Source organism: Tamandua tetradactyla, chromosome 2, assembly GCF_023851605.1.
Source record: "Tamandua tetradactyla isolate mTamTet1 chromosome 2, mTamTet1.pri, whole genome shotgun sequence".
Lineage (NCBI taxonomy): Eukaryota > Metazoa > Chordata > Mammalia > Pilosa > Myrmecophagidae > Tamandua > Tamandua tetradactyla.
Window position 1 is genome coordinate 128,645,930 of NC_135328.1, and position 72,089 is coordinate 128,718,018.

A 72,089-nucleotide genomic window follows, 5' to 3' on the forward strand; every position below is an offset into this window, starting at 1 on the left:
CAGATTCCTGACCTCCCCAGGTGGGGTGCGTGTCACCACTAGGGCAGTGACGGGTCCGGGACAGTTTCTGGAACCAGGTACCAGGGAGCACTGCTCATCTGACTGGTAGGTACTGGGGTGTGTTTGGTATCAGCCCACTTGTGAAAGGCCAGGAGGGCCTAAGTGGGAGGGTAGCCTGATCACCTCCCAGAGATTCTCCAAGTCCCAGTCTCCAGTTGGAGGACCAGGGGAAATGGAAGTGTTCATGTTCAGTTCCAGGAAGGGCGGTGTGAGTGTGTGGATGTGTGTACGCGTTTGTGTGTGTGAAAGGAATCCTGGGCCTTAGGAGCTGCGTTCCAGGCTGCAATTGATTTCAGACCCTGCAATTCCTGTGACATTGCTTAAGGGCCAGGCCAGACTAAATGAAGCAACGGTTTGTTCAAAACCCTCTGTTGTTTGTCTGTAAGTCCTCTCCCCAGTCGGTACCACCAATGTGGGAGGGGAAGTTAGTAAGACCCCGTTATGGTGCGTAATGTCCACCATTGGACAGTGTTCTCTCGGAGGCTGTATGCACTCTGAATCACCATCTGCCGTATGGTGCTCTTTCTCCATACTGAGGATTCACAGGTCCAGGGATCAATGGGTAGAAATGGGAATGTTACCACTCATTTTTACCCCTACTAATCCACTAGAAAAAGTTTTGCTTTCTGTCCCTACAACCTTAAGTTCTGCTGGTCTACAGATGTTAGTTCCAAAAGGAGGATTCTCCCACCAGAAAACAAAGTAGTTATTCCATTGAACTTGAAGTTAAAACTTCCAGCTGGCCAGTTTGGGTTTCCATACTTCGTAATCAACAAGTGAGAGGATTGCTGTATTGACTGGGGTGACTGATCCTGACTATCAAGGGTAAATAGAACCACAATTATGCAGTGGAAGTAAAGAAGAGTTTTTCTGGAATATAGGAGATTCCCTAGGGTGTCTCTTAGTACTACTCTGCCTTGTTATTAAAGTTGATGGAAAACTTCAATAACACAATCCAGGCAGGCATGAAGGTTTGGTTCTACCTACCAGGCAAAGAACCAAGATCAGCTGAAGTGCTTGCTGAAGGTAAAGGGAACCTGGAATGGGGAGTAGAAGGAGGTATTGATAAATATGAACTACAACCATGTGTGACCACTTGCAGGAATGAAGACTGTGAAGGTATGTATATTTTCTCTTTGTTTTGTTATGGGTATGTTTGTATTTGTACAGAAAGCAAGAATATTTGTTTTCTTCTTTTATCTCCTTATCACATGGTGTTCTAGTTTGCTAGTTACCAGAATGCAATATACCAGATGCAGAATGGCTATTAAAAAGGGAAATGTAATAAGTTGCTAGTTTACAGTTTTTAGACCACAGAAATGTCCAAATTAAAGCAAGTCTATAGAAATGTCCAATCTGAGGTATTCAGGGAAAGATACCTTGATTCAAGAAGGCCAGTGAAATTCGGGGTGTCTTTCAAGTGGAAAGGCACATGGCGAACATGGTCAGGGTTTCTTTCTCATCTGGAAAGGAATATGGCAAACATGATGTCATCTGCTAGCTTCTTCTCCACCTCCCCGGGAGCATTTTCCTTCTTCGTTCTCAAATGTCACTGGCTGATGGACTCTCTGCTTCATGGTCCTTTGGCATTCTCTGTTCTCTCAGAATAGCCAGCCTTTTCCAACAATGCTTCCTCTTTTAAAGGATATCAGTAAAGTAATCAAGACCCACCTGGAATGAATGGAGCATATGTCCACCTAATCAAGTTTAATACCCACACTTGACTGAGTCACATCTCCATAGAGATAATGTAATTAAAGTTTCCAACATACAGTACTGAATAGGGATTAGAAGAAACAGTTGCCTTTACAAAATGGTATTGGAATTAAAACATGGGTTTTCTAGGATACATAAATCCTTTCAAACCAGCACATATGGCATAGGTTGTATTGTTTATGTCATAGTATTTAAGTTATAGGATATCAAGTTTAAAAATAAATATTACCCAAGGACTTGCACTCTGTATTGGAGAGATTTAGTGTGTTTCCTCCATGGCTATGAGATATTGAATTTGTTGTTTTAAGCCACCTAGTCTGTTTCTTTGTTGAAGCTGCTCCAGTTGACAGATGAATATTGTTAGGTGAAAATCTATGTCTGTTACTGCTGTAGTTTGCTAGTAGCTGCTGGAATGTGACATACTAGAAACAGAATGGATTTAAAAAGGGGAATTTTCTAAGTTGCAGGTTTACAGTTCTAAAGTAGTAAAAACATCTAAATTGAACAAGTCTGTAGAAATGTCCCAATTAAGTCACCAACAGAAGGTTACCTTCACTCAAGAAAGGCCGATGAAGTTCAGGATTTCTCTCTTAACTGGAAAGACAGATGGCAAACATAGTGACGTCTCCTAGCTTTCTCTCCAGACTTCTTGTTTATGACTCTCCCCCTAGGGAGTTTTCTCTCTTCATCTCCAAAGGTCTCTCATGATTCTCCTAAGACTCTGAAGCTCTCTCTAAAATGTTTCCTCATTTAAAGGATTCCAGTAAACTAAGCAAGACCCACTTGGAATGGGTGGAGTCACATCACCACCTAATCAAAAAGTTAATACTAACAATTGGGCATGTCACATATTCGTGGAGCTCATCTAATCAAAAGATTCCAACTTACATTATTGAATAGGGATTAAAAGAAGTGGTTGCTCCCACAAGTTTTGATCATGATTAAAATATGGCTTTTCTAGGGTATATAATCCTTTCAAACTGGCACATTGCTCCTTCTAGACCCTAAAAAAAGACATGTTTTACCTATATACAAAATACATTCACTCCCATATCACAAAGGCCTTAAAGTATTTCAGTAACAATAGAAATACAATAGAAGATTAAACCAGTACAAAGTCAGCTACATGTGTGGTCTCTCCTAAGGCAAAATTCTCTTCTGGCTCTGGACCTGGAAAACTCAGAACAGTTGTTGCTGCCAGTGTACAAAGGAGGGACAGTCATAGAATACATATTCCCATTTCCATAAGGAGAAGCTGGAAGGAACACAGGTGTCACCGGACCCAAGCAGTTTTGAAAACCTGCAGGGCAAACTCCATTAGATTTCAAACTCTGAGAGTCATTTATTTTCAGGGCCTTTAAGAAAGCATCAGTCCCACCCTTTCCAAGGACCTGTGTAGTGGCCAGCCTCTTTCCAAATGTGACCTCGGGGGACATTGAGTTGACTGCCTCTTTCTCAGCTCCACCTTCTGTAAGCATCGAGGCTCCACACAACCCCTCCAAATTTTTCCCCTTCTCCATTTAAAAAGCCAGTCCAACATGTTTGTTATTTGCAAACCGCAGCAGCACCTGTCAGTACCAAAATCTGTTCTAGTTTGCTGGCTGCTGGAATGCAATATACCAGAAATGGAAAGGCTTTTAAAAAGGGGAATTTAATAAGTTGCTAGTTTACAGTTCTAAGACTGTGAAAATGTCCAAATTAAAGCAAAGCTATAGAAATATCTAATCTAAGGCATTTTGGGAAAGATATCTTGGTTCAAGAAGGCCAGTGATGTTCAGGGTTTCTCTGTTGGCTGGAAAAGGCACATGGTGAATATGGTATCATCTGCTAGCTTTCTTTCCAAGCCTCTTGTTTTATGAAACTCCCCCAGGGGCATTTTCCTTCTTCATCTTCAAAAATCTCTGGCTGCATGGGTCTCGTAGTTCTCACAGCTCTCTCAGGACACTAAAGCTCTCCCCAAAGTATTTCCTCATTTCAAGATTCAAGTAAACTAATCAAGACCCCCTTGGAATGGATGGAGTCATATCTTCATCTAATCAAAAGGTTAATACCTACTTTTGGGCATGTCACATCTCCATGGAGATAATCTAATCAATTTACCACCGTGAATTGCCGAATAGGGATAAAACAAAAGGCTGCCTCTGTAAGATGGCTCAGTAGTAACACATGGCTTTTCTAGGCTACATAATCCTTTCAGACCAGCACAGGGTCCAAGCAAATCTATAAATATGTAGAAATGGCTTTTGAGTTACTTTGTAGTTAGTGATCAGAAGAATTATAACTTATGTGATAGAAAAAATATTTGATAAAATGACACCCTTTTATGATGAAATCACTCAACAAATTGGGTCTATAATAGAAATCTCTCAGCATGAAAAGGGGCCCTAGTTAAAACCCCACCACTATCATCTTAATGATGAAAAAGTGAAAACTTTATTAGGGTGCCTCCTCCTTTCAATTCTATTACACATTCTATTGGAAGTTCTGAGTTGAAGAATTAGGCGAGTAAGAAAATATATATGGCATGCATATTGGAAAGGATGAAGTAAAACTAACTTTATTCTCAGATGACATGCTCTTTATTGTGTGAGTTTGCTAAAACTACCAGAATGCAATACATGAGAGATGGAACAGCTTTTAAAATGGGAATTTATTGCATTACAAGTTTACAGTTCTAAGGCTGTAAAAATGCCCAAATTAATACACCAAAAGAGGTTACCTTCACTCACAAAAGACTGCTGCTATCTGGAAAAGCTGTATCAGCTGGGAAGGTACCTGCCTGGCTTCTGCTTGTCTCTTGTTCCTGGGCTCCATTGCTTTCAGCTCCTCTTTCCTATGGAGGTTCCTCACTTGGCTTCTCAGAGGATGGGTTTCATCTCTTGGCTTCCCTTGGCTCTCTCCAAGTTCTGGCTTGCTTTGCATCTCATGGAAAGGCACATGGCAATGCCTGCTGATCCCTGCATCTTCCAATGTGTGGGTTTCATGCTGGCTGTTTTGGATCTGAAGCATGTATTCCCAAGCATCTCTACATCTTAGGTTTCTCCAAAATCTTTCCACTTTTAAAGAACTCCGAGTTATACAACTAATTGTGGTGCAGTGCTTTGAAATTTATTGCTTTTTTGTATATATGTTATTTTTCACAAAAAAGCAAGAAAAAAAGTCGGTTGTGGTGATAAAAAAGGATTTAAGCCTTCTAGCCTTCTATATTCTGGAGCAACTAGAAGGAAAAATCTGAAAGGATCATGGGGTGTCCCATGACAAACTCTGGGATCTGTCCTGTAACTTCTTGTTGAGGAGTGCTTTGAAAACTATTGCTTTTCCATTTCTTTGCTTTGTTTATATATTATACTGTACAGTTAAAAAGTTAAAAATAGCTACCATCCACTATTGGGTGGGTCACATCTCTATGGAAAGAATAAAAAGATCCCACTCAGCAATATTGAATGAGGATTAAAGAGCATGGCTTTTTTAGGGTATTCAAGAATTTCAGACCAGCACAGATGGCAAGGCAATTAACTGAAGAAGATATAGTCTAATGAAAAAGTGATGCTGGAATAGAATCCAACAGCACATTAAAAAAATTATACACTGTGACCAAGTGGGTTTTTTCAGGTATGCAAAGTTGGTTCAAAATAAGAAAATCAAGCAATGTAATACAAAATTTAGAAATTGAAGGAAAGCCACCATACCTCATTGACACAGAGAAAGGCATTCAACAAAACTCTGCATCCTTTCTTGATAGAAACATTTCCAAATGTAAGAATCTAAGGAAACTTCCTCAACATGACAAAATGATAAAGCTAACATCCTATGAAATGGTGAAAGACTGAACGCCTTCCCCCTAATATCAAGAATGAGACAAGGATGCCCCACTGTTATCATTTTATTTAACATTGTGCTAGAAGTTTTAGCTAGAGAAATTAGATAAGAAATAAAAAGCATTCAAATTGGGAAGGGAGAAGTAAAACTCTCATTATTGGCCGACACCATGATTCTGTATTAGGAAAATCCTGAAAAAATTTTGACAGTGCTATTGGAGCTAATAAATGAATTCCGCAAAGTGGTGGGATACAAGATCAACAAAAATCAGTTTTGTTTCTAGAACTAGGAATGAGCTATCTGAGAAGGTAATTAGATAAAAACATTCCATTCACAATAGCATCTAAAAGAATCAACGTCTAGGAATAGTTTTAATGAGGGATGTAAAAGACCTGTACATAGAAAACTAAGAAACATTGCTATCTCTGTGAAGATAACCTAATGAAGTTTACAACCTATCGTACTGAATAGGGATTAGGAGAAACCGTTGCTTCCCCAAATATGATAAGGATTAAAGCATGGCTTTTCTAGGATACATAAATGATTTCAAACCAGCATAGGCCCACTCAATTCTGGGTGTGACCTTTCGATGATATTACTTCCATGAAGATGTGATACACCCAACCGTGGGTGAGACCTTTGGATCAGATGGAGATATGACTGCACCCATTTCAAGTGGGTCCTGATTACTGAAGTCCTTTAAAAGGGGAGTATTGTAGAGAAAGCACATTTGCTTCAGAGCCAACAGAGACACAGATGTTTGGAAATGCAGAAGCCCTAGGAGACACCAGGAACTGAGAGACCTCACAGAAGTTATACAAGAACCAAAGCTGGCAGAGAGTTACACTTCTGGTGATGAAGAAGGGAAATGCCCCCAGAGAATCTGTATGGATCCAAAAGCAAAAGAATGAGCAGATGCCAGCCACTTGTCTTCCCAGATGACAGAGGTGTTCTGGATGCCATTGGCCTTTCTTAATTCAAGGTATCTTTTCTCAGGAAGCCTTAGCTTAGACATTTTTATCACCTTAGAACTATAAACTTGTAACTTAATAAATTCCCTTTATAGAAAATAACTCTTTCTGGTATATTGCATGCTGGCAGCATTAACAAATTAAAAAATGTTTAGCTCTACAAGAATATAATTTACATATTAGAACAGCATGCTTGGATTTCCTGTTTCTAGAGATAAGCTCAGAGAATCATTTTTCTTCAAAATAGTAGAAAAGAGTCAAGCATACTGACTTTATTAATGTAGGAATTGCTAACATTTTACTATAATTTTCTAATTGTGTTTTGCTGAAATATTTTAAGGAAATTACACATATGTAACAATACAACCCTTAACACTTTCATATGTATCTCTAAAAAAAGTAAGTAAACTTCACTTCATGATCACAATTAACAAGAGCAACAATTATTTTCCTTTTAATTTCTGATATTAGTACATCCATAAGTTTCCCCAGTTATTTCCATATATCTTCCATAGCTTTTGTTTTCTCTACCCGAGACCCTGTTATTTGCTGTTATGTCATAAATTCTAACCTATACACCTTGAGGCTCCAGGTAGTAGAGTGGAAATAACATCTTATAATTCCACAGTGCTTCCAAAACAGAAACAGAAAATTAGTGGCTTCGGGCATGGTGTGTTTTAGGGAAGTGCGGTAAAGACTCTTCCACAATTTCTTGTGCCATTTATGGTAGAGGGGCTGGGTGCTCTCTGGACCCACACAGTCCACATCTTCCTGCTCCGGCCCCCTGCAGATCCCTGGGGACTAGATTCCACCTCTCAAGGGAGAGTGCTCAGAATGGTGTCCTGTGTGACCTCAGGACTAGCGTAGAGAAGAAGTCTTCCAACCCGGACTCAGAGCTCCAGGGTAGCTGCATCCTGGTGTGGAGCCAGTGCTCAGGGTGGGTCCAGGCATGGAAACTCTGGGCCCCTTGCAGGCTGCAGTCCTGAGCGGGAAGAGCCCCTGCTGCAGTGGTAAGACACAGGGGTTTGTAAAGAGGATGGCGTGGGCTGAAGAGAATTAGTTCTAAAGCCAGAGAGACCCCGGTAAATTCCAGCACTTTCACAGGAACGAGAGGCAGGTTCCTCATCTGAAAAGGAGAGTGTCAGTACAACTGCCTCCAGGTGTTATGCTCAGAGCAAAGGCATCACCTGAACATCATCCAGCCAAAGGCCACTTAATAAGTAATGTGCAAATATTGGCTTCTGTCATATTTGGAAGACACTTTGTTCTTTTTATTTAGTATTTCATTTAACCCTTACAAATGCCCTTATTGGTAGGTATAACCATATTTTTAAAAAGCAGAACAGTTTAAAGGTGATATAACCAAGGGGTTACAGGAGGCAGATGAGCTAGGCTGGAAATGGAGATATACTTCCCCAAATCAGGCTATTCCTAATAACCTTTTTGCCTAAAACTCAGTATTACAGTATTGACAGCACTTAGCAGAATGACTTGTCCACAGATCCCCAAGACTATGATGGTGAAGTGAATGTGGACACAGGACCCTCTGCCAGGTGGATTTATGCTGTGAATTCTGGCATCTCTCCAGAGACCTTGGGCCAGACTGAGGCTCTTACTCTTCCTGCTCCATCAGGACTGTTTTCAGGAGACACAGCCTAATATTCTAGTGGAGTGCTTGTCTGACAGACAGGTAAGGGGACCACACGTGTAGTTTTAAATTTTCTCCTAGTGACATTAAAATGATAAAAAAAAAATAGTGAAATTAGTTTTAAGAATCCATTGTGTTTAACACAAAACACCCAAAATATTATTTCAATGTTACAACCTAGTCACTTTCAAGAGCTTTGGTCACATGTGGCTAGTGGCCAAAGATATGGAAAGTACAGTTATTCAGAACTCTAAGAGTCAGATTTAAGGCCCTACCTACATCAGTAGTTTTCAACTTGGGAGGGAGACAGTTTTGCTCCCAAGGGTCCATTTTGTAATGGATGGAGAAATTTTTGATTGTCAGAACTGGGAAGGAATCCGCTACTGGCATCTATTGGGAAGAGGCCAGAGATGTTACTGAACATTTCATAGTGCCCAAGTCGGCTGCCCACACCACTAAATTATCCAGCACAAAATATCAGTTCTGCTGATTTTGAGAAAGCCTACTCTAGATGAGGGTTTTAACTGACATGAATTTTTCTCCAGTCCTAGGTCCCAGCCTCTCTGGAATGAAGCAGTGTTTGTCGGGCACAAAGGACAAAGTCCCAGGAAAGGAGGCCTGCATGAAAGAACAGCCTCTCTGGCCAGAGCTGCAGAGCAGACAGAAGAGCCCAGAGAGGAGTAGGTGCTGAGTTGTACCACCAGAAGCAGTTTTTGGCTCCCCCTGTCCTGAGTGGGTCAGATGGGGATGTTGCCACATCCAGAAGCCACCACAGTCCCTGTGACAGTGGACATCGTGGACCAGATGCAGAAGGTGGTGACCTACGTTGAAAGGGTGAGTGACTACACAGGAGCCGTCACATCACTGGAGGGCTTAGAGACATGATCTGAAGGGAGGACAGACCCAGCCAGAGCTGAGGAAATCCTGCCTCCACCCCTCCTTCAAGTGTCTCTCATTTTCTCCATTCTTCCCTCACTATTTCTAGATTCTCAGTAGTTCTCACACCATGTCAGTCACCACAGGTTGCATCTAAGTTCTCTGAGGCTCCCTTTATCCTGAATATATAATATTAAAAAATAATAGTATAGGTAGGAAATTTTATTTCTGACACTTGAAAGCTTAATAAATTATTGGACGTCAAATTAGTGGCTTTTCCAGGAACACTTAGGACATTGTGAGGAGTAGAGCACAGTGGTGTTCAGTCTGTCTCAGTAAGTCAACAGCAATGTCTTATCTAAAAGGACTCTTGAAAAACAGCACCTATTACAGCAACAGGATTAAGAAATTTTCTCTCATTAAGCATCTTTCAGGCTCAGGCCTTGCATAGAGTGGAGCGCATACCCTGGGGTTTGGGGGAGCCTGGCTGCCACCACATGGAGGGGTGAGCATGTGCCATGGAGAGGGCAGAGAGCCTGGGTGCCGCCCCCATGCTGGGAGAGGGTGGTACCCAGAAAAAGGTGTTCTCCCCAGTGTCCCGCAAGACTCCGTTTGGAGCGAGGCAGGCCTCTGCCTTTGTTACGGATGGGCCTGCTGCTTTCAGAAGCCCCAAGGACGAATGACTCTTGGCCTATGAAATCCAATGGACTTGTCCTGCAGATTTTCAAATCTGCTTGGGTCCTGTGTCCCATGTTCCCTCCACCCTATTTGACTGCATATGTGTATGTTGGCAGCAAATGACTTGTCTTGGGGTTTTAGAAGTCCAGAGCCCGAGGGTAATTATGCCTTTCAGAGACCATACCATAACTAACTTTGATAGGACTTTGTTCATTTCTCACTTTGAATTTCATGCCTGTTCATAGCAAAGTGGTTTAAGGGTCCCTGATACTGTTATGGAATGAATATATGTTGCATATGGGAACAACAGGTCTGTTTTAGGGTCCGAACGGTGAAATGCATTGATGTGAAGGAATGCATGTCCCCTAGACAAGCTGTGTTCTAATTTAAATCCCATTTCAAAAAGGCAGAATAATCCCTATCCAATACTGTAGGTTTCAGACTGGAATTAGATCCTGTCCCTGCAGGTGTGATTTAATCAAGACTTTTTGTTCAGCTCGGTTAGGTGACGACATTACTGCAGTCATTTCAGTGGGTCTTGGTATGGTTCTGGAGTCCTGTGAAAGAGGAAGTATTTTGCAGAATGGCAGGTGCACAGAGAGCAGAACAGAACGACATAGCCATGAGAAGCAGAGTCGACCAGCCAGCGACCTTTGGAGATGAAGAGGGAACATGCCTCCCAGGGAGCATCCTGAAACCGGAACCCAGGAGAGAAAGCTAGCAGATGACACCATGCCCACCGTGTTTCTGTCCAGACGAGAGAGGCACCCTGACCGTGTTCACCATGTGCCTCTGCAGACAAGAGAGAAAGTCTGACATGTGTTCACCATGCGCCTTCTCACTTGAGAGAGAAACCCTGAACTTCATTGGCCTTCTTTATCCCCAAGGTATCTATCCCTGGTTGCCTTAGATAGGAAGGAAGGATAGAAGGAAGGAAGGAAGAAAGGGAAACATCTTTAAACATTTTTTGTTTTATTGTATTCTGTTTCTCCGTTTTTGTTACATGGGCTGGGGCCGGGAATCGAACCGAGGTCCTCCGGCATAGCAGGCAAGCACTTTGCCCGCTGAGCCACCGCGGCCCGCCCTATAGAGTTGTTTTAATTGGGTCATTTTCTTGGGCTTAGAACTATAAACTAGCAACTTATGAAATTCACATTTGAAAACCATTCCGTTTCTGGTGTATTGCATTGCTGCAGCTAGCAAACCAGACCCAATTTTGGTACTGGAGAGGGGGGACTGCTGCTGCAGTTTGCAAACACCAAAGATGTTGGAATGGCTTTTGAAATGGATGAGGGAAGGATGTGGGCTAATTGTGAGAAGCTTGATAGAGAAGGCCTAGGATGCTTTGAAAAAAACTGTTAGTAGAAATGTGTCCTCTAAAGATGCCTGTGATGAGGCTGTAGACAGAAAAGAGGCATGTGTGATTGCAAACGGGAAGAAAGGTGATCCTTGTTTTCAAATAGCATTTGGTTGGGCAGAATGGACTAGTGGCTTTGTCTGGAAGGTAGATTTCAAATGCCATGAACTTGGATATTTAGCATGAGAGATCTTCCACTGAAATGTCGAAAGTGCAACCTGGTTTCTCCTCTCATTATCGTCAGATGTGACCAGAAAGAGATAAGCTGTGGCCTGAACTCTTGGGTACGAAGAAATCAGAAGTGGGTGTTCTGGAAAATGATGGGCTTCCAGGAAGGGAGATGCCAGAGAATAGTACTCCCTGTGTGGATGGAAAGAGTCATTCTTTTCACAGAAAGCCAGGATCGGACATGGAGTTCTCCAGGGAGGGGATGTGGAAAAGCCTTATGCCTGATGGGCATGAACCAAGGCTACTGCCTAGAAAGCCAACGAGAGTGCTTTGGGACCTGTAGAAAGAGAGCCACTACCAGTCTGGACTGTGGGGTTCAGAGAAGGGAGACCATGGAAGAAAACTGACTTCAGAGGGAAAATGCATGGAGGCTGAGGTCTGAAGTCAAGAAGCTTTGGGCCAGGAGAGAGGACATACCCAAGCCCATTGAGAGGGTGAGCTTGCCCCAAAGCCTGATTATCGGCCTTTCACCTCGTGACAGTGTAAGCATCATTCCGCCTCAGGCCTTGCATAGAGTGGAGCGCATACCCTGGGGTTTGGGGAGAGCCTGGCTGCCACCACATGGAGGGGTGAGCATGGGTCACGGAGATGGCAGAGAGCCTGGGTGCTGCCCCCATGCTGGGAGAGGGTGGTGCCAAGAAAAATGTGTTCTCCCCAGTGTCCCACAAGGTTCCATTTGGAGAGAGACAGAGCTCTGCTGAGGCCTTTGTGATGGGTGGGTCTGCTGCTTTCAGAAGCCCCGAGGATGAATGACTCTCAGACTTTGCAATCTAATGGACTTCATCCTGCAGGTTTTTTAATCTGCTTGGGTCCTGTGTCCCCTGTGTTCCCTCCACCCTATTAGAATGCAGGTGTGTATCCTTCCTATGTTGGCAGCAAATCACTTGTCAGGGGGTTTTAGTGATCCAAACCAGAGGGTAATTTTGCCTTTCAGAGACTGTACCATAACTAACTTTGATAGGAGTTTGTTCATTTCTAACTTTGAATTTCATGCCTGTTGCTGGCAAAGTGGTTTAAGGGTCCCTGATAGTGTTATGGAATGAATGCATTTTGCACATAGGAAAACATGTCCTTTTTAGGGTCCAAACAGTGTAGGAGAAGCTGATCCTGAATCCTCCGGGTTTCCACGGTGTTGCAACTGAGGTCTTCTATTTTATTGAACACATTTAAGTGATACCCAGTTTGAGGTCCTGAAATGGGCATAGAAACATTTAAGCATAGATCTGTTTGTAAATTAAGATAGCATACTGTTATGTATCCTGGAATGCCTCAGGGAATCCACAGGAGTGTTTAATTATGAGAGGACAACAGAGGGTCCTCTGTCAGACAGTTTGCACAGGAGCCTTTGACTACACTACATTTCTTTGGATGACATATCTCTGCAAAGCTGCATTCTTCAGAAGCAAGGACCACGTAAAAATCCATGTCGAGTGCTTGTTTCACAGCACAGATACTAAAATTGGAACAATACAGAGAAGATTGGCATGGCCCCTGCATAAAGATGACATACAACCTCATTTAGTATTCCATATTAAAAAAAATCATGTTGAACAGGAAATGGGGAAGCCAGGCATCTGATTCAAAGATTTCCCAGTCTTGGAGTCCTTGTCTGGGACAGACCCAGAGCAAGCGAGTACATTACTAGTGCATGGAATAACCTGCTCTTAGTTTGAGAGTCCCAACCTCTTGATTTCTGGTAATTTGCTGTTCTGCATGATTTTTTTTTTGAAGTGCTTTTACAGCTATGATCAAATAATGATTTGTTTCTTGCCTGTTTCCATATGTAGACTATAAGCTTCCTGATAACATGGTCCCTGTCCATCTTGTTCGTAGCTCCAGGAAGTAACACAGAGCTGGGTATACAGAAACTGCCCAGTCAATATGCATGGGTTAATGAACTTATGTTTTCTTGACCTTAAGTTTTCTTCTTGCACGTCTTCCTCTACTTGTCTGCCCCCATTTTATTTTTCTTTCCTTCTCCCCTACTATGTCCCTGGCATGCTGATATTACCCACAGACCTGGCTGAGTTCTGTGATCACACCAGTGTCTGAAAATTGTGCATTACTGGTTGTTCGTGTCTGGTGCTGTCACTAATGAGCCTTCACTTTCTTGAAACGAGAAATGTAGCTCCCCAAGAGGTTAATTCACCAACAAGTAATGTAGGTTGAAGGGGAAAGTTGGTGCAAAATATACCTGTTCAGCTTTTTGGAGTAGAATTTTGCCCCAAAAAGGCAGGGGTTAAGGCCTTTTCCTTTCCTTGTATAACTATCTAGTCCTGGGTAAGAGGAAAAGGCAGTAAAAATCTAACCTTGAAAAGCAAAATTTGGATTTTGTCATTAGCTGTAAAGGCTTGCTATTAGGAAACTACAATATTTAGCAGGGAAATTGAAATACTCAGATTACTGAGGATTTTAGAACCAAAAGGGACTTTAGAAATCATTCACACTTCTGGAAGTAAAGAATATGACCCCATGATGTTAACCCATAAGTTTAAGGTCTCATTGTAGTTACCTGGCAAAGGCAAAATGAAAGCTCAGGCCTGGTCCAGTTCATGACCTCATGTTCAGGCTTCATTGCAGCTGGTGCTATGGTCCCCTCGATATGCTCCTTACAACATCTTTCCATGGGTGCATGGGGAGAAACACACTGTCTGAGTCACTTCTCCAGGTGGTGGTGAGAATCGCCAAAGCAATGTACTAGCCTCAGTTTGTAAATCATCAAGTGTCCTACATTTACAAGAGACCTTTGTTACTACAAAAGCATTTCTAGAAAATCAGAGAAGAAGGGAAGGAAGAAGGAAAACAGAAGGAGAAGCAGCAGGAGCAGAAGCATGAGCAGCAGCAGTGAAGGAGGAAGAGGGAGGAAGAGGAGAAAAAGAAGAAAAGGTGATAACTCAGCTCTAGGCAAACAAAAATTGAGGGACATTCTACAAAGTACCTGACCTATTTCTTCAAAAGGGTCAAGGTCATACAAGAAAGACTGAGAAACCATCACAGATCAGAGATTAGGAGTCAAAACCATTAAGCAATGTGGGATCCTGGATTGACCCTTGAAACAGGGTAAGGACATTTGTGGAAAAACTGGGAAATTCAGATAAAGTCTGTAGTTTACTTAATTGTATTGGACCCATGTGAATTTCTTCGTTTTGACCAATGAAACACAGTTATGTAGGACGTGAGCACTTGAGGAAGGGGGTGAAGGATATTTGGAACTTTCTGTGCTATTTTGCAGTTGATTCCTCTGTAAATCTAAAATTATTTCAAAATGAAGTTTCATAAAGTGTTCTCGAGTTCAGGGACCAGGAAGAACAAATAGGTAGATTACTACAGAATGGGTCTTGGTTTTGGTTTGCATGTTCAATTCTGGTTATTTCTAAATGTATTTTTTTTTATTAATTAAAGAAAAAAAATAAATTAACAACATTTAGATATGTGATTGCGTATGTAGAATGGAATGATTTCTAAATGTATTTTTTATTCAGAGTATTAATAGCAGTGTATTGTAGTTTCCTTTAATCTTTATGCTTCCTAAAACTATGAAAAGTGCTTCATGTAAATTTGCCAATCCCTTAACTCAGGATGAACAGGCAGAACCACTTACATGGTCAGTGGTATCTACTGAAGACCTTCCCTGTGCATTTCCTTAGAAACATTAAGGTAACTAAGACAAGTCCCAGGCAAGAAACCTAGAGTCTAGTGGGGAAGATAAACTCAAAAGAAATAATTATGGTATAAAGTAAATAATACAGAAGACGATGAATGAGGTATAATGAGAAGTTGTATTATTTCCATTGCTTTTGGTTTGAAGGAACAGGAAACCTTAACCCAAACTGTTTTATGTTATAAGAATCCTCATGTACCAGGAAATCCAGAGACATGGCAGCTTTCAGGTGTAGTCCAATTAAGGCTTCCTTTCCTCAGTTATCCTCTTAGCTCCATGGCCCTTCATGTTGACACTGCCCTTCAGCTGGCTCCCGCACAGGCGGAAGGTGGTCCAGCGGCCAAAGAGCAACATTTCCAAGTTGAGGTGCAATGAAGAGACCTAGAGCTCTTCATCACATAGGATGTGTAAGTTATTTCTCAAGTCTTAAATATTTGAATGTGTTGATTTTGTAATCATTTTATTGCAGTAGACTTTGCATACTATAAAGATCATATATGTAAATTGTACATTTCCATGAGTTCTTGTTTGCTAGCTGCTGGAACGCAATATACCAGGAAGAGAATGGCTTTTAAAAAGGGGAATTTAATAATTTGCGAGTTTGTAGTTCTAAGGCCGAGAAAATGTCACAATAAAAACAGTCTATAGAAATGTCCAAATTAAGGCACCAAGAAGAGGTTACCTTCACTCGAGAAAGGTTGATGGGTTCAGTGTTTCTCTTTCAGCTGGGAGGGCACATGGCAACAGTCTGCTATCTTTCTCTCCCAGCTTCTTGTTTCATGAAGCTCCCTCAGGGGCATTCTTCTTCATCTCTAAAGGTTGCCGGCTGGTGGACTCCATGCTTCTCTTGGCTTCATGGCTCTGCTCTGCTCTGCTGGGGCTTTTTTGTGGCTCTAAGAGGGACTCTCTCCAAAATGCTTCCTCTTTTAAAGGATTAATGGGTGCAGTTACAATTCCATGGAAGCTACTGATCAAAAGTTACCAGTCACAATTGGGTGGGTGACATCTCCATAGGGACAATCACATGCCCCCAGCCAGCAATATTGAATGAGGATTAAAGGACTTGGCTTTTCTGGGATCCACCACAGATTCAAACTGGCACACATGGATTTTATTATTTTTACAGAGTCGTACAACCATCATAATCTAATCTTAGAAGCTTTTTATCAACCCAAAAAAGAAACTGTGAAGCCATTAGCAGTCACTCTTACTTCCTTCCTCCTTCTCTCCAGCCCTAGGGAAACAGTAATCTACTATCATGTCTCTATAGACCTGCTTACTTTAGACATTTCATATCATTGAGACCATAGAGTATGTGGTCTTTTGTGACTGGCTTCTTTCACTTTGCATATGGCTTGTGAGGTTCATCCACGTTGAAGGATGTATCAGTACTTCATTCTTCCAATTACTGAACAATATTTCAATGTATGAGTATCTCATACTTTGCTTATATGTGCTCTTTATATAGTTTTGAATCTTTTTTAATTTTAAAATGTTTTATTGAGTTACAGACTTTAATATCTGTTCCATTTACTTTCCTTGCTTTTATCTTCAGCAACTTCTAGTATTTGTTGTTGGATCCTCTTTGTTTATGCTCCTTGTTCAGTATTTATCACCTTATCTTTTTATTTTTAATTTTTTAATCATTCTTAAGCTTTTAATTTTGAGATACTTTCAAACTTACATGACAGTTACAAAAATAATAGAAAACCCATACAGAAAACTCCCACATACCTTTCTGCAGATACCCAGATTCACCAATTACACAATTTCACCACATTTACTGCATTACTCTATCTATCTATCTATCTATCTATCTATCTATCTATCTATCTATCTATCTATCTATATCTAGTTTCTAAACATTTGAGAATAGGTTGTCTCTATCATGGTCCTTAACACACAATACTTCCATGTAAATTTCCTAAGAACAAGGATATTCACTTATGTAACTACCTAAAGTACAGTTATCAAATTCAAGAACTTTAGCATTGATAGAAAACTTTCATTCTATATTTCAGTTTTTCCACATGCCCAAATAATGTTGTCATTTTATCTTCTATCCTTTTAAATCTGTTTTGTTTTGATTTTTAAATTTTCCCTCTTTTCACTTTATTTTTCCCTTAAATACTCATGTGTTGGTTTAATCCACTCTTTAGTTCATTCTAACTTGAACTTCATATGTGAAAAGTTTTAAATAATTTTTTGTAAGTCTACTAAATCATTTCTGAATTTTTCTAACTCTTACATTAGTTGTTTTATGTCCTATTCTATGTTGTATTATTTTCTTAAAATTTTAGTCTTGTTTTACAAGTTGGTTGTGTGTAGGAGCCAAGGGTTAAAACAAACCTGCAGAATTTGTTGGAAGCAGCAGGCCTCAGGATGGCGGCAGTAAACTGTGGAGATTGTCATGTAGAGCAGTCTGGGAGGAAGAGAATGTTTACCCCAAATGGTTGTTAAGTGTGAAGGAAGAGAGCACTGAAAAATAAGCTCTCTGTTCTTTCAAGAAATGCATGCATGCCTTTTGTCACCCTACAGTATTTAAGTAGGCTCTGGATAAGAATAAAGTTGTCTGAAGTCTGTCTGAATTAAACTCAAGCTTCGGACCCCCTGAGCTCCTCTGTGTCTTCCCTTCTTTCTTTCTTTCTTTTTCTTTCTTCCTTCCTTCCTTCTTTCCTCCCCCCTCCCTCCCTCCCTCCCTCCCTTCCTTCCTTTCTTTCTTTCTTTCTTTCTTCTTTTTTCTTTCTTTCTTTCTTTTCTTTCTGTCTTTCCTTTCTTCTTTCTTTCTTTCCTTTCTTTCTTTCTTTCTTTCTTTCTGTCTGTCTGTCTTTCCTTTCTTCTTTCTTTCTTTCCTTTCTTTCTTTCTTTCTTTCTTTCTTTCTTTCTTTCTTTCTTTCTTTCTTTCTTTCTTTCTTTCTTTCTTTCTTTCTTTCTTTCTTTCTTTCTTTCTTTCTTTCTTTCTTTCTTTCTTTCTTTCTTTCTTTCTTTCTTTCTTTCTTTCTTTCTTTCTTTCTTTCTTTCTCTTCTCTCCTTCCTCCCTCCCTCCCTCCCTCCCTCCCTCCCTCCCTCCCTCCCTCCCTTCCTTCCTTTTTTTCTCACCATTCCTTAATATCCTTCGAGCTCCGTTTCAATGGGAAGCAACAGTTGTGTGCCAGTTTTAGGTCATTTTGTACCCCAGAAAAACCATGCCCTTTAATCCTCATTTAATATTGCTGGGTGGGTTCTTTTTAGTTGTTTTCATGAAGATGTTACCCACCCAATTGTGGGTGGTGGTTGACTTTTGATTAGATGGTTTCCATGGAGATGTTTCTCCACCAATTTAAGGTGGGGTTGCTTACTACAGTCATTAAAGATGAACCATTTTGGAAATAACTCACAGCCGAAAGAGCTGAGAGAGGCCACAGAACCAGAGACCTTCAGAGATGCAGAAGAACAGCTCTGGGAAATCCTTATGAAATGAGAAGCCAGGGGAAAAAACTAGGAGGTATTTCCATGTGCCTTTCCAGCTGACAGAGGTGTTCTGGACTCATTGCCTTTCTGAATCAAGGTAGCTTTCCCTGGATGACTTCACTTGGGCATTTTCATGGCCTTAGAACTGTAAACTTGCAACTTAATAAATTCCCCTTTGTAAAAGCTATTCCATTTCTTGTATATTGCATTCCAGCAGCTTACAAAGTAAAACAGGCAGTTACGGTTTTTACTTGTTTCAGTGGCATGTTGTTGCAGTGTGCTTTTACTGTCTACAGACATATTACTCTGCTTGTCAAACCTGTTTTCAAAAATAATAACTCTATAAAGGATTGGCCTCAATATTTTTCTTTTGTTTATTTTAAAATGAAATTAGTTTTCTGATCATTTAGAAGGGAGGTGCTTTTATTACTTTACAGAACTCTTCTGTTGTTTTTGTGTAGTGTAGAAAAGGAGATGGTTCACCGTGTGGGATTTCTTGGCTCTGATCCCTTCTTCCACTTTGTTTTGGACATTCCCTTTCTTTCAATTCTGTTGTCCTATTCTGTTCAATTTTTATTCCATGCCTAACAGTTTCCACTCAGTATGGTGCCCTGTCCTGGTAAGTTTTAAGAATCCTTAGTGGATAGATTGCTCCAGACTCTTCATACTTCCCTATGGTTCCCTTATTCTATTCCACTGGGCACGTTCCCGACAAGACTTAGTTTTGCTCTCAAGTAGGCCAGTTGGTGAATATATTTTGACTCTTTAGGGGTTGTCTTGTTCTCAGGTCTATCAGAAGCCATACTATACCCTTCTGCTTCCTCCTGCACAGGTGCTGATACTAATGGCTGTTGTTTGGTTTCACCCCTGCAATTCCAGCTTGTTAGTTTGGATTTTGTGGGGATAGCCAACCACTGTGCTTTATTATAAATGTTGCCTATTGGTTGTTAACTTTGCTATCTAGTTGCTCTGCTTAGGTACATGGGGATTTGGAGAGAGTAAAAAGCTATGCCACCACCACTGACATCTTCCCCCAAATTCCTGAGGTATAACTTTAAACTGTGTGTCACCTAAGGTAAAAGTTTGATGAGTTCCAAAAGGGGGCTGGTCAGAGCACCAAAGAGTATGGAGATGGGAGAGCAGGATGTAAAAGGAGAATTAAAAAATAAAGAGAGATAGAAAGCTTGAAAAAAATCAAAACCTTACTTGAAAATTTTTTCTACAGTTAGCCCTTTAACTGTAATTCTCAAAAAAGGCATGATTATATTCCATAGACAGCAAGAATCATTGGATGCATGTTTGAACCTTAGGCACTAGGTGACAGAAGAACCCATACACAATTATGTGTATTTACTGGCTTTGTTTCTTGTCCTGTGATAGCCAAGGCAGTCATGTTTTATATATTAATTTAGTGCTTGCCACCTTTCCTATTTGAAATTCTTCCTTTCATTCATATCTCCTGTATAAAATAAGTTTTGTTTCCCTTCCTTCTTTATCATTTTTCTACTCCCTATTCTCTCCTCCCTAACTGTAGGTTTCATTAGCTGAAATCTCAGGATGCTTGGAAGGATGTGGACAAAGGTTATTCACACCAATTCCCCTTCCCTCAGGACAGACTGCAGGATGACCATAGTTAGTGGAGGGGTCATCATGACTGTCAGTTCAAAGCCACACCTCTCTGAAAAGAAATTTTAGATAAAATAATTTCCAAAGACAATCAACAATTGTGAAAGGACACCTACAATGAAACATTGTCCTTATCAGTGTGACTATAAAACAAATAAAAAGGATGGCAAATATCTTGCTCTTTCATTATTATTCATTATTATTTATTATTATTATTTATTATTATTTGTGTTTTTAAAATATTTTTGTTCTTCCTTTCTCCTCTTATTATTATCTTAAATTTTTGATGATCACAGGAACATGTACTTTTAGGAAAATTTAAATATTGTAGTGGGAGAAAATATTTCGGTTTTCTAAAGCTGCCAGAATGCAATATGCCAGAAATGGGTTGGGTTTTTCAACTGTGATTGATTAGGCTACAAATTTATAATTCTAGGACAATAGAAGTGTCCAAAATAAGACATCAACAAGAGAATACCTTCACTGAAAAAAACTTATGGTGACTGGGGTTTGTCTGTCAATGGGAAGGCATGTGGCAGCATCTACTGGTCCTTCTCTTCTGGATGGGTTTCAAAATGGCTCTTTCAGTTACTGTGGGGTTTTATGGCTTCTCCTTGAGTGTTTTTCTTTCTCTCTTGGCTTCTCCCTGCCCTGCGGTGTCCTCAAAAATGTTTCTCCCTTTAAGGACTCCAGGAAGTGGCTTAAGACTCAACTTGAATGGGTAGGGCCACATCTCAATGATAGTAATCAAATCAAAAGTTCCCACAAAATAATAGGTCTGCCCCCACAAGATTGTATTAAATGAACATAGCCTTTTCTGGGGGTAATAACAGATTCAAACCAGCACAGAAGATGCTCATCTTCTCCTGGTGTTTTCCCAAATCACCTCCCAAATTTGATTTTGCATAACTTTTATCACAACCTATCTGCTGTCCCCCCAGATTTGCTTCTGTCCCAATTCATCTAGATCTTTGCTCCTGTCACTCTCTCTGCCTAGATGCTGTCCCTGATCCTGCACATTTGCTCAAATCTCATCCATCCCTCAAGTTGAAGCTCTGAGCCCACTATCTCCCTGAGGTCACCAGCTCTGACATGCTGTTCCCCTTTCAGAGTGATGATCACTCTTACAGTGTCTCCCATGTCACAGCCTCCTCTCATTCAGAAATTTGTAGAGTTTGAATATTTCATCACTTATCCCCAGTTTAGCCTGTGCCCACTTTGAGGACTGGACTCTATCATCAGATATATAGATTCTGTAGCATCCCTGACTTACTAGGGTTCAAAGGAAGCTGTCCACAAACACCAGATTGACAAACTGATTTTAAAGTGGTGCAAGGAAAACAATCAAGAAGATAGAAAGTGACTTGTTTAATTGCAGTCAGGGAAAGCACAAAATCAATGGAATTGGAAACTTATGAATTGAGGAAGGAGAGGGGAAGAGTATTTATAGAACAGCTATTTGCCAAGCAATTTAAAAATTTGAGGGAATTTTAAAGAAAAAATAATAATTTTAAAGTCTGTGTTGTACAGTAACTTTCATAAACCAATTTAAAATTAGGGGAACAAGGAAAATGTACAAATGCAGATATCAGAGTTTTTTGCACTTTAATATTGAACATAACTTAAATACCATTTGATTAGCTATCAAAATTGTGTAAATTCTCAAAATATCAGTAGAAAGTTATTAGAAACATCAACTCTGCTATAGTAATAACCTAAGTTACTGAACATTTTTAAGTTGTTTTATTCCAGGAATATATAAAGATACAAATGTTTTGACAATTAATATATGAACATCTTGACTACTAAAAATGGATATCTTGGTGTGCCAGTTTGAAAATATCATGTACCTCAGAAAAGCCATGTTTTAATCCTGATCAAATCTTGTGCGATCAGCTGTTTTTTTAACCCTGATTCAATACTGTATGTTGGAAATGTCTGATTAGATTTTTTCCGTGGTGATGTGACACACCCAATTGTGGGTTTGATAGTTTTCTTACATGGAGATGTGACTCCACCCATTCCAGGGGGATCTTGATTCATTTGCTGGTATCCTTTAAAGGAGAGAACATTTTCAAGAGAGTCAAATGACAGAAATGATGGAAGCCACAGAGCTGACTTCACAGCAGAACTGACAGATACACAGATGTTTGGAGATGCCTGGAGCCATTGCCATGAAATGTTAAGCCAGATCTGAAGAGAGCAAAGGGAAGCCAAGAGATGAAAGCCATCCCTGGAGAAGTAAAGTGAAGGAACCCCACAAGGAATAGAGGCTAAAAGCAATGGAACCCAGGAGCAAGGGATGAGCAGATGCCAGCCACATGACTATCAATCTGTCACATTTGTTCCTGACCCATCAGACTTCTTTGAATTAAGGGATCTTTCTCTAAATGCCTAAGTCTGGACAATTTTATAGGCTTAGAGCTGTAAACTTGCAATGTATTAAATTCCCCCTTTTAAAAGCCATTCCAGTTCTGGAATATCATATCCCACCAGCTTGCAAATTAACACACTTGGTTAGCTTATCCATAAGCTTATTAAATAAAATATAATCATTGTAACAACTATATGCCAACAAAGTAGATGACTTAGATGGAATGGACAAGTTCCTGGAAACACAGAAACAAGCTACAGTGACAAGAAGAAATTAAAAATCTCAACAAACCAGTCACAAATAAAGAGATTCCATCAGTCATCAAAAGTCTTCCTACAATGAAAAAACCCAGGGCCAAATGGGTTCACACAGGAATTTTATTCAACATTCCAAAAAGAACTAACACCAATCCTGCTCAAACTTTTCAAGAAATCAAGGAAAAAGAACACTATCTAACTTATTTTATGAAGCTAGCATCACTTTAATACCCAAACTGGGTAAAGATACTACAAGAAAGGAAACCTACAGACCAATCTCCCTAATGAACATAGATGCAAAATTTCTCAACAAAATAGTAGCAGATCAAATCCAATACCACATTAAAAGAATTACACACCATGACAAGTGGGGCTTATACCAGGAATGCAAGGATGGTCCAGCATTAGAAAATTACTTAATGTAATACAGCACATTAACAAATCAAAAGGGAAAAAAATCACATGATCGTCTTGATTGATGATGAAAAAGACTTTGAGAAAATTCAACATCCTTTTGTGATAAAAGCACTTCAAATGGTAGGAATCAAGGGTAACTTCCTCAATATGATAAAGGGCATATATGACACGCCCATAGCCTGCATCCTACTCAATGCTGGGTGACAGAAAGCTTTTCTGCTAAGATTAGAAACAAGAAAAGAATGCCCTTTGTTATCACTATTTTTCAACATTCTGCTAGAAGTTCTAGCTAGAGCAATCAGGCAGGAAAAAGAACTAAAAGGCATCCAAATTGGAAAGGAAGAAGTAGAACTTTCATTATTTGCAGATGTCATAATAATCTACTTGGAAAATCCTGAACAATCTACAACAAAGTTATGTGAGCTAATAAACAGATTCAGCAAGTTGAGAGGATATAAAGTAAAGGTGCAAAAATCAGTAACATTTCTATACTCTACAATGACCTGAGGACGTAATTAAGGAAAAAATTCCATTCAAAATAGCAACTAAATGAATCAAGTATCTAGGAATGAACTTACCTAGGGATATAAAGGACTTCTACATGGAGAACTTCATAAGATTCTTAAGAGAAATCAAAGATCTAAATAGGTGGAAAGTCATTCCCTGCTAATGAACAGAAAGGTTAAATGTTGTTCAGATGTCAGTTATACCCAAATTGATCTTCAGATTCAATACAAAATTCCAACAACCCACACTGAAGACTTGGAAAAACTAGTTACCAAATTCATCTGGAAGGAAAAGAGTCCCCAACACAAATATACATCTTCACACTGATATTCCTAAAAGTATTATTCACAATCACAAAAAGATGGAAACAATCCAAATACCCATCAACAGATGAGTGGATTTGCAAAATGTGGTACATATACATACAATGGAATATCATGCAGTAGTAAGACAAAATGACTTCCTGAAGCACATGACAAGATGGATGAGCATTGAGGACATAATTCTGAGTGAAATAAGCCAGACACTAAAGGACAGATACTGTATGATTCTGCTTTTGTGATCAATGTAAAGGTAAAAGCACAGGCTTATCATACAGAATATAGGGCACCTAGAGATGGGTGAATGGTTAGCTAATGAGGATGAACTTAATTGTAATGGAATAGACAGAAGTGAAGGTGGTTCACTAGTATGTCTATACATAATATTACCATGTTGAAGGTGAACCTGATTGAAAGGGGTTGTATAGACCCATGTGTCCACTGATTAACACTACACATATAAATAACTTCTTGCATGAACTACTGCAAAGGTGTGAATCTTATACAAAGAATCTTGTACAAATAAATCTGCTACTGCCTGCCATGGGCTATGTTTAACAGGAAAACATCAACAGTACCACTGGAATACCATGGGATAAATACTGGAGGGAGGGACAAGAGTTAAGGGGAAGTTTCAATGTTCTGTTTGATGAGGTGTGTTTATTGGTTATCTTTCTCTTGGGATCAATCAAATTAGTAAAAGTGAGAATGTTGATGGACTGTTGATATTGAACATTATACATGACACTCAGTAGATGGAGGTGGCTGAAGGATGCTCTGACTTAGAAGTAGATTGGCGAATAATGGCGGATACATATGATGGAATATTGTGCAGCTACAAAAAGAAACAAAGCTGTGAGGCATGCAACATTGTGAATGAGCCTATGGGACATTTGTTGAGGGAAAATGAGCCAGAAACAACAGAGCAAATATTGCATGATCTCATTTAGTAGTAACTGTTATTTCTGGATATCAAGAGGCTGCTTTGTACACGTATAACCTGGTATTTAGAGATATAAATGAAGTCAATCAGGTCAGGATTAAGGGGATTCAGAATACAGGGGTAAGGAATATATTGTCTAAATTTTAAATTGTCTATATTTATATTAAAATATAGACAATATATTTTAATACCTCACCTGCTCTTTGACACCAGGGAAAGAAATGTTTATTTGCCCAGACCCTAATTTTTCGGTATCACAAAATCTAACTCAAGTTGTTTTGATACATTATTTATGCAATCCAAACAGGGAACCCAGAATAAGACTGAGGGCCTTTAATTCTGTATAGCTTAATGTAATGCCTGGATACACCTCAGAACATATTAAGCAGATAATCAAAATGTATTGGCAAAGTCCCTTGAGGGATGGGAGAACAAACATGAAACTATTAAACTTCATGACTGGGAAAATACTGAGTACCATGTAAAACATTATGGACACCCAAAACTATACTCCAAGCCCTCAAGAGATCTTGAGGTTTGCTCTTGTTCCTGTAAAGCTGATGTAAGTTTGCAGAGAAGTTCAGCCTACCTATAGTTATGTCTATGAGTCACTTCCAGAAGGCCTGTTTTGTTGCTCAGATGTGGCTTTTCTCTCTCTAAGCCCAACTCTCCAAGTGAAACCGTTGCCCTCCCCACTAAGCGGGACATGCTATCCAGGGCTGAAAGTCTCCCTGACGGTGTGGGAGATGACTGCCAGGGGTGAGCTTGACCCTGGCACCATGGGATCAACAATGCCATCCTGACCAAAAGGGAGAGAGAAATTTAACAAATAAGGTATCAGTGGCTAACAGAGTACAAATAGAGTTCAGAGGATCCACTGGATATCAATCTTTTGTATGCTTCAATTAGACATTGCTACATATCACAAGTTCCTAAACCCCAACCAAAACCATTTCTGCCAATCCAGAATAATACCTAGTACATTTTATAAGATTTTACAAAGGTTCCATGCACTAGGATAACTACACAAAACCTAAAACTTCCAAATGGGTCCCTGGACCAGGTAAGTCCTGAAACATAAATGGGTCAGCCTTTCCATAGCATAACCTGATCCCAACCCTCTCCCATATTATCATCAGTCACTGCCAACATGAAAAAGTTAGAATGGGCACAGTCCAAATACCCTGAAGAGTGGGAGAAAGATCAAAGGAAGTGGTCGAGTATACAACCAAGTAAGGCTTAACAAATAAATATGAGTGCTGAATCAAACGATTTCCTTTAGCCTCCAGTACCTTAGAGCAGCTAGGAGTGAAAACCTAAAATTGTGGAGTTGTCACCATACCAAACTCTGAAATCTGTTCTAAAACTAATTGTCGAGGTGTACTCTGAATTTTATTGCTTTTATGTATATATGTTATTTAAAGAGAAAGAGGAGTATGACAGAGAAGATAGGATTTAACAAATGACTGTGACAACTGAATATTTGTATTGATATTTCTGTTGGTCTCCAATTTCTTGGAACAGGTAGAAGATATAAATGAAAACTCATGCAACTGTAACCTTTACCAAACTTTAAAATCTATTCTATAACTACGTGTTAAAATGTACTTGGGAATCTACTGCTTTTTTGTACATGTTATAGTTCACAATAAAAAAGCTTTAAAAAATTGAGGTTTTTTTCTAGTTTCTACTAGAATTTTTGCCATGACCTAGTCATTCTTCCCAGAAACAACCATATCTTTCATTTTAACAAATTTTGGACTCTGCTTTATAACTCACTGTATGTCAGCTACTGTGAGAAACATTACTTTAACCATTTACTAACACTGAAATCTAGAATCATCTTCTATTTGATGGCATGTCATAGATTGTTCTAGTCTAAAAGCTGCTGCAGTGTGATATCCTAGAACTTGGAATGACTTTTTTAAAGTGGAATTTAATAAGTTGTAAGTTTGCAGTTCTAAGGCTGTGAAAATGTCCAAATTAAGGCATCAACAAAAAGGAAATGAATTTCGGGCTTTCTCTCTCAACTGGAGGGCACATGGTGACATCTACTAACTTTCTGTCCCAGCTTCTTGTTTCATGAAGGTGCCCTGGGGGTGTTTTCCTTCTTCACCTCCAGAGGTCTGTGGCTATGTGGATTCTGTAGGATCTGGATACTCTCGTGGCTTTAAAGCATTTTCCAAAATGGTTCCCTGTTAAAGGGCTCCAGTAAGCAGTGCCCACATTGAATGAGTGGAAATACGTCTCCATGAAAACCATCTAATCACAGGTTGCCGCCCACAAGTGGGTGCATAAGATTTCCATGGAAACAATAAAAAAGATTCCACCCAGCCATATTGAATGAGGATAAAGGGACATGGCTTTTCCGGAGTACATAATAGCTTCAAACCAGCACATTCCACTCTTTGCACCCCAAAAAGACATGTTCTTTCCAAATGCAAAATACATTTATTCCATAACAATATTAGAAAGCCTTAAACCATTTCAGTAACAATGCAAATACAATACAAAGTCAGAAACCCTACAAATCTCCAAAGTCAGCTACATTCATGTCTGAAGCAAAATTTTCCTCTAGTTTTGAATTGTAACACTCAGAACAAATTACCCGCTGCCAACAGAACAAAGGAGGTACAGGAACAGTCATAGGCTATATATTTCCATTTCCATAAGGAGGAACTGGAACGAACACAGGTCTTACCGGACCAAAATACTTCTGGAAAACTGTGGGCAAATGCCATTAAATTTACTGAGAATCATTTATCCACAAGGTTTGTAAAGCGGCAGTCACACTCTTTCCAAGGATGCTTGCAACAGCCTGCCTCTCTGAATGCAGCCTTGGGGGACACAGGGGAGACCACCTTTTTCTTGGCTCTACTCTCTCTATGCATCAGGGGAGCACCCAGGCTCTCTGTCATCTCTGGGGCACATCCTCAACCCCTCCAGAATAATGGACAGCAGCCAGTCTCTCCTTAATCCCCAAGGAACATGCACCACTGTCTCCATGGTCCGGGGTGGCACAACACTTCCACTGCAACAAGGCGGCAGGTCCACCCTCTGTCTTGGGCGCAAACTCACCCTCTCCAGGTGCTCAGATGGTCTGCTCTCCTGGCCTGTGGTTTCTTGATTTTGGACATTCACTTCCATAGTTCTGCCTCTGAAGTTATTTTTCCTCCTATGTGTCCGTTTTCTGCCCCTCTTAATCCAGACTAGCAGTGCTTCTGTTTATACAGATCTCTTTATGGGCAGATAAAAGGCAATTAAATCTGAAAGACAGTGTAGAGAGAAAGCCGAAGAGATGTTAAGTGAGGACCCACAGTAACTCAGAGAGGAGGCAACAGGAACTAAAAGCAATGAGGCCCAGGATAGAAGGATCAGCAGATGTGGCCATATGTCTTGCTATCTGACAGAGGAACCCTGGATGCCAGCAGCCCATCTTCAGAGAATGTTACCATTCAGTTGAGTTCTTAATTGTGACATTTTCACAACTATAAATTTGTAAGCTAATAAATCCCAAATGTAAAAGCCTACCAATTTTTGACACATTGCATTTCAGTAGCTTTAGCAAACCAAAACAAAAGTAAACAGGGTGCATATGTTTAGAAAGAGTTCCCTTTTTGGAATTATTTTTGAATGAGTAAGTATGAAAGATTTCTCCCCTACCTATCTTTGCAGTCAGTTAACAATATGATTGTAACATATACTTATTTATATATGTATATATGTTACACACCAGAGTAAGAGTGTAAAGCCGGATGTTCTCTTCAGTGGTTCATCATTCTTATGAGTAAAAGTTCATCTATTGGTATGCTGGTTTGAAAGGGTTATACACTCTAGAAAAGCATGTTTTAATCTTGGTTCATTTGTAGAGGCAGCCATTTCTTTTAATCACTATTCAGCTCTGTAGGTTGAAAGCTAGATTATTTCTATGGAGATGTGACACACACAGTTGTGGGTATTAACTTTTGACAAGAGGGAGATGTGACTCCATCCATCCCAAGTGGGTCTTGATTAGTTTTCTAGAATCCTTAAAAGAAGAAACATTTTGGAGGAAGCTTTAGAGCCATGAGTACCATGACAGCTGATGCAGTCAGAGACCTTTGGAGATGAAAAAGGAAAATGTCCCCAGAGAAGCTTCATGAAACAAGAAGCCTGGAGAGAAAGCTAGCAGATGTCACCTTATTTGCCATGTGCCCTTCCAGTTCAGAGAGAAACCCTGAATATCTTCAGCCTTCTTGAACCAAGGTATATTTTCCTGGATGCCTTAGATTGAACATTTCTGTAGCCCTGCTTAATTGGGACATTTTCACAGTCTTAGAACTGTAAACTACCAACTTACTAAATTCCCCTTTTGAAAAGCCATTCCGTTTATGGTATATTACATACCAGGAACTAGCGAAGTAGAATATATAGGTATCTCAATTTTTGCAATATTGTCATAATTCTTTGTTGTGGGTGCCTGTCCTATGCAAATATCAGGATTAATGATGTTGTGTTAGTTCCTGTAGTACAGCCATACTTTAAGTGGGCTTCCATTATGGAGACAGAAAATTCAGTTTAAAATTTAATACATATAATAGTAATGACAGCAAGGTTTTACTGGATGATAGATATAATTGTAAACACTCTTAGTGCATAAGTTCAATGAAGTTTGGAGAGGAAACATATTCAGTAATTCAAGATGTGTTGAAAAGAAGAGTCTTAGAATATATTTTAGGAAACTGAAGCAAATGTAGTCTTTTATGATTATAACACATGAAGCCACAGATTTAATTTTATCTATTAGTACAGGATAAATCAAACACTTATGTAAAGAAATAAATTTGAACTTTATCTAGGAATTATTAAACAGTGAAATGAGAAAATATGGTTTGGTACTGGGAGATGTCCAAGAAAACTGAAAATATGAGTAAGTGTAGAAGACAATTTTCCAAAGAAAACAACAGTATCCGAGGAAATATAATTAAGGGAAGATGAAAAATATTAAAAGACTAAGGAACAATTACATCAGTTATGGATGCAGAAAGAAGATAGAACAGATTAACTGAGGTGGAAGTGAAGAAAGTAAGGATTTATGGTTCTTGAGAGATAAATTTCATTTTGCTCTTCTGACATAATGAAAATGAAATGACTCAATTGTCAAAGATTAAGAAGTTTTACTGATCTCACTGCCGTCCCTATCCTACATGGGACATGATTCCCAGGTGTGTAAATCTCCCTGGCAATGTGGGAGGGACAGAAATCCCGGGATGAGCCTGGACCCTTTACCAAAGGATTGAGAAAGCCTTCTTAACAAAAATGGGATGAGAGAAATGAGACAACATAAAGGTTTCTCAAGGAGAGGCACATGGTGACACCTGCTGAGCTCTGATTTCTGTCTAGCTTCAGCTCAGCTCCTGGCATCCCTTGCAGCTTCTGCTTTATGAAACTGTCTGCATTTAAGCTTTCTCCTAAATGACTCCCTGTGTTGGCTCTCTTAAGGACTCCAGTAACCTATTCAAGACCCACTTTGAATGGAGTCTCATCTTCTAATGTAAAGATCACACCCACAATTCAGTGTGTCACATCTCCATGGAAACAAACTAATGAAAATACTGATTCAGGAACAAAAGAACAAAGCTATTCTGGGGTAGCTAACAGTTTCAAATCAAAACATGTAGATAGCATAAAAATTACTTATAATATATACTGTAAAATTTACAACCATACTTACACATCTAGTAATATATTGGACTAAAAATTCTGAAAAACATAGCTGTGTTAAATGTATAAAATTACCATATAAAACTATAATAAAAGCTTAAACTTTTATGTTGCTAATAATTTGTCAGGCACATTTGCAAGTGCTTTACATACATTAACTCTAAAATTGCTATTATTATTTTTCACATTTTACAGAGAAGGAACGCCATCTTTTTTCAAGTTGAGCTTGTAAGAAGTGAGGTCCAAAAATAGAAAGGAAAAATGAGGCTGATGACTTTGGATTGAAGCCATGGGCTGCCAGGACAGCTCTGCCCATTCCGGGAACTAAAGAAGGCAGTTAGTTCCATGGCAAACTCAAGAGCCTTGCACAGCAGAGAATTAAAACTAAACCCTGCATAATGCCTGAGACCTGGTGCTTTGTGTAAAAATGGGATGCAGTTAGTCAAATCCGTCCATAGGCCAAGGAAATGAAAGTGTGTGTTTAATCAGTCAGATGTTTTTGTTTCTCCAAAAGACTGTTCCAGAAGAAGTTTTAAGACACATAGTGGCAGAAGGTACGTTTACAAGTCAGTATATGAATAATTTTTAATTTAGATCAAAGAACTGTTCTTTTAAATTAATTTGACTCATTTTCAACTGAAGTTTTCTTGTGCACATGGAGAAACTGAAGCAGTAAATATTCTGCTAGCAGAGGACTGTAAAAACAGTGACAGAATGCCAGTTGCAGATCAGTATTATCAGATGCCTCAAATAGAAAATCAAATAAGTTAATTCCAATAACAGTTCCTATTTTTAATTCAGTTTATAAAATCAAAGCTAAGTCTTTGGAAGTTCATTCTCTCACAGATGAATTATCTGACATTCTTAACTGCCATATTTAACTGACTTCAGAATTCTAACGTCAGTTAAAAACTCAACATTGAAGGAAAAATTGCTTTTGACTTGATTATAATAGTACAAATTTGGACAGGTACATATTTTGGTAAAAATAACATTCAAACTAAATTAAGAAACCCATGTAGCAGTAACGTACTTGGAATTGGTTTTGACACAGATTAATTCATAACTGGGTCCAAACTGTCGATCAAAACAGGCCAATCAAATGTACCACTTTTTCTATGTATACACAAAGTAACTGATCTGCAAAATTTCTTACGGTGGCTGATGTTAAATGATAACATTTTATAAAGCACTTTCTTTGTCATCCATCATGGATTGGATATTAGAAACATCTGAACCACAGAAGAACTGCTTTGTAAATCATCTTGTGTTGATAGGCAAGGGGTATTAGATGTATAAGTTTTCCTGTATTCTTTTTATTTCTTTTTCTGGAGTGATGCAAATGTTCAAAAATGACCATAGTGATGAATACATAATTATGTCATGGCATTGTGAGCCACTGATTGTATCCTGTAGATGGATTGTATGTGCTTAAAGATTTCTTAATAAAAATATTTTTTAAAAATATCAATGTGTGTTTCCTCAACAGTAATTAATAACACTTTTTTGGTAAGTAGGTCCTGTATTTTAGCTTCTTCTTTCAAATAAGTTGGAAATCTTTAATGAATATGTTCAATGAATGATGTACAAGAAAACTTTTTTTAACTCTTGAAGATTTTGGCAAATTGCATAACTGACAACAAACCTAAAAATAAGACATTTTAAGAAGACCCTTGCAAAATTGAAGAAACCAAACAAAATAAATAATTGAGAGCTCAAATGGAACGTGAATTAATTTTAAGATTCTATAATTTTACTTTACAATAATATCTGTACTTAGGGGAAGAATGTTTTCATAGAGCACATAATTTTAAATTCGATAAATGTGAATTCTGCATCAGAAAGGACTGAAGTGGAAAAAAAGAGGAATGGAATAAAGACATTCCACAGACTTATAAATAATTTATTGGGCATATTTTGTCTTATAAAAATTATGCATTGAAGAAAGGTGCTCTAAATGGAGGTAAAAGAGAGAATCTGTGAAAATGTAGGATGAGATATTTAAGTTTTTCACATGAGAACATTGGAGGTAACAATGTCCTCCACTTAGCACAATTTGTTCAGACTCTACTAGGCACTTCAGCACATATAGATAAGGAATATTCTCAAATTAAAATATAATCTGCAATGAAGAGTCAAATGAAGGAGTTAACAAATTAAGAGCATTTATGCATAAAATGCAACTCCAAAAATATTGTCAGAAATTTTACTTAAAAAATAAAACCATATTGAAAAATTGTCTTCAGAAAAATACCCATGACATACTATTGAGAATGCTAAGTATTGGATTAAAGTACCTAGATAGGTGATGAGATAATTCTGCTTAGGTTATTTGTAAATTTCAGATAAAATAAAAATCTCTTTTAAATTTAGGAAGAAATTTATTTAAAAATATAGTTGTAAGAAAATAATAATAATTGTTAAATAGACACTTCCCTAGCCTTCTGTAGTTGGTCGTTCTCTATTTTGAAATAATTGTCAGTCAACAAATATTTCAAGAAACTATAGAGTGTTAATCACTTGTGCTTTTTTTCATTCTCAGATGTTCTGGTTTGGACCATAAATTTAATGGCCACCTCAGTGATAGAGGATTTTTAAAGAATCAGGTACATACAGATCCTATTCTGTGACCCTAATAATGTAGCTGCATTAGAAATCAATAACATAAAAAAGCCACACACACAACAAAGACCCTCCATAGATATTTAAAATTTTAAAATACACTAAAAACTGATAGCTGAAATAGGAATTGTGAGAACGTTAAGAAATAGAACTCAAGAACATAAGCATACTATGTTTCAAAAACAATGTTTCAATGAAATTTATACCCTTAAAATGTTGATATTAGAAAGAAAAAAGGATGAAAATTATTGGACTGTGTTCATCTTAAAAAGTTTTAAAATGCAGCAAAATAAACCCATATTAAAGAAAGGAAAGCAGGTAAGAAAAATAAAATTGGTAATTTAAATGTAGAAGACAAATAAATAATAAGATAATTCAATAAGACACAATTTCATAATAGACAAACCTATGGCAACATTGAAAAAGGAAAAAGGAAAGATGGCCAGATTTAGAAATAAAAAAGACATAACTTCATATAACAGATCTTTTGTATTTTTTAACTTTTCTTATTGTATAGCATAACATATATAGAAAGTGAAGAAATTAAAAAAGCAATAGTTTTCAAAGCACTCTTCAACAAGTAATTACAGGACAGATCCCAGAGTTTGTTACCGGCTACCATGCCATTACCTCAGATTTTTTTCCTTCTAGCTCTTCAAGAATATAGGAGGCTAAAAGGCTTAAATATTTCTTTATCACACAATCGATTTTTTCCTTTTCTGCATGACAAATAACATATACATAAAAAGCAATAAATTTCAAAGGACGGCACCACACTTAGTTGTAGAACACATTTCAGATTTGACAGGGTTACAATTCCACAATTTTAGGTTTTTATTTTAGCTGCTCTAAGATACTGGAGACTAAAAGAGATATCAATAAAATGATTCTGCATTCATAGTCATTTGTTCATCCTACCTTCGTGTGTAACTCCACCATCACCTTTGATCTTTCTATCCTTCTCATTAGGGGTATTTGGGCTATGGCCATTTAATTTTTTCGTGTTGGAAAGACCTGCCAGTAATAGGGGGTAGGGAGTTGGAACTATCTGATGTCCTGGAGAGGCTGGGCCCTCTAGGTTTCAGGACTTATCTGGAAAGTTGTACCAGTGCATGGAACACTTGTGGAATCTTCTATATTGCTCTGGGTGTTTTGTAGGACTGGAAGGAATGCTCCCTGTTGGGGGTTGGCAAGTTATGCAAGAGCAAACTCCGGAGTAGACTCTTGGCTCTATTTGAACTCTCTCTGCCACTGATACTTTATTAGTTGTATTTCTTTTGCCCCTTTTAGTCAGGATGGAATTACTGATCCCATGGTACCAGGGTGTTGTGTTCATCTTAGGTTCCTGCTATTGTATTTATGGTTTATCTCTCTGACCACAGGGATCCAGATAGGAATCTGCTGGTCTATCCTTCCACATCTTCTCCAACCTTACTAATCATCCCACTCAGATGGTTGTTTTCACTCAGGAAAGGGTGGGGGTTCATGTATCAATATCTGCCTCATCTCTCATCACCCTGTAAATGTGGCAATCCTAATTTCCTTTTGTATGGGAGATTTGAGATTCCATCTAGGGGTTCCCTATCCCAGGTGTTGTGAGAGTACAATCCCCCAGGGTCTGAACAGGGCTCAGATGTACTCAGATACCTGCAATGTCTCTGGTGGGGTTCATTCAATCAACACATATTTATGGAGCACCTACTTTGTGCAGGCACATTTCAGGCTTTGTAACACTGTGAGCCAGACAAAGACCTCTGTCTCCAGGGTTTCCACTCTAGATGGGGAATCAGAGACCCCAGACTGCATGAGCTGAAAGAGACACAGCACATGAGAAGGGACCCCTCAAGGCCCATGTAGATATAGATGTGTCCCCCAAACTGTGAGAGTTCAGATAACTTCTAGGAAAAACTTAAAAGGAAAGTGGGCTTTGTGTCAGGAAGAAGGACCCCTGTCTCCACAGACCGGGTAGGGAACCTGGAGGACTGTCTCTAAGAGATGCTGTGCAGGATCTGTTCCCACATATCTTATAATTTCACTAGAGACCTGAGGTCTGGGGAATTCCCCCCAGGGAGGAAAGGAGTCAGTGAGAGCCATGAATGTGGTCTTAGCCCCTTGGGCACAGAGGGGAGTCTGGGAAAGTAGAGCTGGTCCATGAGGAAACCTGTCCTACATGGACCCCACCATGCCAGCTCTGACATGAAGCACTGTGCCCACCTTCTCATTGCCCAACTACAATGCCTGAAGCTCACTGAGATAGAGTGCATGGGGAAGGCTCAGCTCAAAGGGTAGTGCAAGCACAGGAGCCCAGCCCACAAAGTGCCTTCAGAGGGCAGAGATGGTGACAGGACAGGCATCTGTTTTGGGTTCCAGCTCACCTCACCCATAGTGCCATACCCTCCATCCTGGGCATCTGGCAGAATCATTACTCAGGACTTCTGCCATCCCTACATACTGCTGGTTTCAGGAGGCACTGGGCTGCATCCAGATTGAATGTCTGGGCCAAGGCTACACCACCATGTACATCGTTTCCATCTGAAGCCTCTGGATTCACTGGTGCTCAGAGTATCTGTGCCAGGCTCAATATTTTGGTTCCAAGTTTTGGATTCTTGATTCAGTGGCAGCCGAGTCAGAGGGTGAGGAGGGTGGGGGCTGGGTGCCAGCGAGCCAGAAGGGAGGGCATGGTGGCAGCACTCAGAGACAATCCTGTTGGGTAGCGTGGGCCAGGAACAATGGGGTCCTTCAGAAGAGTCCTCTGCGGACCTCTGTATTATGGTACTGAAGGTCTATCTTGATGATTTGCATGTAGCATGAGAACGTGTATCTGCTGTTGTTGGGTAAGGTGTTCTCGAAATGCCAATAAACCCAACTGATTGATGATGATGCTCACTTCAATTACGTCCTTACTGATTATCTGCATTTTGGATGTTCCCATTACTGAGAGAGGAGTGTTGCAGTCTCTAACTACACAGAGGGTTTGTCCTTTTCTCTTGTAGTTTTATTTGATTTGCCTTATGTATTTTGATGCTCTGTTGGTAGGGGGAAAATCACTAAGGATTATTATGTCTTCTTGGAGAATCCAACCTTTAACCTTATGCAAGCCCTTCTTCAACCCTGATAGTTTCCCTGTTCAGAAACCTGCTTTGACTAAAATTAATAAATCTTCTCTAGCTTTCCTTTGATTAGTTCTCACATGATTTATCTCTCTAATCACTTTAATTATATACTATCTTTTGATAGCTTTTTGGATTTTTAAAATAACATTTACTTTTTTTTAACTTTTAAGTTAATTGTGCAATATAGAAAACTGAAGAGTACAAGAAGCAAAGAACACAAAAGTCATCCAGAATGACAAGCAATGAACAGTTTGGCATATTCTTCTAGGTCCTTTTAGTGCTTTACTATTTAATGTGATTTCTTTTAATGTTTTAACCTTTTCTTTTTTTTGGCATGGGAATTGAACCCGGGTCTCCCGCATGGCAGGTGAGAACTATGCCTGCTGAGCCACTGTGGCCCACCCTGTGCCTTTCTTTTACATTACACATTTCAGTATAGGGGGGTCTTAGTTTTCTTTGCTTTGTTGTTTTGTTTATATCCACTCTGTCAGTGTTTGCTTTTTAGTGGAGTATTCGTACCATTGGAATGTAAAGTGATTATTAATATGTTTAGATTAATGCCAACCATATTTTAACAGTTTCCTATTAGTTGCACTTGCTATGTGTGACTATCTTCTGCATTTTATGTGCAAAATTTGGCTTTAATTGAACATTTTATATGTTTCAATTGTTCTCCTCTCTTGGCATGTCTATTAGATACTCTTATCAAATTTTTATACTGGTTGCCCTAGACTTTGCAATGCAAATGTACAACTATACCACTTCCTGGTTAGCCTTGTCACCTGTGTTAGGGTTCTCTAGAGAAACAAAACCAACAGGATAGACTGGTAAATATGAAATAAAGGTGTCTCACACAACCATTGGAATGGGAGAGTCCAAATACCATAGGGCAGGCTGAGAGGCTGGTGACTCCAATGAAGTGTCTGGATGAACTCAATAGGAGAGGCTCACTGGCTAAAGAAGCAGCAACTGAGTCTCTCTTCTCCATTAAAAGCCTTCAACTGATTGTACTGTCTCATTGTAGGAAAAAACCCTTAGATGATCAGATATGTAATCAGCCACAGATTCAATCAACTGACTGATGATTTAATGCACCTGCCTCCCAGTTTATCTACCAGCCATGGAATATCCTTGCAGCAAGGGTCAGTGCTTCTCTGACCAGACAACAAAGGTCAATGCTTGCCTGACCAGATAACTTGCCATAATAATGTGGCCAAGTTGACACCAGAAATTAACTGTCACAGTTCACCCCTTTTCAACTTCACAGCTATACACATCACCATGAAACATTCTTAATTTCGAAACAGAACACTATAACCCACATAGGTTTCACCTACAATACTCAACTGCCCTGCATACAAGCAGAAATGTTCCTCCAGAACAGGATCATGTCCTTTGGTAACATTCACTCTTAAAGTTCATGTTCTATGACTTAAATGTTATAACATGAACAGAAAACTTGTATCAAATGATAAGAGGAAAACAAGCTAGTTCCTTATATAAAAATGCAAACATGCAGCAATACAGATAGAAAATATTCATAGTTCTTCTTTCTGTAGCTGGTCACTTGGACATATTTATCACTAGCTTCTTCTACTACACATTCCACATTCCCATTACCCTCAGTAAGCACTTCAGCTTGCCATGGTTCTTTACCAGGTGGAGGCACCCAAACCTTCATTCCTGAAGTTTCTGGAATACCGGTAGTCCTGCCTGAATTGGGTTGTTGCAGCTTTCCATTGACTTTAATCACAGGGTATGGTAGTACTAAGAGACACCCAATGTGATCACCAGCATTCCAAGAAAACCCTTGTGCATAGCTTTGAAATAAAATCCAGGATCCCAGGGTGAGTCTCCTTGCTCTTACCTGAGGGAGAAGGAGGTTTCAGGAGAATTCCCTCCATTGCATGGGCAGGCCCAGCCTCAGGCAGCACAGAGGGAACATTTAGCAGCTGTGGAGTCAGAGTTTTCTGGTCCTGACCTGTGTCTTCCAGCATCCACATGGCTTTGGCAAGCCTTTGTTTTCTCTTCTATAGAATGGGTCAGCTTTGTGAGGACTCAGGTAATAATACCCTTATGACAGGTTATTTATAAAGGAGGGCTACTATTACTCAGGTAACAAAATAGCATCAATGCAATAAGGTTTAAAACTTTCTTCTGCTAAGGACATCCATGTCCCACCTCTTTCCAGTCCCTGAAGACTTGGGATTTCCAGGCTTTAGCTCCTTTTCCAACCCTTCTGGTGTTCCTGGTGGAACTGCTGACTGCATTTTCCTTCCCCTGCTACCCTAGTGTGAAGAGGAGGCTCCTGGGGTCACAGAAGACAGCACCCAGGTGCAGAACATCCTCAGGTATTGCAGCCTCATGGAGCTGGTACAGTGCATTGTGCCCTCTCCCCTGGGCAGGTAGTTCTCTCTCATGTATCTATTCCAGGGGAACATGAGCCATGGCATGCCCCAACCACTACTTCTTGTGCAGTTGGTTATGGTCACCAGCTCAGTGCCATAAGCCATGTCACCTATGATCCTGCCAGCACTCACCATGGGCCCCAGTATAGCAGAAGATACTGTGTCATAGGATAAGAGAACTGTGATGGATTCCTTGAGCCTGAGGGGAGAACATGGGGGAGAACTCCAGGAGGAGACCCCAGAGCTGGTGTTGGTCTAGGAGCAAAGTGGAATGTCAGAATATTTATCGTCTGGACCTCTGTCTTGGAAGGACTCCTGGACTGGGAATCCTGGGTTTAGGCATCTCATATTTATTGGGATATTTTCTGACTTTGGAGCAATCCCTGGGAAGGCTGTCATGCTGGTGAATATACTCCTTCTTTCAGCGCCAGCACCACCTGCACTGCCAGCTCTACCTCCTGCTCTCATACAAGCAGAGGTAGAAAGGACTTCATGTTTCACACAAGCTCTGGAGCTGGCACCAAAATGATCACCAGCTGGGGATTTGGAGTCAACTTCAGAGCTGGAGCCCCTAATGAAACCAGGTCCACTGACTGAGGCAGAAGCTCCCAGTAATGTGGCAGTTCCCCTACACAAACCAGGAGCTACAGAAGAGGACATAGGCACTCCTAAGAGGGTATTTGTATTTCTCTTTATAACATTCATAATCATGTTATATGTAATGTGTGATTACGTTTATTATTCATATTAAAACTCACATTAAATATTTCATCTTAATACCACATTTATATCAGCATCATGCACACATTACAATGCTGGAGAATCATCACCACTGTCACATCCAGAACATTCCTTCTCCTCAAACTGGGCCCCCACCCCACTCAGCTATCACCCTCCTTTCTCACATCCTTAGTACCCTGGGAACAACTGATCTGCTTCTGTCTCCTGTGTTTCTGTCCTGGGCCCTGTGCTGAGCACATGGAGGTTCTTCGGTCCCAGCACAGAGTCAGGCTCAGTCAATAGGAACAAGTTATTGTCCCTACTTCACACTTTGGACAGAGTGGCTCAGGCTGGACTTACCCACCATGTTCCAGCTGGAAAGTTGGGGAACAGGGGCTGGAGCACAGAGCAGGGCTCAGCTAGAGTCAAATGTCCATCATTGTTTCCCCCACTTGTGATGTAGACCCTCTTGCCTTATGGCACTGGTCAAGGACTCAACTCCATGTCCTTTATCTGGCTCTGCCAGAATCAGTTCAGGAGGTGACTCTGGCCTTGTTCTCAGGATATGGCCAGTAGAATGTGTGTGAGGCACATCTCCATGTAAACAATTCAAAAGCTCCCACACAGCAATATTGAATGTGGATTAAAGAATTTGACTTTTCTGGGGTACCCAACAAATTCAAACTGGCCACAGTTCAAGCCCTTCTTGAGGTTTACTGTTGTGAAGCTCCATCAGCAGTGAAGCTTAGCCTATGTGCAGGTATGCCTAAGAGTTGCTTCTAAAGGATCTATTTTGTTGCTCAGATGTGGCCTCACTCTCTCTAAGGCCAACTCTACAAGTGAGATCACTGCCCTCCACTCTTGGGTGGGAGAAGACATCTAAGGCTGCAAGTCTCCCTGGTGGCTTGTGAAATGACACCCAGGGATGAATCTGACCCTGGCACCATGGGATCAACAATCCCATCCTGAATATAAGGGGGGGAGTGTAACTAATGAGGTATTGGTGGCTTGGAGAGTTCAGTAGAGTTGAGAGGCTACTCTGGAGGACACTCTTATGCCAGCAGTAGTTAGACATTGCTATCTATCATAACCTGTCAAACCACAGCCACGACCATTCCAGCCTATCCTAAAGAACACCTAGGGGAATCTATAAGATTCAAAAAAGGTTCCATGTGCTTGTGTATTTTCTAGAAACCTACAATTTCCAGATGGGTCCCTGGACCAGATGATTCCTGAAACCTGGAGGGCCCAGCCTCCCAGAACATCACCTAATTCCCTCTCCATACCCCATATTATTGACAGTCCCTTTGAATATGAAAATGTTAGAAAGCAATAGTCCAAATACCCCTAAAGAGTGGGATAGAAAGATCAAAGATGATGAAGTTATACAGAGCAGGTAGAATTAAACAAATGAATATGATTGCTGAATCACTAAATTGATATTTATTTTAGTCTCCAGTATATTAGAACTGCAAGAAGCAAACACTAAAATTGTGGAATTGAAACCCACACCAAACTCTGAAATCTGTTCTACAACAAATAGTCATGCTATGCTTTGAATATATATGACTGTTTTTTATATGTTATTTTTCGTAAAAAAAAAAAAAAAGACGAAAAATTGATGGGATTGATAAAAAAAATTATCTGTTCTAGCCTCATATATTCTGGGGCAGCTAGAAGGAAAAGTCTGAGAGGAAAAAATCGTAGCCCATGACAAAGTCAGGGATCTGTACTGTAACTACTTGTTGAAAAGTGCTTTGAAAAGTGTTGTATTTTTTCTTCGGTTTGGATATATATATATATTTTTTTTGACTTCTATATTTTATTTACTTTACACATCTGGAATTACTGGCATATAGGGTTAAATGCCAGTGGCCAATTAATTCTTTTTTTTATTAATTAAAAAAAAATTAACACAACATTTAGAACTCATTCCATTCTACATATGCAATCACTAATTATTACTATCATCACATAGATGTATGATCATCATTTCTTAGTACCTTTGCATCGATTTAGAAAAAGAAATAGCAAGACAACAGAAAAAGAAATAAAATGATAATATAGAGAAAAAATAAATGTAAAAAATACAAAAAATATATAAAAAACAATAAAAAAGCTATAGCTCAGATGCAGCTTCATTCAGTGTTTTAACATAATTACATTACATTTAGGTAGTATTGTGCTGTCCATTTTTGAATTTTTGTATCCAGTCCTGTTGCACAGTCTATATCCCTTCAGCTCCAATTACCCATTATCTTACCCTATTTCTAACTCCTGATGGTCTCTGTTACCAATGACATATTCCAAGTTTATTCTCTAATCTTGGTTCACATCAGTGGGACCACAGAGTATTTCTCCTTTAGTTTCTGGCTAGTCTCACTCAGCATAATGTTCTCTAGGTCCATCCATGTTATTACATGCTTCATAAGTTTATTCTGTCTTAAAGCTGCATAATATTCCATCGTATGTATATACCACAGTTTGTTTAGCCACTCGTCTGTTGATGGACATTTTGGCTGTTTCCATCTCTTTGCAATTGTAAATAATGCTGCTATAAACATTGGTGTGCAAATGTCCGTTTGTGCCTTTGCCCTTAAGTCCTTTGAGTAGATACCTAGCAATGGTATTGCTGGGTCGTATGGCAATTCTATATTCAGCTTTTTGAGGAACCGCCAAACTGCCTTCCACAGGGGTTGCACCATTTGACATTCCCACCAACAGTGTGCCTCTTTCTCCACATCCTCTCCAGAACTTGTCATTTTTTGTTTTGTTGATAATGGCCATTCTGGTGGGTGTGAGATGATATCTCATTGTGGTTTTGATTTGCATTTCTCTAATGGCCAGGGACATTGAGCTTCTCTTCCTGTGCCTTTTGGCCATTTGTATTTCCTCTTCTGAGAGGTGTCTGTTCAAGACCTTTTCCCATTTGTAATTGGGTTGGCTGTCTTTTTGTTGTTGAGTTGAACCATCTCTTTATAAATTCTGGATACTAGACCTTTGTCTGATATGTGGTTTCCAAATATTGTCTCCCACTGTGTAGGCTGTCTTTCTACTTTCTTGATGAAGTTCTTTGATGCACAAAAGTGTTTAATTTTGAGGAGCTCCCATTTATTTATTTCTTTCTTCAGTGCTCTTGCTTTAGGTTTAAGGTCCGTAAAACCGCCTCTAATTGTAAGATTCATAAGATATCTCCCTACATTTTCCTCTAACTGTTTTATGGTCTTACACCTAATGTTTAGATCTTTGATCCATTTTGTGTTAACTTTTGTATAGGGTGTGAGATACGGGTTCACTTTCATTCTTTTGCATATGGATATCCAGTTCTCTAGACACCACTTATTGAAGAGACTGTTCTGTCCCAGGTGAGTTGGCTTGACTGCCTTATCAAAGATCAAATGTCCATAGATGAGAGGGTCTATATCTGAGCACTCTATTCAATTCCATTGGTCAATATATCTATCTTTATGTCAGTACCATACTGTTTTGACCACTGTGGCTTCATAATATGCCTTAAAGTCCAGCAGCGTGAGACCTCCAGCTTCGTTTTTTTTCCTCAAGATACTTTTAGCAATTTGGGGCACCTTGCCCTTACAGATAAATTTGCTTATTGGTTTTTCTATTTCCAAAAACTAAGTCGTTGGGATTTTGATTGGTATTGCATTGAATCTGTAAATCAGTTTAGGTAGGATTGACATCTTAACTATATTTAGTCTTCCAATCCATGAACATGGTATGCCCTTCCATCTATTTAGGTCTTCTGTGATTTCTTTTAACAGTTTTTTGTAGTTTTCTTTGTATAGGTTTTTTGTCTCTTTAATTAAATTTATTCCTAGGTATTTTATTCTTTTAGTTGCAATTGTAAATGGAATTCATTTCTTGATTTCCCCCTCAGCTTGTTCATTGCTAGTGTATAGAAACGCTACAGATTTTTGAATGTTGATCTTGTAACCTGCTACTTTGCTGTACTCATTTATTAGCTCTAGTAGTTTTGTTGTGGATTTTTCTGGGTTTTCAATATATAGTATCATATCGTCTGCAAACAGTGATAGTTTTACTTCTTCCTTTCCTATTTTGATGCCTTGTATTTCTTTTCCTTGTCTAATTGCTCTGGCTAGAACCTCCAACACGATGTTGAATAATAGTGGTGATAATGGACATCCTTGTCTTGTTCCTGATCTTAGGGGGAAAGTTTTCAATTTTTCCCCATTGAGGATGATATTAGCTGTGGGTTTTTCATATATTCCCTCTATCATTTTAAGGAAGTTCCCTTGTATTCCTATCCTTTGAAGTGTTTTCAACAGGAACAGATGTTGAATCTTGTCAGATGCCTTCTCTGCATCAATTGAGATGATCATGTGATTTTTCTGCTTTGATTTGTTGATATGGTGTATTACATTAATTGATTTTCTTATGTTGAACCATCCTTGCATACCTGGGATGAATCCTACTCGGTCATGATGTATAATTCTTTTAATGTGTTGCTGGATTCGATTTGCTAGAATTTTGTTGAGGATTATTCATTAGAGAGATTGGTCTGTAGTTTTCTTTTTTTGTAATATCTTTGCCTGCTTTTGGTATGAGGGTGATGTTGGCATCATAGAATGAATTAGGTAGCTTTCCCTCCACTTCAATTTTTTTGAAGAGTTTGAGCAGAGTTGGTACTAATTCTTTCTGGAATGTTTGGTAGAATTCACATGTGAAGCCGTCTGGTCCTGGACTTTTCTTTTTGGGAAGCTTTTCTTTGCTTGTGATTGGTTTGTTGAGGTCATCAATTTCTTCTTGAGTCAAAGTTGGTTGTTCATGCCTTTCTAGGAACTTGTCCATTTCGTCTATATTGTTGTATTTATTAGTGTAAAGTTGTTCATAGTATCCTGTTATTACCTCCTTTATTTCTGTGAGGTCAGTGGTTATGTCTCCTCTTCCATTTCTGATCTTATTTATTTGCATCCTCTCTCTTCTTCTTTTTGTCAATCTTGCTAAGGGCCCATCAATCTTGTTGGTTTTCTCATAGAACCAACTTCTGGTCTTATTGATTTTCTCAATTGTTTTCATGTTCTCAATTTCATTTATTTCTGCTCTAATCTTTGTTATTTCTTTCCTTTTGCTTGCTTTGGGGTTAGTTTTCTGTTCTTTCTTGTGTTCTTCCAAGTGGACAGTTAATTCCTGCATCTTTGCCCTGTCTTCTTTTCTGATATAGGCATTTAGGGCAATAAATTTCCCTGTTAGCACTGCCTTTGCTGCATCCCATAGGTTTTGATATGTTGTGTTTTCATTTTCATTCACCTCGAGATATTTACTAATTTTTCTTGTAATTTCTTCCTTGACCCACTTGTTGTTTAAGAGTGTGTTGTTGAGCCTCCACGTATTTTTGAATTTTCTGGCACTCTGCCTATTATTGATTTCCAACTTCATTCCTTTATGATCTGAGAAAGTGTTGTATATGATTTCAATCTTTTTAAATTTGTTGAGACTTGCTTTGTGACCCAGCATATGGTCTATCTTTGAGAATGATCCATGAGCACTTGAGAAAAAGGTGTATCCTGATGTTGTGGGGTGTAATATCCTATAAATGTCTATTAAGTCTAGCTCAGTTATTGTAATATTCAAATTCTCAGTTTCTTTATTGATCCTCTGTCTAGATGTTCTGTCCATTGATGAGAGTGGCGAATTGAAGACTCCAACTATTACAGTAGATGTGTCTATTTCCCTTTTCAGTAATTGCAGTGTGTTCCTCACGTATTTTGGGGCATTCTGATTCGGTGCTTAAATATTTATGATTGTTATGTCTTCTTCTTTAATTGTTCCTTTTATTAGTAGATAGTACCCTTCTTTGTCTCTTTTAACTGTTTTACATTTAAAGTCTAATTTGTTGGATATTAGTATAGCTACTCCTGCTCTTTTCTGGTTGTTATTTGCATGAAATATCTTTTCCCAACCTTTCGCTCTCAGCCTATGTTTATCTTTGGGTCTAAGATGTGTTTCCTGTAGACAGCATATAGAAGGATCCTGTTTTTTAATCCATTCTGCCAGTCTATGTCTTTTGATTGGGGAATTCAGTCCATTAACATTTAGTGTTATTACTGTTTGGGTAATATTTTCCTCTACCATTTTGCCTTTTGTATTATATATATCATATCTGATTTTCCTTCTTTCTACACTATTCTCCATACCTGTCTCTTCTGTCTTTTCGTATCTGACTCTAGTGCATCCTTTAGTATTTCTTGCAGAGCTGGTCTCTTGGTCAAAAATTCTCTCAGTGACTTTTTGTCTGAAAATGTTTTAATTTCTCCCTCATTTTTGAAGGACAATTTTGCTGGATATAGAAGTCTTCGTTGGCAGTTTTTCTCTTTTAGTAATTTAAATATATCATCCCACTGTCTTCTTGCTTCCATGGTTTCTGCTGAGAAATCTACACATAGTCTTATTGGGTTTCCCTTGTATGTGATGGATTGTTTTTCTCTTGCTGCTTTCAAGATCCTCTCTTTCTCTTTGACCTCTGACATTCTAACTAATAAGTGTCTTGGAGAACGCCTATTTGGATGTATTCTCTTTGGGGTGCGCTACGCTTCTTAGATCTGTAATTTTAGGTCTTTCATAAGAGTTGGGAAATTTTCAGTGATAATTTCTTCCATCAGTTTTTTTCCTCCATTTCCCTTCTCTTCTCCTTCTGGGACGCCCACAACACATATATATGTACACTTCATATCATCATTCAATTCCCTGAGCCCCTGCTCAAATTTTTCCATTCTTTTCCCTATAGTTTCTGTTTCTTTTTGGATTTCAGATGTTCCATCCTCCAGTTCACTAATTCTGACCTCTGTCTCTTGAAATCTACCATTGCACGTTTCCATTGTTTTTTCATCTCTTCTACTGTATCTTTCATTCCCATAAGTTCTGTGATTTGTTTTTTCAGACTTTCCATTTCTTCTTTTTGTTCATCACATGCCTTCTTCATGTCCTCCCTCAATTCATTGATTTGGTTTTTGAAGAGGTTTTCCATTTCTGTTCATATATTCAGAATTAGTTGTCTCAGCCCCTGTATCTCATTTGAGCTATTGGATTGTTCCTTTGACTGGGCCGTATCTTCAGTTTTCCTGGTGTGATTTGTTATTTTTTGCTGGTGTCTGGGCATTTAATGAGATTTCCCTGAGTGTGGGACCCAGCAGGTTGAAAGACTTTCCTGTGAAGTCTCTGGGCTCTTTTTTTCTAATCCTGCCCAGTATGTGGTGCTTGTCTGTCTATGGGTCCCACCAGCAAAAGATGTTGTGACTCCTTTAACTTTGGAAGACTCTCACTGCTGGGTGTGTGGTGGAGACAGAGGAAAGGTTGTAGGTTGGTTTTAATGGCTTCAAATGGTGAAGTCCTGGGATCTGAATTCCTTGAGAGAGGGATTCCACCTGAGTTGCGTTTCACCCCTCCCGCAGGGAAGGTTCAGGTGGTAGAGAGCCCTGAAAGCAGCCTGTTTCTGCGTTCAGGGCAGTTGCAACCTGTGTAATCCCAGCGCTGAGCCCAGAGGCAAACAAGCCTCTGTAGAAACAGCCGCAGAAGGCTCTGTTTTGCCCCCTTTCCTCTTTTTCAGTTAGCCCAATAGGCGACTTCCGCCTTGATCAGTTTTGCCTGAGCTGAGGGCCTATTTTTAGTAGTCAGAAGTTGTTCAGTAATGCCACTATTGGTGTTAGGTTGGGCTCATTCTCTACTACTGTTGGAGACTCTTTCCTTTCCCTCCGGGAAGTCTCCTGTGAGGGAGGGGCGCCGGCCGCCGTGGCTTGGGGAACCACTGATCTAAGGCTCCCAGCCGGCCAGGGAAGCCGCGTGTGTGGGAGGGGCTCCGGTCACTGCCTGCCGCGGCTTCGGGAACCGCTGATCCTAGGCTCCTAGCCAGCCCGGGAAGCCACATGTGTGGGAGGGACACCAGTCGCCGGCCGCCACGGCTTGGAGAACCACTGATCCGAGGCTCCCAGCCGGCCCAGGAAGCCGCATTTGTGGGCGGGGCGCCAGTTGCCAGCGCCGTGGCTTGAGGAACTGCCGATCCGAGGCTCCCAGCCGGCCCGGGAAGGAGGGAAGGAGGGGCTCCGGCCACCAGCCGCCACGGCCCAGGGAAGCACATACATCTTGTGAACCTCACCGCAGTGGAGTCTCTTAGCCGGTCCAGGTGTCCTAGACTGGAGTACACTGTGTTTCTGATCTCTGTCGTGGCTCTGGGAGGTATTCTGTACTGTTTCTAGTTATTTAGTAGTTGTTCTGGAGGAGGAAGTAAGACGCGCGCACCTTACTATGCCGCCATCTTCTCCGGAAGTCCTGCATATATATTTTATATTATATAATTTGTGTTAATGTGGGCTGTCGTGACTGGGCAGGCAGAGATCTTACCTGCCATGCTGGAGACCTAGGTTTGATTTCTAGTGCCTGTCCAAGCAAAAAAAAAAAAAAAAAAAAAACTTAAACCAATACATTGAAAATAAAAATTAAAGAAGGTTTTTAATTTCAGTCAAAACAGATTTCTAAACAGGGAAAGTATCAGTAAAGATTATGTAGATCAGTACACCATTCATGGTATTCTCCAAGGACATTATTATCTTTAATGAGTAGCTACTACCAACAGAGCATCCAAATTCATAAGCCAAATCAAATGAAACTACAAGAGAAAAGGACAAACACACTGTGTACTTGGAGACTGCAACACTCCTCCTGTCATAATGGGAACATCCAAAATGCTGGCAATCAGTAAGGAGATAATTAAAGTGAACAACATCATCAACTGTGTTTTTTGGCATTTACAGAATACTTCATACAACAACAGCAGATACACATTCTCAAGATACATGTATTTCAACAATATGGATCATCAAAACCACAAAACAGATGTCCACAGAGGACTCTTCTGAAATTCCCCCTTGCTCCTGTGCCCACCCTAGCCTGGAAGTTGGTTTCTGGGTGCTGAACCCATGTTTTCCCTTCCGGCTCACTGGCACCCAGCCCCAGTCCTCCTCACCTCTGAGTTGGCTGTCATTGAATCAAGAATCCAAAGTTTGGAAGCAAAAAATGGAGCCCAGCATAGCTACTCAGACCTGCAATAAATTCAGAGACTTAAGATAGACACAGCAATCAAGTGCATGGCGGTGTGGTTCTGACCCAGATATTTGATCTGGGTGCAGCCTAGCAGCACCTGTAAACAGCAATATGTGGGGGTTAAGAGAAATCCGCTGAGTATTGATCCTGCCAGATGTGAGGATAGAGGTCATGGCACTGTGGGGGAGGCAATCTGGAAACCAAGTCAGGGGCCTGTCCTGTCACCATCTCTGCCCTCTGAGGGTACCCTATGGGCTGGACTCCTGTGCCTGCCCTGCTCCACAAGCCAAGGCCTCACTAAGTGCTCTTCCTCAGTGAACTCCAGGTGCTGTAGCTGGGAAATGAGAAGGTGGACAGGATGTTGCAAGTCAGAGCTGGCATGGGGAGCTCCATGTAGGACAGGCTCCCGGAGGGGCTCTCTCCTGATCACCAGCCTCCCCTCTGTTCCCAAGGGGCTGAGACCCCATTCATAGATCCCTGTGACTCCTTCCTTCCTGAGAGGAGGCCCAAGGCCTCAGCCCTGTTGTGGAAAAAACAATATCTGGGAACTGAGTCCTGAACAGACTCTCCCAGGGAGAGTTCCCAAACTAACACACCTGGTGGAGACAGGTGACCCTCTTCCTGATGCAAAGATCACTCACCTTTCAGTTGACCCTGGATGTTGGCTGAAGTGTCAAAACCTGGGGGGATACATCCTTATCTAGATGGATCATGAGAGGTCCCCTTTAACATGCTGTGCATCCTCCATGCTTATGTGTTCTGGGATCCCTGTCTGACTCTCTGATGAGAAAGAGAGCCCAGAAGGCAACAATCTTTATCTGATAGGCTCACTATGTTATGTTCAGAGCCTGAAATGTGCCTGCACATAGCAGGTACTCAATAAATCTGGGCAGATTAAATGAACCACAATCAGAATTATTACAGTTATCTGAGTGTACCCGGGAAATGTGCCAGCCAATGGGGTTTTTGTTCTCACTCTACCAGGGATAGGGACTCCCTAGCTGGAATCTCAAATCTCACATACAAAAGAAAATGTATATTTGTGCACATTTGCAGTGTTGTGAGGGTGAGAGCAGATAGTGATACATGAGTCCCCAGCCTCTCCTGATTGAAAAGAATCATCCTGCATGGCATGATTAGTAAGGTTAGAGAAGGTGTAGAAGGATGGAACAGCAGATTACTACTTGGATCCTAGGATCAGAGAGGTAAACCATAAATGTATTTCAGAAGGAAAACCCAGGGAGGGAGCTCAGTGGGGACTCCAGGTGACATCTGGACAAGGGGCCCTTCTTGGCTCCTCAGGGCTCTGGGTGAGGAGACCCCAAACCACCCACACTCACTCTGTACCAGTACTGCACCTTTGGTCCGCATGGGGCCCCATGCCTGTACAGGGGCTTGTGAAGACCACCCTGCCCATCAGACCCTCACTGACCTTCTGCGTGGAGTTCTGAAAATAAGACCCCAGCAGTGGGGCCATGAGGCACCAGGGGAGGTTTGGCCATGGCTTCAGTCGTGCTCCCAGGTGACCATCTCTACCCAGGGCTGGCTGGGGACCATGTCATGATAGCCCTCCAACTTGGGGGCTAAGAACTGGCAGATGGAGGTTCGAGATGCCATGTAGGGCACATGTCTCCCACACCAGCATCATCTTTGCAACCTGCTGGATATACTCTGGATGTGGAACTGTTATTCAGCCACAAGTACATGGAGATCAAAGTGCCCACACCTCCAAGGATGTACCAACCGTCATTGAAATGTGGAATCCAGATCCCAAGGCGCTGAATTGGTCACCTAAACTAAGCAGACCACAGCCCACCAGAGAAAAGAACTTCTCCATGGCACCAAGCCCTGTGACCATCCACATACTCACCCCTCATCTGTCCACATGAGTACAAGCCAGGCTTAACAGGGAGGCATGTGCATTACTCCTGGCCAGACCCACCAGACGTGGGTCAGCCTGATGGGTCAGAAGCATTGGTGGGGTGTCCCCAGCCCTGACATTTGTTTCACTCCTTTCTGCTCACAAAGGCCCTCAGGCTTATTTGGCTAATTTGATAGTTCCCAGGTTCAATACGTCACAAGATATGGGTGCGGTGTGAAATGTGACAGTGATCTGGTCCATTTGATGCCTTGTAGTTTTGAAGACTACCACAATGGGGTGGATCTCCATTAAATGTCCTCTGGTTGTCCTGCATATGCTTGCACAGAAAGGAAAGGCTCTGGTTTGGAGGCATCCACTCTACTATTGAGCAGCCAGGCCTGGGGCTGTGTCTTTAAGCCCAGACCAAGACCACAAGTAGACAAGTGGCATCAGGTCCACTTTATACTCCACAAAGCTGCAGGTGAACCCTGAACCCCACTGGCTCCCTCCTATCCACAGCCAGACCACCTTGACACTAAACTTGCAACTGTCTGCCAGCAGAAAAGAAAACAACCTGGGCTGTAGGGAAATAAAGAACTTCACAGAGGAGCTCTTTCTAGTGCCCCATTCACCCCTGACTCCTTGCAGAAATAAAGGAGATAATGAAAGAATAATATGAGCAACTGTATGCTAAAAAGAACTAGACAATATAGACAAAATGAACGACTTCCTAGAAAAACATGAACAACAGAAAACCTGACTGGTGAAGGTGGAGCACATACACAGGGGCTTGTGGAGAGCCTGTCCACCACCCTACTCTTCTGAAGGAGTTAAACATGTGCCCTGGAGATGGCAGAGGGTCCAGGTGCCTCCCATAGGCTTGGGGAGGATGAAGTCAAGAGCAAGGTGATCTCACCTATGTTCTGCAATGTTGCAATACTCATATAGGTGTTTGAAGAGAAAGAGCCACTGTGTAAGGCCTTGGAAAGAGTGTGAGTGCTGCTCCTCCAAGCTCCAAGATGTCCCTGGGAAGGATAAAGCATCATTCTGTAAATGATTCTCAGGGCTTGAAATCTAATAATGGTTTCCCTGCTGGTTGTCAGAAATGTTTGCTCCAGTGACCGCTGTTTTCCTGTAAACTTCCCCCTATCAAAATGGTGGCCTTTATCTCATGACTATACCTCCTTTGTATCAGATAACTTATTGTGAGCTTCACAGGTCAACAGCCAGAGCAAAATTTGCCTTATGAGAGTCCATGAGTTTGTACTGTTTTTGACTTTGCATTGAAACTGAAATGGTTTACAACTTTTGTAATATTGTGCTGGAATGAATGCATTTCGTATTGGTAAAGAACATGTCTTTCTCAGTTGAAAGGTGGAATGTGCAGGTTTGAAACTGTTATGGACCCCAGGAAAGGCATGCTCTTTTAATCCCATCTTGTGGGTGCACATCTCTCCTGGGAGGGATATTTTGATTAGGTTGTTTCCATGGAGATGTGTCATCACCTATTCGCAGTGGCTCTTAATCCACTTACTGCTGTCTTGCAAGAGAGGGACATTTTGGAAAGGACACATATGTTTGGAGAGGCAGAAAGAAAACATGCCAAGACATGCCAGAAGCAATTACAGGAGCTGAGAGAGCCGGGTGAAACCAGAAGCCAGGAGAGAAGGACAGCAGATGTTGCCATGTGCCTTCCCATGAGACCAATGAGTCCAGAGACCAGCTGCCTTCCCTCCAGGAAGGTGTCCTCTTGTTAGGGCCTAAATTTGGACAATTTCCTGGCATTAGAACTGTAACTTGTATCTTAATAAACTATATGAAAGAGAGAACACAACCAAAACACAAACACAGTAACTAATGATGGGGACAATGCTAGTGTGAGGTAGAAAGGGAGCTTGAACCAAGGAGGTGACAAGGAGCAGAGAAAAACCCTGGGAGGCAGCTCTTCCATGGGGCAGTGGAATCAGCCTCTGGACAACATGCCCAGGGGCCCCAACAGGAGTAGGATAAGGAGATGCCAGGTTAATGGGCAGGGAATGCGTGGGGCCCCAAGTGGGCTATCTGCCATGGCCATCTCTGGGGCATCCTGGACAAAAGAATACTGCATCCTGCCACGTTCTCTTTGGGCACCTGGAAGGAGAATGAGCCCCTAGTGTTCAGGGCAGATACAGGAAATGCCCCAGTTTCTACCTCCATATATTGGCGTGCTTGGAGTGGAAGAATCTCAGGACTTCACAGGTTTAGATAAGTGTCTTTAGTCTCAGTTTTCCATCGATGGCCTAGTGTGCTCTGAGCCCCTGGGAAATTCTTTCTGTTCCCTGGGTTGCTTCTGAGCACTAGCAGGCCAAGAGGTTTGGGGAGGGGATTCTTGGGAGGGTGCAGAGCATATCTTCTCCTTTGCCCCATGTGGTGGAAGTGGGGCTGCTTTTTGACTCAAGGTGTGAGGTTTCAGTAGGTGATTTTCTTGCCCAGAACTGCAGTGATAGGTCTGGTCACAATGGAGCAGCCTCTTTCCCAACTGTGCCCAGGAGGCTTCTGGAGATGCAGGAGCCAGGAAGGAGGCACACTTGGGTCTTTCTGGCTATTCCCCTGCCTAAGATTGTACATCCTGTTATTAGCACTCACCTCTATGCTCTGAGCTGGTCAGAGGTATATGTGTTTGTCTGGGGGCCTCTGATGATCTCATCTGTCCCTTCATCATCTGTGCCCCAATTCCTCACCTGAGCCAGTGGTAGCTTGGACCTTGGTTCCAGTGCTGAAAACCACTGACATGGCCTCTGCACCCAGGTACTCAAAGTCCACGGGGGCCATTGGTAAATTCATGAAAAAAAAAAAACCTTAATAAGGAAAAGAGCAGATGTTCCAGTGAAAAGAAAGCAGGGGCTGAGAGGGCAGACTGGGGGCCCCCAGGTGGGAGTGACCCAACGGCTCCCTGTAAGGTAACATCTCTGCTGTGAACATAATGATCAGAGGGGCCAGCCCTGCACAGGAAATCTGCTGAGAGGAGGCACAAATGTGCAGACTCAAAGGCAGAGGGTGTGTGGCCAGAAGAGGTGAGAAAGGCAGATGATATTGCAGGCACAAGCTAGGAGGGGAGGGGGGAGAGAGGAAGAAGGGCAAGCCCAGGTCCTCCACCCTGAAGATGATTTAGGTGTCTGTGAGTGGGAGGCTGTGTGGACCAAGAATCTGGACAGGGCTTGGCTGGGGCTGCTGCCTCCAGGCCATACCTCAGCCTTTGGCTGTGATGTCACCCGCAGCTCCACTGGGGAGGAACTGCTTCCATCCCCATCCTGGGGCTGTGGCAGGGTCCAGTCTAGATGCTGGGCCTGAGATCCTTCCTGCCTGTGGCCCATGACCTCCCTCAGCCTTTGTGTATTGGCCTCTGAATAAGACACCTCTCTGTATGGCAGCTTGCTTCCCAAGAGTGCAAGTGAGTAGAAGAGACAGGAAAACAGAGACAGAGACAGAGAAACACACAGAGAGATAGGGAGAGAGGGAGAGAACAAGAGAGAGAGAGGGAGACATAGAGAGGGAAAAAGACTGAGAGTAACACAGAGGCACAAAATAACAGAGTGATATTGGGGCAAGGGACAACCACCAAAATATTCTCAAAATCTCCTTTAACTATAGCTTGGAGGTGAAATTGCATCAATCCCTTCACTTCTGCCATGTTATATTATTGAGAAGTGAGACACATGGTCCAGCCCACACCCAAGAGGAATGGATTACATCAGGATGTGGAGGTCAGGAGGAAACGGCTCCGGAAAGGCTCTTGGAGCCATCCCAGCCTGCTAACTAAGGTGAGGCACTTGGATCTAATTCTAAATGGAATGGGAAGCCTTTGGAGGGTTTTCATTCCAGGGTGAGAGGCTCTGATTTTCACTGAATTTCCAGCCCATTCTGGAGGGAAAGGGAAATGGAGCCAAGAGTGCTCATGACCTTCCCAAGATCACAGCCCCAGTGCTCAGCCCTGATTTGAGTTGTGTTTCTTGCTTCTTCCCACCCAAGCTGGCAATTCCTCCTTCTCTAAGCTGAAGACTTATCTACAGGTCACACCAGCCCTGCAGATTTATAGGAACTGTTGCACATCCATCTGATGATGTCCCTGGGAAGGAGAAGCTAGAATTGTCCCCTCAAGCAGAAGGGGGAAATTGGGGGGCCCTTTGAGGCACAAGGAGTGTCAGGGTCACAGAACTGGGAGAAGGAGACCCAGGTATCACCTAGGCTCTGACACCTCAGTTGTTTTCTGATGTCCCCAGGCCTTAGGGGCAATATGGAAGGCTGTGTGAGTGACACTGTACAGTCTGGAGATGACAGGGAAGAGGAGAGGGAAGGAGAGAGCTTTATCCAGAGGGGGCAGAAGGAGGGGGACCCAGGAAGTGACCTCACTTCCTTGGAGACAGAGCCCTACAGAACTTGGAACCCCAAGAACTAGGCACCTACATTCCAGAGTCAACCCCTAACCACTCACTCCGGAAGAGAGGCTGAAGAGACCAACATGTTCTCTTGCTGTCTACCGGCTTCACGAGGCCGTGGGTCCAGGAAACTCCACCGTGAGAGCCTTATCCAACAGTGCAGGCGCTGGCTCAGCTCTCACCCTCGGAGTTTCTGGCATTTTCCAAGGAGGAACCCAAGGGTAACCCAGGGGTCCCAGAAGGGGGATGCCCCAAGCTGACTTTGTGGCCCTGCCTGGGCAGTCTCAGCAGCACCCCTCCCTCTGTGGGTGCATGAGGGCATGGACAAGAGTGGGGACAGACCCCGGGTAGAAGTCGGTGGCTGTGGATGGACATCTGGTGGGTTCATCATGACCCCAACACGTCCAGGCTCTAGGGTGGGCAGGGAAGAGTTGGAGTGGCACCACCTGTCCAGGTCTTAACCCAGCCCTGTGTAGCTGTCACCTCCTTTCCTCCTTGCCTGGTTGATGGTCTTGTCTTTACAGATTTCCCCCCAGGAGGCCAGCACAGAGCTGGATGATGGTGTTTTCAATACGTCTATGACCACAGCGCTGGCAGGCCAGAGTACCCAAAGGGACCAGAACATGCTGGCGGTGAGATGGCAGCAGTAGGGTCCTCACCCAGGTCCCAAGTCAGCCGGGGGCTCCGGGTCTCAAATCCTGCCCAGACAGCACTCCCAGACTCCTCCCTGAGCTTCCCCTGTGTTGGTCCTCTATTCCAAGGAGTTCTGCATCCAGCCTCTGCCTTGACCAGGTGCAGTGATTCCTGGAACATCACAAAAGAGACGACCATAGTGATTCCTCCTCATGACAGACCATGACAGCCTTTCTTAGTGACATGTCCTTGGTTATTTGGTCTACCTGCCCCCAGGTGCTCTAGCACCTAGGTGTCCCACCTGCTGTCAGCATGACAGGCCCTCCACACCTTTCCATCCTTAGGCATACTCAGTCTTCCTGAGTTGTTTTGCCTTAAAATTGGGGGAGAGTGAAATTATATGATAATACATGTGTTTCTGCAACATGCCATCACACCGAGCTCACCTTCATGATCCATCCATGTCAGGTGACAGGGTTGTGTGAAGGTTCAGAGGGAGGACAGAGTTGACAGGGGCCGCCTGTCACTACCATTGGTCCTTAACATGGCTCCTTCTGCTAATTTTTTCAACCAGCCTGAGAGACATTGTATGTCCCTGAATACCCTAATGTGTCCCAGTCACCCAGAGTAAATGCCAAGGAATGAGATGGTGAGGCTGAAGGTTAAGCAGATTTAAACTTTGAAGGGCAGGGGCCAAATCACTTGAAGCCCTCAAGGATCCCAAAGCATTTTGATGGTGGTGGCTACTTCTCTGCCATCCATCCACCCTGCATATGATCTAACTTTCTAACGTTGTCACTCTGGTGTCCACGAGGAAAAAAACATCACATTGCTCTTATAATTTAACATTGCCTCATGAGATAATGACCTGCATTTGAGTTCATTAAAGGTCATACGGAACTTTTCTCTACTGAGTCATCAGCTTCTATCCTTGGACTTTCCAGGGGCTTTCTCCCACCCTGGAACTTCCAGGCGCTTTCCCCTTTACAGGATCAGGGATAACTCAGATTCTCAAAGCTTCCTTTAATATGAAAAAGAACGAAGTGCATGGCTTTGAAATAAAATACAAGATCCCAGGGTGAGTCTCCCTGAGCGTATCTGGGCGAAGAGGGGGGATTCAGGAGAATTTCCTACATGACAGGGGCAGACCTAGCCTCAGGCACTGCAGAGGTGACATTTAGCAGGTGTAGAATCAAAGGGTCCTAGGTCTGACCTGTGTCTTCCAGCAGCCACATGGTCTTGGCCAGCCCTTGTTTCCTCTTCTATAGAATGGCACAGATTTGTGAAGACAAAGGGGATAATACTATGACAGACTTTTTATAAAGGAAGGCTGCTATTACTGAGGTTAAAAAATAACCTGAATGCACTAAGGTTTAAAACATTCTTCTGCTAAAGACATCCATGTCCCACCTCTTTCCACTGCCTCTGAGGTCTTGGGATTTCCAGGTTTGAGCATTTTTCCCAACTCTCTTTGTGATCCCAGTGGAACTACTGACAGCATTTTCCCTCCCCTGACCCTCCAGTGTGAAGAACAGACTCCTGTGGTCACAGAAGACACCCGCCAAATGCAGCTGATCCTTGTGGACAACATCCTGGAGGAGCTGGGGCATTGCCTGGTGCCCACCCCCCTGGGCAGGGAGTTCTCTGCAACATGTTCCCTTCGGGGAAACATGACACAGGGCATAGCCCAACAACAGGTGTTGCATCTGATCCTGGTCACCAGGCCAGTACACTGCCCCTCCTCATATGTCATCTTGCGAGCACTCACCATGGGTCCCAAGATAGAAGAGGCTGTGCCAGAGGGTAAGAGGACTGTGCTTGGTTCCTTTGAGCCTGAGGGGAGGATATTGGGGAGAACCAAAGAATGAGGCCCCAGGACTGGTATTGGGCTAGCAGCAAAGTGGACTGTCAGAATATATACTTGTTGGACCTCTCCCTGGGAAGAGCTCTTGGCCTGTGAATCAGGGGTTTGGGCATCTCACAGGTAGTGGGATATTTTCTGACTTTGGAGAGGTTCCTGGGAATGCTGTCATGCTGGTGAATATACCCCTCCTTTTGTAGCTCCAGTGCCACCTGTACTACCAAGGCTACCACCTGCTGTCCCAACAGCACAGTTAGAAAGCACTTCAACTCTGGATTTGGGACGAGCTCAAGAGCTGGAGCCTCCATTTCAAACGGGTCCACTGGGTGAGGCAGGGGCTTCAATGGAGGTGGCACTTCCACTTCAACATCCAGGAGCTGCAGAAGAGGACCCAGTGTTCCCCTCACCAACAAGACCCCTCCTATTTTTTTTTATGTATTATTTTATCATGGTTTACATTATTTGTGAATTTTTTTATTATTAATTTTTAATTCATATTAAATTAAATATTTTAATATTGTATTGATGTGTTCATATCAGCATCCAGATGCATACATTGCAATGCTGAAGAACCATCAGCACTGTCGCATCCAGAACATTTCTTCTCTGTAAACAGGACCCCCACCGACTCAGCTGTCACTCTCCATTTTCACCTCTTCAGGACCCTGGGAACAACTGATCTGCTTCTGTCTCATGTGTCTCTGTGTCCCAGGCCCCGTGCTGAGTATGTGATCCCAGTACAGAGTAAACCTCAGTCAGGGAAACATTGTTCCCTCATCATACTTGCCCACCATGTTCCAACTGGTAGGTTGAGAAACAGGTACTGGAACACAGAGCAGTGCTCACCCAGACTCAGGTGTCTGTCACTTGTTTCCCCACTTGTGGCTTAGTCCCTCCTGCCTTGTGACCCTGGTCAAATGCTCAACTCCACATCCTTTACCCATTTCTGGCCGCGTCAGTCCAAGAACTGAATCTGACCTTGTTGTCAGGACATGGCCAGTAGAGTGTGAGTGGCAATGGGTGAACCTGGGATTATGTACATATTGTTACCACGGTGTCCCCAACCAAGAGGGGCAAGTGGGCATCCAGGAGGATGGAAGAATGTGCAGGTGGAGGTCTTGGCATACCTAAGGGGAAGTGATGAGTGCATAGTTTAACTAGACCCTTACCAGGAGCATATCCCAAGAAATACCAGGGAGGGAGGCTGTGAGGGAAGGACAGGTAATCTGGGAATTCTTTGACTCTTGAAGATAGTGGGATCCTTGTGTCTGGTAAGACAAAACTGGGGCCAAATCACGTGCTCTGCAAATATGTTTCTATTTATACTTCACTCTCACTCAGTCTTGAGGCACCTTCCTCCAGTAATTCAGCATGAAGAAAGATTGCTGCTCACCAAATGAACCTGTATTCATCACTTGCTTGATGAGATCTATGCCCTCAGTTCTTTCCCTCTATTGACCTGAAAGGAAGCCCAGAGCTTCTTTTTCTTTCTTACTTTCAAGCTTCATCCAAGGTTTTTAGGTACATTTTACGCATCTACATTTCAAGTATTCCAAATGTATTTTATTCTAATTGAACATTAGCTCATGGAGGCTATAATGTGATCATAGAATGAATCTCTTTTGAAAGACTCAAAAATGAAGCCCTTCAGAGTCATTAACAAAAAACGATGCCATGATCTCTTTATTCATGCAGCATGGGGGCTTGAAGATACACTTAAGAAATTTCCAGTAGGATGGACTGGAGGATGAGGAATGTGTGCAGTGCTGGGTTGAGCAGGGAATCAGGGAAGGGTTTGTAATGCCATTGAATGGGGATATTAGAAGGGGGCCTCTCTAGTTTTGTCATGCCTGGACAAATAAGAACATGGGTGAATCTGGGTACGTCCTTTCAAAGGGTCCTGTATGTTTGTGGGTCACCTGTACAGTGAAATGCATCTCCCAGAGACCATCTGCTTGTTCAGGTTGTCCCATTGTGTGGCTCAGTGCTTCCTGCTTTCCTGGGATCGAAGAGAAGGATGTCATTCTCAAATCCAACACATCTTCCTACTGAGCTCCTGGGATGGTCTCATGTACAGGTTCAGTGTTGTTATAGATTGTGCAATTGTTGAGTCTACAACCCTTGTTTAGTGAGAGCTTCATGCCCAGCTTCTAGAGGAGTTCATGGCAAGGACAAGCAGGCATGGGAGTGGGGTCATCTCACTGTTACCTCTCCATCCAGTTCCAAAGGGAAACCTGCTCACCTGTGTGGGGCAGGACCATGGAGGGATACATGACTCATGCTCAAACGTCTTTCCTCCCCCATTTGCTTATGTCCTCTCCTCCAGAAATGCTTCCATACCTCTCTTTACTCTCAGCAGTGGTACAGGTTCAACCATGCCTCTGGACCCCATTGTTTCCTCAGTGATGGTCCTATTAGCCATGTGAGTGGCTGGCATGTCGATGAGGACAATACTGTGCCATCCATGTGGTTGGTGCCTGTCAGCTGTGGACATGTCTCCAGCACATTGATACTCATGTTGTCAGGGCCTCTGGATGTCATTACCCTCAAGGACAATGATGAAGCACAGAAAGGTAACATGTGGCCTGTATGTGAAATCCAACCAGATCTGGTCCTTCAGTGCCCTCCTGTTCCCTCTCTCGGGCTCTTGGGCCTGGAGGTGAACCCATCCCTTGAAGCTACAGCTGACTCCTCTTTCTGGGTGACCTTGAGCATGGCTTCTCATGCCTGCACTTCTCATGTTTTGGACTGGACACTTCTATGTAGGCTGCTTAGCACCATCCTGGGTGTCTAACCACTAGATACTGGCCTAAGCCCATCTAGCTGTGAGAAGCAAAGTATTTCTCCTGCCAGCTTTTGTGTCTCTGGGTCTTCACATCAATATATGTGTCAGGTGGGGTCTTAGTTGTGCTCTCAACTGCCCAAAGATTGTCAGATGGAAAGTTACTGAATGAATGAATGAACAAATCGTGTTAGGACAGCAGCCCTATGCCAAATGGTGAGGGAAAATTCTCCTTTGGTTCCAGTAATATCATATGGATGGCAAATCCATAGGGAAAATTGATTTAATGATGACAGTTCCAGCTGGGCCTGGGCTTGGCCAAACCTAGCCCTAATAGAAGGGAGCCAACCCCAAGATCTGTCATTGGCCTTCTATGATCATAGATAGGGTTTTGCAGGAGGTCCACGCCTTAAGTGTCCTGCACTTAAATCAAAACAACCGCTTCGATTGTTGCATTGCCTCCACCTCCAGCTCTGCTCTATGTAGCTAGGGACAGGTAGTGAATCCCAGTTCAGGCTTTTGGAAAATGGGGTCCGTGGATGTTCTCTTCAAGGCCCAACTCCTTTGAACCAACTATACAAGGGCATGTGACAGTAACTAGCATGACGTCACCTCCAAGGCATGGATATTGCCAGTTTTTTACCTCCCAGCATCCCTGAGGGCCTCCCAGAACCACTTGGCAGCCTGCAGGTGTCTCTAGGGAATCCTGACTTATGCCACCATACTCAGTTGTTCCAGACATCTACCTTATCTGGGCGAGAAGACCCTGGCCTTTGGCCCAGGGCACTGTCACACAGTCCTTTAATTTCTTCGGCCGTAGAAAGCAGATAGCATAAAATGGGGTGCCTGAAACAATGAGGAATTTTTAGCTGATTGGAGGCTGAAAAAATGTCCAAGTCAAGGCATCAGATAGGTGATGTTTACTTCCTGCAAACTGGCTTCTGGCGAACCATGGCTTCTCTGTCACATGGCAAGTCACCTGGCTGCATTTGTTGGTCTTCCTGATTTCCTGTGGGATCCATTGATTTCAGCTGCTTGCTCCACTGGATTTCTCTCTCCCTTTCTCCATATTCATCCCTTTTAGGAAGGACTCTACAAACAGGATTAAGACCAATCTCGGGCCATACCTTCACGGAAGTCACTTTATTAAAAGGTATTACACTTATTGAACACAGGAAAAGATGCTCAACATTATTAGGTATTCAGGAAATCAAAACAACAATGAGATACCATTTCATACTCACAAGAATGGCTAGTCCTCAACAAAATGGAAAATTACAAATGTTGGTTAAGATATGGAGAAAAAGGAACACTCAGTTATTGCTGGTGGGAATGTGAGTTGCTGCATCCACCATGGAAGACAGTTTGGCAGTTCATCAGAAATCTAAGTATTTAATTACCATATGACTGGTAATCCCACTACTAGGTATGTATCCCACAGCCTTCAGAGTTGGGACTCAAACAGATATTCAGATACTGATGTTCACGGTGGCATTATTCACAATTGGGAAATGATGGATGCAACCCAAGTGTACATCACCTGATGAACTGATAAAGAAGATGTAGTATTCCAATATAATGGCTGCTCTGTAACATGGCAAGACATGTGGCTGCATCTCTTGGTCTTCATGACTTCCTCTGGGATCAATTGATTTCAGTTGCTTGCTTCAGTGGATTTCTGTCTCCTCTCTCCATATTCATCCCTTTTAGGAAGGACTCTACTAACAGGATTAAGACCAAACTTAGTCCGTGCTTTACCTGAATAACCTTATTTTTAAAGCCAATCCTGGACATACATGCCAATCTGTTGAACAAAGAAAGAAACTGTGACAGGCAACCAGGGAAAAAAAATCATTACCTACCAGCAAGAACAGATTGAAAAATGATTTTTCAGCAACATTGAAAGCCTGAAAAAAAAGGTGTGCTGAGAAAAAAACAGTCAGTGTAGAATTCTGTACCTTGTAAATGCTTTTCACTTAAGTGAGGATTGGTTGTCGGTCAGAAACTATTTTTGCTTGTCAAGAAGTCCTTACATGGAATGATCATATGGTAAGAATGTTTGTGTTTATATGTTTTTATGTTTAATAAAATTTTTTAAAAAGTGTCTTTATTTCACTCAGGTTCTTGAAAAGAAGGAACATTAAATAGGAATGGTGAGTAAAGACAAGACAAGACATTTTAAATATAAACACTGATGTATGAACCTGTCTATTTTGGTAGCCACTCATCAAATGTGGCTATTTAAAATAAAGTTAAAAGTTCACTGTCTTTGTTGCATGAGCTGCATTTCAAGAGTTCAGTGGCTGCATGGCCAGTGGCTATGATATTGAACCACACAGGGAAGGGACATTATTTCCACATGGCAGAAAAGTGCTAGTGGTCAGTGCTTGAATAAAGCAGTAACATGGTTTCATATTTTGGAGGCTTAAAGAAAGTCAAACTATATCTAAAATACAGGACAAATAAGGCAGATGTACCATATAAGGAAGTGATGAGTTGAAATCTAAGGTTATCTCTAGGAAGGGTAAGAATTAGAATCTAAGTTTAATATGCTCAGTAAAACTTCTAATATAACCACTAAAGATAGAAGCAATGTATACTAAACCAGAAAAAAAATGGGGTGAGGAGGGCTGGAGCCCAATATGGAAGGCCAGAAAGAAGAAAACCTAGAAAAAGTGAACTGAATGGAAGGCAAAAGTAAGATGGTAGGATTAAATGTAAATCCAAATGAAGCTGATGAGATATGGGTGAATTTTATGGTGTGTGAGTTAGTATCAATAGAGCTAGTAATAAAATTTTTATATTTTCTGAACTCTCCAGCTAGGAGACTGTCGTGGAATTTCCAACAAAGCAGTTTAGTACTGTTTGCAGGCAGCACCCCAAAACCATCAGGAAGACAGGCTGAGAGGAAAAGGGTGAAGGTCCATGAGCCAGTACTGACAAGAAGGACCAACAGACAGGACACTTCAAGGTCGAAAGCACTGCCAAAGAAAACCTTTTATCGGTGAGAGGTCAATTCACCTTAAAGTCGAACCCTTAAGCATTCACCAATATCATTGCTTTCAAATCCATAACTAAACCATCCACAGTTACAGGGAAAATTGACAGGTCACAGTAAAAGTTGGAGGCTTTTAATTTCTAGGAATCTATGGCCAGCAGAGGGGAATCAGCTGGGTGTGGAAGATTCAAATGATATCCTTTACAAGCTTGACTAAGGAACCTCGGGCAGTGCACCTGTGGACACGAATATGCCTTCCTAAATGGGAGTTTTTATGATGATTCATCACCTGCTAGTCCAGAAACAGAGCGTCACAGATTCAAAGAATCAGCATCATGCAAACTACAGTATCAGACCTTGTCACAATTTTAAAATAAGCTTTTTACATGCAGTTTTATTGAGATACACTCACACTCCGTACAGACCATCTGAAGAATGCAATCACTGGCTCACAGTATCATCACGAAGTTGTGCATACATCCCCATGATCAATTTTGGAATATTTTCATTACTCCAGGAAGGAAACAAAAATAGAAAATAAAACCCAAATCCTCCCATAACTGTTATCCCTCCCTGCCCCATTTACTGATGGTATTGGTGTGGTACATTTTTAACTGTTAATGAAAAAATATTAAAGTATTAGTTAGCCATAGTCTGTAATTTGTAATAGATACATTTCCACCCATGTATCCATTATTTTTTAACACTTGCTCCCCTACTATTTATTTATTTTTAATCCATATGTTTTACTCATCTGTACTACCATAGATAGAAGGAGCATCAGACACAAGGTTTTCACAATCACACAGTCACATTGTGAAAGCTATTTCATACAATCATCTTCAAGAAGTGTAACAGCTCCACACTTTCAAGTACTTCCCTCTAGCCTCTCTAACACACCTCAGACTAAAATGGGGATATCTATATAATGTGTAAGAATACCCCCCCAGGATAACCTCTTGACTGTGTTTCAAATTTCTCAGCCACTGACTTTTTATTTTGTCTCATTTCCATCTTTGCATTTTGGTGGAGAAGATTTTCTCAGTCCCTTGATGCTGAGTCCCAGCTCATTCTTGGATTTCTGACCCATGATGTCAGGGAGGTTTACACCCCTGGGAGTCATGTCTCCTGAAGAGAGGGGGAGGGCAGTGAATTTGCTTGCAGTGTTGGCTGAGAGAGAAATTGGCCACATCTAAGCAACAAAAGAGGTTTTCTGGGGGTGTTGATGCCCTGGAGGTCCGTGATCCTCATGAGCATCCTTGGGAAAATACAGGGCTGGCTGGGCTGCTGGCACCAGGCATATAGCTTCAAGCCTTCCAGAAGTGGCTCCTGCAGCTTGTCCACCTTTTCAGGTTTCTCCAGGTCCGTGTGAGCTCCACAGATGAGCAGATGATGCTGAACAGCCCAGTGTGAGCATCATCCATCTCCAGAGGCAGGAGCTGCCCAGCAAAGGCAAAGATGAAATCTGTGAGGGACCCAAAGCTGGCATTGTGCATCTGGGTCTGGTTCAGGGTTAGCTCATCACAGAAGATCATGGCATCCCACTCTCAGGTATACTGTGTGCAGATCCTCAGCATCAAGATGTCCAGGCAGGCAGCCTTGAGCGGAGTGATCTGGTTGGCAATACTGAGTTCTATAAAGTCAGACAACCTCCACCATCTTAATGATGCACTTGGTAGCCAGCTCACTGAACTTGCCCCACAGCCCCAGACCCAGCTGCACCCAGCAATCAGCACTGGAGTTTGTGGTCTATGCATTTGCCCTGCTGGCACTGTGAGGGAAAGGCCCCCTGATGGGCTTTGCTGATCTTGGTGGCAGACTGTTCTATCTGGGGGCTCAGTTCATAGTTGTCAGGTGACCTTCCTCCTTCACCTCTTTCTTATTATTTCATTCATTCCACACAGTTTCCTTGGACATGCCCCCTTTGAAGTACTTCTGTAGCCAGCAATGCTGGCAGTAATTCCAGGTCACCTTGTTGATTATACCGTTTTTGTCATGGTGACATGTACATCATGTTCTCCTGGATACTGCAGTGGAAGTAGCCCTCGCAGCCTTCGCAAGAGCTGATCCCATAGTGGTAGCCAAAGGACTTGTCATTGCACATGAAGCATGGCTTGTAGACCTGAGGAGTAGAGGGGTGAGGGTGAGCTCATGTTCTGCCTCACACTGACAGAGGGGCCATCTCCTTGGGGAGGCCAGTCTGGCCCAGGCCCTGAAAGCTGAGGCTCAGCATATGGACAGGCAGAGGCCCCCTGAGTGCCCATGGAAAGATAAAGGAGATGTCAGCTCCTGGGTAGACAGATCCAGGCCCCAGGGCACTCCTTATTGATGGCCATGGCAGCTGCAGTGTGGTAGGCTGAGTCTCCTAAGGGCTTCAGTGGGCATGCGAGGTCTTCAACCACCTCCCATGCCTATGCCTTCTGCCCCAGCCTGTGGCCTCCAGGCCTGCCCTACCTAGCCTGTCCACTGGCTTTCTGAGAGTTATGGATGGGAAGGGAGGGGGAAGGAAGGCCACAGAGTCCTAAGGTTTTGGCACTGCACAGGTGCTGGGATGGACCATCAAAGTGCCAGGGATAATGGGGGACTCTGGGGGGCCATGGTGCTAGCCTGAGACATTTCTGGGGCCTCTGCAAGCCCCCCTGCCCACATGACCACTCTGAAATATCTGACACGTTTTCTACCAAATCACACACTGACCCTACAGGTGGTGACATGGAAAATATTTTCCTTCTTTTTCTCCCTTCCCGCTCCCAATCTCCCTCCCCATTCCCCATCTCCCTCCTGCCCTTGCTCCTCCCTCCCCCGCCACCTGTCCCTGCTAGATGAATTCCTGCCCCACTTCTTGTACCAAGGAAGGGGGTCCAGGGAAAGGCAGGTCTGCACTCACCTCCGAGTCCTGCACCTCTCCTGGGTTCCCAACTCTGTGGCTAACCACCTGCTACTGCTCTTCCAGTCTCAGGGTGCAAATGTGTCACCAGTCCAATGTTACCTGGAGGAGTACACTGGCATGGTGGGAGCATGGGAGAATTTCCTGGAGCACATGGTGGCAACTGTCGAGGAGGGCAACCAGGCCGGGGTAACCCTCCTCGTGTTCGATTACCGGCCCTTCCTTTCCACCCAACAAGTCCTGGACAGGGTGTCCAAAATGTGAGCACATGTTCATCCTCAATCTCACAAGAACTCTGGCATGTATGAGCTGAATATCTGAGGGAGGTCATTGCAGCGTCTTGCCTCAGTTTCCTTCTTTTGCTAGTGGGCTCATAGCAGGACAACCCTGCTGAGGTCAGAGTCAGAACTGCATGATGCAGACCTTGGAAACTGCTTCCCCATGCCAGACTCTCTGGAAAGGAAGCTCCCCCACCGAGCCCTCCTCGGTGGGGAGGGTTTCTCAATGTCTCCAAATTTCCTTTCCATGTCAAGAGGCTCTGCTCCAAAGTGATCTTTGGAGTCCTGCATTCCCATTCGAAGGAGGTTTGAGATTGCATCTAAGTGCATTCAGTCCTCAGTATAGCCTGAGTTTGGAACGCTGGGGGCTGGCAGAGGAGCCCCAGGCCTGGCCAGTTATCTGGGAAGATGCAGCTCAGGGATCATTCATATATCTTCATCAAAGATCTCTGAAGAATAATCTAAGCACAAGCAATTTGAAAGGCTCTTGGCCTACTTCATTGAAGAAAATTTCAAAGTGCTTGGGGCCTTGTGTTTGCCTGAGATGGGGGTCAACAGCAGTAGTAGATGTCATCAGTAGGGACACAGCCAAGAAGGTACATGTGACACACCCATATCCCCTCTAGGTATGGCGATAGCTGCACTTTGCGTGACAGGGATGGAGGAGGCCAGGAATGCCTAAACAAGTGAGTGAGGTCCGAGTGAGGAGAGAGGGGCTCCTTCCTGACAGCCCAGGATGGGACGTGGGGGCCGGTGCCAGGAGTTGACTGGGCATGTCCCTGAGTCCATCTCATGATTCCCATGTGAGTGCAAAGATCTGAGCTCCATCCCCTGCAGGGTGACAGAACTCAGAGAAACCCATAGGAGAGTTCCTGGGGCACTGGGTGCAGAGTGCTCCCCGGGGCTCAGAGCCCACTCTAGATGCACCCAACTCTGCTGCCCAGCCACCATGCCAGCAGCGCACAGACAAAGATCAGGAGGTGTGGGGAGAATGCAGCTCACACATCCATCACTCCCCAGTCCTGTGAGCCTGGCTGCGGGTGGCTGCAGTGGGCTGTCCCCGTGCCCTTCAGGGACCATGACAGTGGGAAGAGGAGACCCTCACATGGCTGGCAGAGAAGGAGGCATGGCTTCAGGGCATGACTGCAGACTGAGGTGACGTGATGGCCCAGGGGGACCTGAGGCAGGGGACATACTCTGTTCCCTCATCAGGCAGTTGATGAAGCTCCTTCTGTGTACAAGTGCAGTGCCATTGACTGAGCAGACACAACCTCTCCCTCTCCTCATGTCAGTTCTGTTCCAGTGGGAGGGTGCCCATCAGAGACAGACAGAAATAGCATGTCTGGCTTGTCTTGCCCAGGAGCCCCGCACCCGGGTGGGTGGTCACCAGAAAGCAGTGTGGCGGGAACGGTCGTTCCTCACGCTGTGTCCCCGTCCACCCCCAGCATATTCTCCTGCCTCCTGCTCACCTGGCTCCCCGAGATTCCTGAGGATTTCTGCGAGCCCCCAGACTTTCCTAGTCTCAAACAGCTGGTGGCCTTCGCCCAGATGGTGCTGCCTGGGTCTACACTGGAGAGGCAGGCTCAGGTCCTCCTCTCTGAGCTGGAGCCCTCAGGGCCCAGAGGGACCCAGACACAGGGTGAGGAGCATGCAGGTAGGGATGGGTGGGGCGTAGAGGAGGAGGTGGGGGTCACAGGGACAGAGTCCCTCTTTTGTCTGTGGGCAGGAAGCCAAGAGGGGCATTGGCCTCCTCCTCTGAGCATTTGCAATCTGGAAGACTTTCTGAGGGTGGTGTCCTTGGGGGAAGTGGAGCAGGTAGAGACGGTACAGGCTTTTCTGGGACGAGAAAGTTCCTTAGAAAACCAGTTCTGTTGTTTCGTCTTTCTACCTCTTGGGGCTCTTATGTGAGACCCAGAGTTTCAAACCACTCTAGTGCCCATTCAGGGCCAGTTCCATCGTTAGCAGCAGAAATCATGTCACCTACAGTGCAAAAGGCAGCTGTGACAGCGCCTGATATGCCACCTACCGACGTGGAACCCCCGCGGCCTCCAGAGCTCCTTCCACCTTCTCCGACAATCATCACTCCAGCTCCAGAGAGGGAGACACTTCCGATACCACCTGCCTGGCCATGTCCAGAGGGTGCATCATCCCCAGATCAGGAGCCGAAGCTGGAGACATCACCCGCTATACCAGCAGAGCTGGCGATGGCTCTGATGCCAACTCAGTTGCCACCCTCAGACCAAAAACCTGTGGCTTCTCTTGATCTGGCACCTGCTGCCTCACCACCTGAGGCACCCACTGAGCAGCAGGAGGCAGACCAGGTGCCACCTGCAGTGCCATCTGTTGAGCTGCAGTCAGCGCCAGCTGTCGCTCCACCAGAAAATCATTCTTGCTCTTCACGTGGGTGCTGAGAGCAGGGGCTGAGGGAGCTGAAGGCTCCCGTCTTGGTGTTCCCTACCAGGTTGCTGGCAGAGCAGCTCACCCAGATGGACATGGTGAGCAACTGGGCTACTAAGGGGGGAATGCGATGGACCTTTTCTGGCATCTGCTGTCCCTGAATTGCCATTCCCAGACCTGGGGTCCAAAGATCTGGGTCCAAATCCCAACTCCACCATTTTCTACCCTGGTGACATGGGCAAGTTCTTCATTCCTAAGGCCTCATATTCCCAGCTGGAGAGGACATCACAGGACACTGCTCTGACCATGCATGTCAGAGCACGGGAGTGCAGACAATAAACATCTTAGCACCAAGGGGAGCTGGTCAGAGACTGGCATGTTGTGGGCAAGAGGGGAATATCAGATGTGCAGCAGAGTCCAGGGCTAGCCCAGCCATCTGTCCCAGTGGCCTCCACGGCCTCCACATGCATCAGACATGATGTGTCCTGGACATGAGGACAGGCTCCACACTAAAGTCCGGGATGTAGTAGCAGCAGGGGACACGCACGTGAATGAGATTAGAGGGAGTCACGCAGCTGTCGGGAGGTGCACAATGTGCTCCCTGGGCTGCATCCTCGGCATGTGGGGTTGGAGCCCCCGTCCTGTGCTTGGCGGTGGTGAGGAAGGACTTGAGGAAAATGCAGCTCTCTCCTCCCTGCCAGTATAAGGGTCTGGAGTTTTGCAAATGCTGAGCATCCTCAAGGAGCAGAGAACCAAAGCCAGAGGCCCCTTCATGGCCTAAACCACAAAGTCCATCTGCAAAGCTGCTGATTTGCAGCTGGTGGACTGGGCAGTGGCCTGCAGATGGTGGGCTCTGCGTTGGGTGGCTCAAGGCAGTGTGACACTCCTGCTCTCCACAAGAGCTGTTCAGGAAGGTGGTAGCTTTCGATTGTGCAAGCCATCTCAACCCTGCACGCAGAGAAGTTTGAGGAGCACCTGGCACCCACCATCCACGCTACCATCATCCAGATGCACCGCATGTCCAACTGTGTAATAACCACCTGCCTCGATGACCAGAGCATGACAGCCTCAGACACGGCCAGGATCCTGGAGCACTGGATAGAGGTGGCCAGGGTACGCTGTGGGCGAGCAGGACCTCCCAGCCTCCTGGGTCCTGGGTGTCACTCTTGGCTTTGATCAGCTCTCAGGATTGGAATCTGTGGTCCAAGTCACTCCCTGAGCCCCAGCCCTGCTTGTTTCCTGGCACAGTCTTTTCCTTGCCTGTCCCAAGAGTGGAGCACTCACTTCTTACCTCTTCTCCTTCTTCAGCTGGAGCTAAAGCTCTCCTCCTTGAGTTGTGTCATGGGCTGGGCACAGGCTGTGCCCTTGGGGTCTTTCTCCACGTCAGAGTCATCCAGAAGTGGAGATGCCAGCTCATTCCCCCTTCTCAGCTCATTCCTTTCTCCTTCCCCAGGAATGCCAAGTGCTCCTGAACTTTGCATCCCTTCACGCGATCCTCTCTGCTCTACGTAGCAACTCCATCCAGCACCTGAAGCAGACATGGAAGGAAGCTTCCAGGTGGGCTGGCCCTCTCCACAGCAGCCCCTGGGGGAACCAAGGATCTTGCCAAGGCAGGGCATTGTCCCTCCAGTAGCCCTAGCCCTGCTGGATGGCAGCACCTCCTGTGGCTGACAATAAAATGGGTGGGGTATCTGAATCCCTATGTGACCTCAGCAGTCCTACCAAGAAAGAGAGTGGCTGACCTGTCAGGTAAAAGCCAAGCCTTGGAGGAACGTTTTGAGGGTTTTATCCATGGCACTAGATTGCTTTGTCCAACCCAAATCAAAATGAGATAAGAAGACATCTCATTTGACATGGGAAATGGTTCCTCTATAATATGGAGGGTTTATTGACCCTCAGTTTCCAACCCATTCATCCAGGACACTGGGATCTGTGAAGTCTGAAATCAGATGGGTTTGCACTCACACCCATTCTTACCATCCCCCAAACATTCTGTTCTTTCTCCTCCCCAAAGGGACAGCGTTTATCATTTGCAAATGATGAGTAAAACCTCCCAGAAAAGAGAATTGCCAGGCCAGGTAAAGTGGAGGCTGGTGGTGGCACCATGGTGGGAATATTCCTTGAAAAACTCCTGGCTGGTCTTGTCTAGACTAAGAGGGGAGAGGTACTTGTTTGGCTAGCCACTGTGCAGGGGCAGTTCGGGGGCAGGAGGCACTGGTCCCTGGATATGGTAGAAGTAGCTGGGCCATTTCAGGAACAGATAATAAATGGAAAGGTTTAGCCGGTGTCCTTCCCACCTGTAGGATTCTCCTCTGTTACCACATTGGCGGTGACATATGTCCCAGCTTGGGATGAGAATTGTTTGAAGGATTTCTGAAATTATGTCCGTTGCTGTGGGGACATAGAGAGTTCTGGCCAGAGGGAATTTCCTAAGGGGGTCCTTGGTGAGGAAAGGCATTTGGCATGGCCTAGGGCAGTGATGGGGGTCAGAGACTCCAGTGGGCTCAGGATGGCAGGACTGGACAACCACAGCTCCAGAGCCGCCTCCTCCTTCTCCCTGCATGGCTCACCCCACTGGGTTGTCGGCCACAAAGCATGAGGGTGGGAAACCCACCCTGGGCAGTGGTACTGAGTGCTGAGTTGACTTCAGCTCGCACCAAGCTAGGCAGGGCCAACCACTCCTCAGACTCCCAGCAGGACCAGGGGCAAGTGACAGCCCTGTGGGCCTCTGTTCCTCATGTGCAAATGCTGTGAACCACGCTGTGCTGCCTTCCTCACAAGGGAGCCCACAGGGGTTCAAGAGAGCACAGGAATGTGGTTGAGCTTTCCTCTGGTTCTGATGGGAGAAGGTGCTGGAGAGAGCACCTGGACAACATTATGGAACACTCAGTTGTCTGGGGCACATTTCATGCCTGCACTTGGCAACACAGGAGACTCAGGGTGGCCAGCCCACTTGGTCAATGTCACCACAGGGAGTGCTGCTCCTCGGTTGCCTCCAGTCAGGGCTGGCATTGATGACAGCAGCATTTCTGTCAACTGACACCTCCAGGCTGCAAACCCCAGTCAAGTGGGCTGATGGGGTGGGGAGGATGGCTTCCCTGACCTTGTCCACCCTGGCAGGAGGGATCTCTAGGAGTCCAGCAGGGAGGTGATAGCAAGGAGAGAGAAAGAGAGGCCACTGTGGAAGAGAGTGAGGGTACCTGAGGACACCGAGGGTCAGGGTGGGGTTGGCATCCATGACTGTACAGGGCTCACTCCTTCTTGCACCACTGCTTTCTGTGCCCCGAGCCTGGGAAGCCTCCATTAGATGTGCCATTGTCTGGACCCTGAGATGGAGGCTTTACCAGGTAGTATATAGGAGGCCCTGACTGTTCGCAGTCAAAGGAAGGCCTTGGTAGAGCCCAGTTGAAGATGGATCTGGGAGAGACGGT

General features: G+C 42.9%; 1 protein-coding gene, 1 non-coding gene and 1 pseudogene across 2 annotated transcripts; 2 read left to right on the top strand and 1 right to left on the bottom strand.

The window, feature by feature from the left end:
* The first annotated feature begins 5,474 nt into the window (after positions 1-5,474).
* Positions 5,475-58,048, top strand: LOC143657335 (uncharacterized). The gene is made up of 9 exons (XM_077129620.1): positions 5,475-6,577; positions 8,068-8,256; positions 8,760-10,655; positions 54,038-54,207; positions 54,667-55,043; positions 55,347-55,454; positions 56,979-57,258; positions 57,517-57,780; positions 58,029-58,048. Exons 5-9 carry the CDS (start codon positions 54,906-54,908, stop codon positions 58,046-58,048), a joined length of 810 nt encoding a protein of 269 aa, XP_076985735.1. The 5' UTR covers positions 5,475-6,577; positions 8,068-8,256; positions 8,760-10,655; positions 54,038-54,207; positions 54,667-54,905.
* Positions 12,784-12,889, top strand: LOC143675249 (U6 spliceosomal RNA). The gene has a single exon (XR_013171490.1). It is a non-coding gene; the product is annotated as a U6 spliceosomal RNA (small nuclear RNA).
* Positions 58,049-62,986: 4,938 nt separating the features above from the next.
* Positions 62,987-68,755, bottom strand: LOC143657342 (retinoic acid receptor gamma-like; annotated as a pseudogene).
* Positions 68,756-72,089: the final 3,334 nt, after the last annotated feature.

What these genes read in the sequence shown, in the direction of transcription:
- LOC143657335 (XM_077129620.1), top strand. Translation starts at nt 54,906, where the DNA reads ATGTTCTCTTGCTGTCTACCGGCTTCACGAGGCCGTGGGTCCAGGAAA. An exon ending in GGGACCAGAACATGCTGGCG is followed by an intron (nt 55,455 to 56,978) that starts GTGAGATGGCAG and finishes CTGACCCTCCAG; the next exon opens with TGTGAAGAACAGACTCCTGT. An exon ending in TATCATGGTTTACATTATTT is followed by an intron (nt 57,781 to 58,028) that starts GTGAATTTTTTT and finishes TCTGTGTCCCAG; the next exon opens with GCCCCGTGCTGAGTATGTGA.